Source organism: Dipteris shenzhenensis, chromosome 31 (assembly GCF_047967505.1).
Source record: "Dipteris shenzhenensis isolate YYH24624 ecotype China chromosome 31, Dip_SZ_1.0, whole genome shotgun sequence".
Taxonomy (NCBI): Eukaryota; Viridiplantae; Streptophyta; class Polypodiopsida; order Gleicheniales; family Dipteridaceae; genus Dipteris; species Dipteris shenzhenensis.
In genome coordinates this window covers 6,083,536-6,155,624 of record NC_141626.1, presented here as the reverse complement: position 1 = coordinate 6,155,624, position 72,089 = coordinate 6,083,536, and the positions used below count along the sequence as shown (strand labels likewise).

Sequence of the window (72,089 nt, the reverse complement as noted above, 5' to 3'; positions counted from 1 at the left end):
TTTTGATCAACATGTGGCAAATAAGCCACTCAACCTCAGTCTAGATACCTTAGGTCAGCCTATGGCCAGGATTTTGACATGTGTGAAGATATGATGTGACCATGGTTAAGTTTGTTTAAACCTTCGGTTAACTCAATTGGGGTTAAAAGATTGCCACATGGTAGGGCCACCTCAGCACAATAATCTCTTACTAAGCACAGTGTGTATGCAGCATATGAACCCCTGTGCCACATCATCAAAGGCCTCTTCTTCATAGAAACTTCGACAACCCGTAACTTCCAATCCACCGGGAAGAATTTGCACACACTCCAAAAAGGAAAAGTGGTTGCCTTTTCGAGCTCTACGCGCTTCTCAGATCAGAATCATTGTATGAAATTAGACACTACCGATATTGAAAGAAATCAATTAGTAATACCTTTGTAACAAATGACAAATTAAAGCATGAATGCACACATCACTGTCATAAGCATGCCAAAAGCACAAGTGCATGAGATGACCATAGCATAGAACATGGCATCCACACATAAATCATTAAGTCACATGGTAGAACAAAGCATCATACATCATGCTACATCAAGCAAAGAAGAGAACGACATTGATAACATGTATCAAAAAGCAATAACCTTGCCACCTTTAGCCCACACATTTGTAAATCAAACCTGACCACCTGCAAGTGGCCATGTAAGCACTTAGGGGAGGTATTGACATGTAAAAGCCACACTTGACCACCTTAAGTAGCAATCTATACACTAAGGGGAGGTAATGGATTTGTAACTCACATCTGACCACCTTGCGGTAGCCAAAGGATCATGGCACCAAGGGGAGGTGTTGAGGAATATGGTGCCATGAGCACATAATTAGAGGCTAAAGATGTGGACTACATGATGTGAAGATGTGGATCAAGGACATCCACAAGGTGAGATGTGGATCAGAGGATCCCACAAGTGTTGACTATTCTAAGGGCACTCTCTATATAAGAGGCCTATCATGTATTATTGAATAGAGAAATGCACATTCACTCAAGATTCTGTTTATGAGTCCAAGCTAATCTATCTTGGAACCTAATTGACTTGAGGTACATGTCATGAGCACTCTCTTCATATGTCTCCACATAGGTTCCATCCACCTTAGAGCACTCCATAGATGTTGAGGCATGCATATTTTGTCAATACAAAGGCAAGATGATGAACCAGTTCTTTCACACCATTGGACCTCGATCGGTAGGCACGTAGTTGCAGCATTTATGGGATCCGCAGGGGCATTATGCACACCAATCCATAGGAGATTCTAGAGCTGACCATGGTTTTCTACAACCATCTCTTTCAGGCAGAGAGGATGACTCCAACCTACCTTGTGGCCTGTGAGATAGTTTGGGACCACATTCTGACGGTAGTCTTGCAAGAGTTGTGCAAGAATTTGGAGAAGCCTTTCACATATGAGGAGCTTTGGGAAGCCCTCAAGGCCCTCCTGCCGACCCAGAAGTGTCCTGGAAATATGGCTTGACTCCAACCTTCGTTCGGAACTTTTGGGTGATCGTTTCCACCCCTTTTTGCTTAGCTTGCCAAGAGATCTTTGACACGGGCTCCCTTCCTCAATCCTTGAGTAGGGGGTGGATATGTTTGATCCCGAAAGGGGGAGACAAGTCAGACATTCAATAGTGGAGATCAATCACCCTGCTTCACACTGCATACAAGATCCTAGCCAAGGTCTTGAGTTTGACAAAGCTACGACCTCATCTCACTGACATCATCCATGACACACAGATTGGCTTTGTTCAAGAGCACAGCATCCTAGACAACATTTTCACGTTTTGGGAGGCTATGGATTAGGCCAAGGAGGAGTCACATCCTTGGCCCACTATGGAGAGTTTGTTGGTCGAGCTCCAATATAGAAGCTTGCATTGAACACTCTTGAGGATTGGGGCAATCTGCTATTCTACTGTAATATCAATATCCACCTGGCATTTGAGGTATTTCACTATGTGGCCATGTAGAATCCAGTAGGTGCCAAAGGCACTCCCCCACTCTCAAATCTCATGTGTCTCCTCAGAGCTAGTGAAGAAACCAATGGATTTTATCCAATTGACCCGTGCACTTGAGGCCTTGCAGAAGATAGATAGGGTTCCCCTTACTCTCTCTAAGCTCGCTGTGATGCCATCTACGTATAAGTCTATGTCATATACAAACTCGGAGTCTAGTAGCTCCTCCTCTTGTCTGATTAGGAGCCTCAACCCTGTGAGGCATGCCACCTGTGGTCTCAAGTAGTAGCCCAATGACTCTGCCACAAAAAGGAAAAGAAAGGGTGCTAGGGGACATCCTTGATGGACCAAGCGAGAGAGAGGAAAGGCCTCGCCCTGTCCACGGACAAGAATCCGACTAGAGATCCCCACGTAAAGTGCAGAGACTCCTCTAATCCATTTGTCTGAGAAACCCAACCTTTGCATAGTGCCCTCTAGAAAAGACCACTCCACCCTATCGTAAGCCTTCTCAAAGTTTAAGAGAAGGATGGCCATGCCTTAGTGGCAAACTAGCTCCTTATTACCATGGCCTGATTCATTGCCTCCTGCTAGTGTTTTCATAGAGGGTACATTGGACAACTCCAACTTTTGGTTCACAATTTCCTCTGGGCAGGATCAATCATCGGACAGCATGAGGGATACTAGAGCTTGAGTCGCTTGGTGGATGGTGATCTACGGTGTAGGCATTGTGAGGCTTGGGCATCATTGATCTGGAGATGCAAAGCATAGCCCTCTTGAGCAAGTTGGTTGTGCACAGCCGCACCCCTGGTACAAAGCCCTAAAAGCTCCTCTTACAAGGGCTTCTCACGAACTCCCCACACACTGGGGGGTAGTGGCAGCAGTCACACATATGGATCTTTTCAAAACTTCAATAGACTCTTTTCATTCTCATGTTGTAGAGCAAGGATACTTGATTAGTGCCTTTGTTAGTCCTTATTTTGGGTTAGGTATTCCTTTATGATGTTACTGAGGAGTTTAAGGTTCAAGGTTTAGGTGGGCCTTTATTAACTTTATGACACTTACCTTTATCAAAAGCATGATAAGCTAAATACTTTTTGGGGGGACTTATTAAAAGCATGAGAGGTTATTTAAATGAATGGTAAGGGGCTCCACTTTATCTCCCTCATCTTTGACTGCTCTCCTCTCCTCTCCTTTCTTTTACAAGTTATTAAAATATTTTATTTGTTAACATCCACAGTGTACAACTGCCAAATGCAGGGTAATCAATGAGTAAAGTGACCAAGCCCAATGATCTACTTCAACAGGACAAGCTCAAGGGAGTTTGATACCCAAATACACCAAGGTCAATGATTACAAGCAACGTGCACATAGGAGTATAGCTCAAACTCAGGGAGTTTGATCCCCAAATACCCTAAGCCCGCTACCCAAAAGTCCAAAGATTCAAGGTAATGTGCACAGGCTATATGTTCCAACAGCTACCCCCGCCCAAAACAAGGGACTCTAATTCATGCTTATAGCCATTTTGATGTGGCATGCCCATTATTTCTCACACTTTTGGTAAGGAGTAGACACTGCACTTGACCTTCGTGAAGGCAAGTGGTAAGACTGTCCTTCCACTTCCACATGTGTAGGGTCCAGCATGACGGAACTGTAAAATTTTTATGTCTGAATAGTGAGTTGTCCTTGCCAGAAATGATCAAACTTACGAGCCCCTCACACCTAACTTCTTCCCTTCCCTTGCTAATCCTAACCTTGAGGATTACCAAGTTGCTCAAACCATTTGCCCAATTCTTCCCTCCCTCCTCTCTGATTCCCCTCCCACAACTAACACTCTACCATATTTCTCCCCCATCTCCCCAAATTCTCTCCCTGCCCCGTCATCACCGCTGACACTACTTGTTTTGCAATCAGCAGAAAATGACCCAGTATTTGATTTTGAATATCAGGATCCATATAATCCAATTCGACTCCCATGCCAAATTCCAATGATGGGTATGATTTTGATGTGATACCACTTCCCAGTAACCCCATCAAGGATTTCTAGAGCAAATATCCTTATATGAAAACTTGAGGTGGATGGACCTTGGACAACTTCCCTACCAACCTTCGTCAGCATCAAGTTAGTGAAGATTGGGTAAGCAAGTTGGATCCCCAACCTGATTGGCGCCACCCCAAGCTCTTTGATGTAATCTTCATGAAAGAGTACATGCGTGCACCTCCATGTCTCAGAACCCCCATCCCAAGTTCTATGCAGTTCCACGACGTCAGAGATGGGAAGCCAACATACACACTTTGGGTGAAGATCGCACCATTAATTGGCCAATGATCGAGCCATACTCAGGTGTGGAATGAAATATCCAAGGCACACTGATCTGAGCACTTCAAGAGCATGAGCAAATAATGTGTGGCAACATTGACCGCATCCTTCACCAAAGTGCTATCTTCTACAAAACATTGGAACACATTCTGGAGATCCCTAGCTACATCGACCTCCATTTTCCTCCACTCAGTTTCAATCCCAATGAACGAACCGATGCTCATATTATAAGCTGACTCTATCAAAGAGTCATCTTCTTAGAAGCACGCCACATATCTCCGTTCGAACAAATAGTGGATATAGGCTACCTAGAAACATAGCAAAAATTGTATGGTGCCAAGGCTTTACAGCAGGATCGATTGGCATACCACAAGTTCCACAGCCATCGGATTACACGCATGGCATCCCAACTCCGTGATCACAATAAGCCATAACCCAAGGACAGGTAATAAAATGGATCTAGGAGTATGTTGTCTCTGTGCCAACATGGACTTAGGTAGCACAGAATATGTGTGTAGAGTAGCGGGGCAAAGCTCTGCTTGTACTTGCATAAGGCTAGGAATAATCTCTCTTAGGAATCCTCAACATGCAAGTTCTACTTGCAAGTTCTACATGCAAGTCTTACATGTGATTCCTACATGCATGTTCTACATGCAAGTTCTACATGCAACTCCTACATGCAACATGCAACTTCTATATGCAAGTTCTACTTGTAGAGAGAGAATGTCTTACAATTCCTACATGCACAGAGAGAAGCTCTCCAACTTGTATAAATACCCCATAATGTAATGAAGCCCACACTCTTTGGGGCATTGTGCTAAGTTCTACTTTGGTATTCCAAGCAATTGTCTCCAAGTGTCCATGCTTCCTTGCACTCCACATCCAAAAGCATGTCCTAACCTTGCAACTCCTCCTCCCCTCTCCTCCAACCTTGCAACCCATCCTCTCCCTCTCCTCCTTCCCCCCCTCCTCCTCTCTTCTCCTCCTCCCTCCTCCTCCTCCTTTCTCCTCCCTCCTCCTCCCTTCTCCTCCTCCCTCCTCCTCCTCACTTCTCCTCCTCCCTCCTCCTCCTCCTCCTCCTCCTCCTTTCTCCTCCCTCCTCCTCCTCCTTCCTCCTCCTCTTCCTCCTCCCTCCTCCTCCTCCTCCTCCCTTCTCCTCTCTCTCCTTTCCCCCTGTGCTCTTACACCTTCTTCCTCTCCCACTCCTATGCTCCCCCTAAACACTTAGTCCCTCAACCCTTGACCTCCATGATCTATGATGGAGACGAGTTCTCCACCATGTACTCTAGCTTGAACCTTGGATCCTCTTTCTAACCCTTAAACCCCTTCTAAACCGTGGAACCTCTTCTAAACTCTGGAACCTCTCTCTGAACCTTGGAACCTCCTTCTAAACCCTGAACCTCCCTCTAACCCTTAAACTCCTCCTAAACCCTTCAACCCCCAATGAAGGCGAAAGCCTTCATTACCCCAACCATGATGATGCACGTCCCTTTCAGAGATGCATGCACTATGTTTGCTTACCACACTTAAGCCTACGTCTCTCACCGGAGTATGACCCAAGGTCCTAAGCTGCACTTTATACTACAAACGACAACACCAAAATATATGTAGGTGACAAAAAGCCTCGAAACTTTGCATACTGAGAATACCCTGCTCTTTCTGCAGAAACCTTGGGAAAGAGCCAACATCTAGGTGGATGTTGTATTAGCCTTGTATGCTGGGGAGATCTTTGTCTCCATGACTCTTGAACAAAGTGGAGTCACAGATGTGTGACCACCTCTTATTAGTGTTGTTGTTCCTTCACACCAATCAATTTGATAGTTAATAGTCCTACACCATGTCCTACCGAGTATTACATGTTTGTCTCATGATAGCACCTCAGGGGCAGCCTTTTTTGGTATATTGGCTTGGGAATAACCTTCGGGAGAGACACTGAGATGTATCATGGGTTTTGCACATCGAGCGCAATGGGTATAGTAGAGTGCCGGCCTAGCCCTAAGGCAAGGGCATTCATTAGTTGAATGGTTTTTCGTGCAAATACCACACCACATGTTGTCTCTCTAGGAAATACGTGAGGATTGCTTGGGACTTCCCTCATCAATACCCCCTTAAGTTGTTGGCTCAACCGATTCAAAAAGTCGGTGTCTAGCTCATCTATATTTATGCCCTTGGTGGGCGGAGTTGCCTCCTTAGCCTCACTTGCACTAGTAGTTTACTAGTGTGGGACACATGGGATGAAGCCACCTATGTCTTTTCTACTTGGGCCTTCTCCTTGTTGTCATCTAAGCACACAACAACCTTATTGCAAAACTCAAATGACGTGGGATTCAAGGCAAAAAGATGGTCATGAAGCTTTGAATCCCATAGTCCAACGAGGAAGTGTCGTTGTAATCATGCATCGCTCATCCTCTCGTGAGGCTTACAGTGGGAGTTTAAGTGTTTGTTCTCACAATATAAACTCGAAGAGACTCGTTGTATTTCTGCTTGAGCTCATATAGTTAGTTGATAGTGCTCCCCTTGGGACCATTGGGGCCAAGCCCTGCTATGCATGACTTTCTAAGCATGTCGCAGTTAAGTTTCTCTTTAGGGTTCAAAGCCCTATAGCACTAGCATGCCTTGCCATCGAGGCTCAGCCCAAAGGCATTGAACTTACCTACAAATTTTCATGCCCATCGGATATGCTTCAGATGGTCGAAGTTGCCACAAACCCGATTTTTCACTGTGTTATGCAAAACCATCAAAAAACATGCTCTGAGGTGTGTTATTCGAACGTGCTCATACCTGATGGGCATGATACTTTGAACACACGTCAATTTCATAAATTTTGAAGTGCGTGCAAAGTATCGTGCTTATTGGATATGATTTGGATGGTCAAAGTCGCCACAAACCTTGTTTTTCACCAAGTGTTATACACAACCTACAAAAAATAGAAGCTGAGGTGTGTTATTCAAATGCACACATACCCGATGGGCATCATAATGTGCACGTGTGTGAATCCCAAATGTGTTGAGGTGTATGCAAAGTATTGTGTCCATCGAATATGATTTGGATGGTCAAAGTCATCACAAATCCCAAGTGTTATGCACAACCCGTAAAAAACACTCTTTGAGGTGTGTTATTCGAATGCACTCATACCCGATGGGAATGATAATTTGCATGAACCTTAATCCCACCTACTTTGGTGCATGTGCAAAGTATCGTGCCCATGGGATATCCTTTGGATGGTCAAAGTTGCCACAAACCCCGTTTTTCTACCAAGTAATATGCACAACCGTCAAAAATTAGTATCTGAGGTGTGTTATTCAAACGTACACATAACCGTTAGCAACATACTTTGCACGCTCTTCAATCCCACCTATATTAAGGTGTGTGCAAATTAGGTCACCTATGTCCCCAAAGGTCTCGCAAATTTTCTTGAACCTCTCCATGTGGAACACTAGATCACCTTCTCCTAGGAATTTAGTCATAAGCTTGGAGATGATTGATTTGCTCTTGAGGATTTGGTATCCCTTCCAACGAAGGTTGGTGGCATGTCCCCCCCCATCCTAGTGCTTGCACTAGGATCCTCGTAGCCTCATCTATGAGCACCATTTGCGGCACAGGAGGATTTGCTGGTGGGGTAGGCATGGTGTCATAGTTAGGTAGCACTAGAGGTGGGTTATAAAAAGTAATTGGTTGTGCAATCATTGGCATTGGTAGGTCCTAGTCCACTCAACCTTGGAATTGGCATTTGTGATGGGCTTGGCCTTGCTGGTTGCACCGGTGATGGCCTAGGCATAGGCATACTCACATTAGGTATCGGTCTATAGGGTGCAACCATGGGGTAGGGAGTGTCTTCTGGGCCACCTACCCAAGTTGGGTACATAGGGGGGTGAGGAGCCATTATTCGTGGCACTGTGTTCCCCCCAAAAGTTTTTTTATTCATTCCTTTGCATCACAAGATTTGACGACCGATAGCTAGGTGTATTTGACTTGAAGGTTCCACTAAAAGATGGCTTTCCCTCATAGAATTGCACAAGCGGTCCCATAGGATTCACCGATGCGGGGCAAGAATAGGAATACTCACGCACTTCATGGAACAAATGTTGTGGGAGGGCCCTATGGCTCCTTAGGCACTCTGGTTTGCCTTGCAAATGGGTTTACCATGTCGTGGTTAGACCTAGCACACCTCCCCATAATGTTGGAGTTCGATTCCCTAAGCCGAGGGGCTATGATTGAAGGTGTGGGAGAATGGGGTCTGACTAAACTGGAGTTAGGGGCCATAGAGGCCCCGCTATTCGAGTTTTCACCCATTTCTCCATCAAAGCTGATTGAATTCTTTGAGCTTGATGTGTCAGTGTGTGTGGGATCATGCATTGAGTCTAAGCTTAAGGTTGAGATTCCAAAGGTGATTGACATTAAGGTGGGTACTTGGCAGGGTATAATATTATTAGAAGCATTGTCTTCCGACTCTGGCTCAAATCCAAGCACTCTACTAGACCTCAGGTATGTTGTGTTGGTCACGCTAACAGGCTACTATAGTCAATTTGGGTCATCGCGCAACTTTGGCCTTAAAGCAGCGAGTCGTTGAGTTAATGCTGTGAGACGTTTTAAACAGAGCAGGTTGTATAAACCAGCAGTTCAAATAAAGCAACGACTTGATTATAGCAGGCGACTTAAATGTCACTATATTAGCCCTAAAGCTGCAAGGTGATTTTTGTTCTGACAACTGTCAATTCATTTAATGACACATTGAAGAGGTGGGTGAGCTGTTAGTGGTGGTAGATGGGTGTCATCACTTAATATAGCAAGTTGCTATGTTATGTAGTGACTTCAAAACTCGCTCGGTTAAGCTTAACCCAGCAACACAATCTATCGGTGAGATGACTGGTTTTTGATGATTTCCTTGATTTTTTGAGTTTTTTTCAGGGTTTGTAAGAGGTGGGAGATGCTATACTAGCTAACCTACCTACTCAATACAAAAAGCAACAATAAACAATAAATTTTTAGGCGCAAATGAGAGATTTTCAAAAGATGACTATCTACTCCTTTCAAACCACTTTGAAATTCACACCTAGGTTCATTTCTTAGTGTTTTTGAATCGATTTGACTACACCACATGCTTAGCAATCACCTCAACTAGCTTCTACTAAGATTTAACAACAAAAAACACCAAGAAACAACTCCTAATCTTGCAAATGATTCAAAATTAGAAAAAGATAGCTTTTCTTCTTTCCTCTCCCTCTTCCTCACAACCCTTCCTATTCTCCAAAACCAACACTCCTAGTTAAGCTAGAATGCATTGGGCAATGGGTAGATAATGGAAGACAATAAAACACAATGCATTCTAGCAAAAGTGTACTTGGCTATTCCTTAGCAATGGCGCCAAAAATGTGTAGTCTAGTAGTGAATCACGTGTTGTGAGAAAGTTCACCAATAAGGCGAGGGCACTCCCCTCCTCGACTCCCATGATAAGGAGCAATGCACGGCCTACTGCCGTCCGCTTGTGTCACTTTGATAGCTTTCGGATTGTTGCAAGGAGAGAGAGGAGGAGAGATGGTCCAAGAGATGCACAGCTGACACCTGCCAAGCACTCTTCCAACACCATTGTAGTTTCTATTACCTTTCGTTCTAGCATGTCTATCCCAAAGGAGGAAAACTAGATTCTCGAAGCAATGATGGTCTTAGATACTTGAAAGGAATAGTTGTACTTTAAATAACAATTCAATTTGACATCTTAATATAAAGCCCCCTAAAGAGGGGAGAAGAGGGGGAGGGGAGGGCAAGAGGGGAATGAGGAAGGGAAGAAGGAGGAGAGGGAGTGGCAATCACAAGGGCACTATGAAAGAATACAAGTGAACCCAAGACAACTCATAGAAGAGAGAAAGAGAGCTTGTATTCCAACTGTGTGCATACAATAATGAAGACCAAAGTCAAACCTTTGGTTATTTATACATTCCACCTTTTGAAGGGAGGGCCTACCCTATATTCTCTCTCTCTCTCTTTCTCTCTTAGATGTAGGAGTAACTATAGGAAACAACAACATCAACAACAAGCACAAGATGGCCAATGTCTTCAAGGCCATCCTACCTCTCTTTACCACCATCAAGGAACAGATAGGGGGGAGACCCCTCCATCCTTACCCCTTGTAGACTCTCTCGGTGTTCATAGAAGACTCTAGCATGGTGAGAGGGAGGTGCATAGATATTAGGCTTCCCAATAGGGGCCCAATAGTAGCAATAGTAGGTGGTGAATGATAAATAAGCAATGAATGACAAAAAGGCTTCAGATCTTTTGTCCCTAAGAGTTTGGCCAAGATCTGCTGATGGAAGTAGAGGTACCATTGATGGAGCTAGAAAAACAGCCAAGATCTATGGGCTTGGAAAACATCCTTGGGGTTATTGAGTATAGACGGTGTAGCAGTAAGCACAGTGGATGTTGCCTTGCTGAGCGAAGGAGCGAGGATCTTGAGGGTGAAACATTTGCATGAGGTGATAGGCTCATACGAGCTTTTGGGCATAAGCTATATCAACAGCATAAGAAGGGCATCAGCTTCTCTTTCATTGCATCTTAGGAGAAGCATTGTGTCCCGGACCATGATCTGCATTGGAATCAAGATGGGACTTCGTAAATCTAGGAAGGCCGCTAATCAATTTAGCTAGAGCAGCAATCGCTTGATTGCTGAGTAGCGAAGCATGAGCAATATAAGCATTGATAACGTCTACCATTGTCTAGAGCGTATGCTCCTTGAGCTTGATGACTTGCAAAACAGTAGCCTTTTCTCTAACTCTAAAGATTAAAGAAATTGCCAAAAGATGACGACAATTTAAATTTTACCTCGCACGCAGCTCATGGTGATTTTATCGATGATCTATTACAATCATGACGATTGACATTCAGGTAATATGCTAGTATCTTCCATTCACGAGACTTATCCTCGGTGCTAATATTCTCAATGTTTATATTCTCGACGTTATCTCGGTACGAGTCCATTCCCTTGGATTATAACTCTTTGGGGAAGGAAGTGCATCGCCTCCCTGCCGACACTACGTGTCGTTATAATAATTATATATTATATATTATCATACAAATATTTTCAATTGCTCGTCCATTTAAAATTGCTTGTTTTCAACCATAATTCTTACATGTTGATGCAGCAACGAAATCCAAGCTGGATGCAAGATCGAAAGATATCAACACTTTTATTCATACGATTGTAGTCCATGTGACAATATTGTATAGACCGCAAGGAAAATCATATATTGTATCGCCTTATTCATGTATTTGTTGGACTTCAACTTCCAAAATATGCACATCACAAAATCAGTTATAAATCCCCACCCCTAACATTTGTAGGGAGGATCGGGTCCTAACTGACATGAGACACTACACAACGTTCCGTTATGTCTACTTTTTTACTCATTCGCATTTTCATTTAAAAATTTGATAAAATGTTAAGATTCAGGTTCAATTTCGAGTTACTGGTTTAGTGTCTATAGCAAATCTAGTTTTTTTAAAGAAACTTGATTTTTTGTCAATTCTAGTTCTTCACACCTTTATACAAACCGACATTCTTGCTTGTTTGATTGGATTCTGACACAGTTTTCGCAAAAATTGGAGCTCGCTAGTTGCTCAAGTGATTCTTTCTTTTCGCAAACAGTAGCCTCGCTCTCTGTATGTGCGTGCGCTCACATGGGCAGCTACGATCAGTTGGATGCGACACAGTTGCTCGATAATACCTCCCGCAAGCGGTCTTTCGGTGACGATGATAGCGGGCAGGGACCTGCTAAACGGCTTGCCAGATCCGCAGACGTTGCATTTCGCCTTTTGGTACCTTCTTCAAGAATTGGGAAAATTATCGGGAAGCAGGGTGCTCGAGTTCGCCAGTTGAGAGAAGAGTTGGGTGCGCATATCAAGATTTCGGATGCTGCCTCGGTATCTCTCTCGAGCCTTAAGATACAATTTTTGTTCATCGTTTCAACTCGGATGGTTTTTCGTGCACCCCCCGTTGGCACACGCTTTTAAATCAAACTGCACGCACAAACCAGTTTAAACCTCAAACAGTCTACTTTATGAAGGAGCACTCGAGGCCGTTAGTCAAGCCTGCCTCGGAAGATTTCTTGGAGAGGTAGGGAGGATCCATCCACACTCACTCAGTTTCCATAGAAGCTCCAACGATATAAGGAGGTGAGATAACAAGCACCATACAGAACGATGCCTACTGACGAAGAACGAAAATGGCCGAGAGCAGCCCCAAGGCGTCAGGAGCTGCATCGTGCGTGAGTTGACCCTCCACTCATTACGATATTTCTAACTTCTGATGACCAAGAAGACAGACAGCTGTAATAAAGACAGGAGCATATTATGGAGAGTTTGATTTTAAGAGAAGAGGGTTGTCTCAAGGTTAGACAACAGCTATCAGGATCCTCCACCTTGAATCCTTGGAAATTATCTGTAAATGCGCATACTCTCCTTTACAGTGTGAGGTGTCATTTTTGTGATTCGCATACTATTGTGCTTGATATTGAGCACTATGATTACTATCCTTTGCGTGGCGTAGCATTTCTTACATATCCTGCAAAACACCAGAAGCCACTTCACCTTTACACTTTTAAGGTTGATAGCTATGGGTGATCTAGGCTGATACCAATATAAGCATAAAGGGGCTGAATGTTGTGGCTGATTGTTGCACGTGAAGTGAACCTGGTAAAAAGCATGCTTGTAGCTAACCGCTTCAGCCTAGAGCACACGTTGGATTTTAGCATGAAGGTTTGAAATTGCAATTAGCCCTCTCTCCTCCTACTTGAGCCCTTGATGTGCATGCTCCGTGGTCAAATCACAATGACTTGCAAAATTTTCCATTCTTGCTGAAAATGGAGATTTTCGGTTAGGAAATTCTCTGGAGCTGTGTAGTGAAGTGTACATGATTTACAGCTTTCTTCCTTCACGTTTTTCCCAGTCTCTCTGAGCAAAAACGAAATTCACCCATGGATCCGGCAAATCCGTTTGGTTTCAATGTTCTTGGCTCTTTGTTGTCTTTTGGTTTAACACTGCCTATGTAACCAGATGGATCTGCACAAACTATGATTTTGTTTATACAAGAGTATGTGCAACAATTGTATGAGTCGTTCTATTCTCTGAAGGTGGCATTTCAAGAACAGTTTATGTATTATGAATATTACAGGACTGTTTATGAGTCGTTCTATTCTCTGAAGGTGGCATTTCAAGAACAGTTTATATATTATGAATATTACAGGACTGTTTTTTTGACTCCTGTGGTTTCTCAACGCCCATCTATTCAGCCCGACAATTATTCCAGTGAAATGAAGGGATAGGAGGAGTATGTTGGAAAGTAATGATGGAAGATGGAGACTCAATAGTACACACACGCATGAATGAACATCGATATAATATTGATAAAGATGGAGGGACAACTCCATAAGAATATTTATGCTTAGTCACCTGTCAAGGTTAGCCCTAGGCAATAAAGTGAAAAGCCAAAAGCAAGCTAAAGTGAAAAGCTAAGCTATTTCATGAAGGGGAGAAAAGCAAGCTAATTTGGTTAAGCTATGCACATAGGGACATGTCTACGCTAACTAGGGTGGGCTAGGTGAATAGTAATCTTTGTAACAGTAGTGAATGCTAGGGTAGCAGTTAGCTAGATAATTTGCCCTGTTAGCCACTAAAGGGTTCCACTGATTGTAGCTACTTTAGTACTTTTCCATACATTTAGTAGTAACATTAGGTTCTTTATGAGGGCTTGCCATGTGGCACCCCTTTTGTAATATCCCATAAGCATGCTGGCCCACTTTTCTAAAACTATGTAAGGGGCTTCCGCTGTACTTTCAGGGCATTCAACATGCAATCACATTTCATTCTATGAATGTTGGTACTTTCTAAGCATCAGCCTATTGGCTGCACATGCAAGAAGGATGCACCTAGCTCCAAGTAAGGCAGCCATGTGGGAGCTGCTAAATCCCATGCCCTCTTCCAGTAAGAGTGATCTATCCTTTTCCCTCTACTTCCTTTTCTGCCATTTCTGCGATCCAGTTTCATAGTTTCCCTAAAACTCGTCACTGTTAGCAGCCTTAGTAGAAGCTATGTTTCAGTTGGCATCAGAGCCTTTTTCATGGGATTTTGTGGTCAAATCTTTATCATCCCACTCTGAAATTTGGAGCACTAGCTCTTGAGCCTTGGGCCTACCTCCCTGCAAAAATCTGTCGCAGATAGGTGTTTCTATCTCCAGATTGACACGTGTCAGCCTCTGATTACCTCAAGGTTCCAAACTGCTCCGATTTACGTGATTTCAGTGAAATTCCAAGGTTTGAGCGGCAATTGCTCAGATATCAGTGGCACAACTAGAATCGTATTTCTGCAGTAATCTGGAGATTTGCTGATCCAAAAGCTGATTTACTTGCATACAGTGAGTCGTCTCAGCTGCTAGAACACCTGTACCAGGTTTGACTGTGATCAAGAGCCCATTTGCCTCTATTTCTGCCTCGAAGTCTGTTTCCAGGCAGTGCTTCTCTGCCTACAGACCAAGGAATTTGGGGCTTCTAATTCCTAATTGCAATTCCTACTCTACTCTGGAGCATTTGTTGGAGAATTGAGCCCTAATTCAGCCAATTTGTGCAAACTGTGCCAACTGTGCAGTTGCCACGTCTACTGTCCTTGGTAACTGGCATCATTCTGTTCAAACATTGTGTTCAAAAGAGTGACTCAGACAGTGTTTCTAAATCTCAAACAGTTCCTCTACACTGTGTTCTAAATAGGACCTAAACAGTTACAGACGGTGTTTAATTCCGGTTGATATGGATTATAAAGATGCCCTCAAGGAGGCTTGGGAATTGGGGAAATTTGGTACACAGCTAAGGAAATGTGCTTCTAATTCTAGGGAAGAGCAGCCCATAGTAGTTTTTTATGGCCCCAAGGAAATATGGCCCTAACTCTAAGGAGGGTAAGCTACCAAGGGATCTGAGACCCGAATGGAGTATGATAAAGCACAATTAAGGGGTCAGGCAGAGGCATTGGCACCTATGGATGATGTTCATGGCCAGTGATCGGGAGACAAATCTATCTTCAAAATCCCATAACCAATCACCTTCCAAGTCCCCTCACCCCAGTTTCGAGGGTTGCATGGTAGTAATGTTGGAGTAGCAAGAACAAATAATGGAGAAATAGAGTAAACTTGTGGACTAACAACAGAAGTTAATTGGTCATGTTAAGCAATTCAATTCAGTCTTGGAGCAGAGGGTTGTAGGTGTGGAAAGAGACTCCAAGACCAAGTTTGATAATGCCTTTACTCAGTTAAGGACTTAGTAAGGAGCAGGTTGAGCCAAAAAGAAAGGAGATTGCTAGGGATGAGCAACCTAAGTGGAATGAACGTTCATGGCTGAAGCCAGAAGGGCACATCCACAACAATCTCCCAATCCTATATTCATGGAACACAACTCATTCTGGTGGTTCAGAATATAGTCCAGCCCACGGAAAGGGCTGTGATGGCGTGCCTAGTTTTTCCAAACTATATCAAGCATCCCTCAGGAGAGGTGAATTTCTATCTCAAAAACTGTTGGCCTGCAATCAATTAAACCTTGATGAGAGAGAAGCTATGGCCTTCACACAGTTTGTGAAGACTATACATAGGGATATTCAGAAGGAGATGGGACAAGGATCAAGTACGGGAAAAGACTATAAGGACAATATTATTTTGCAGAAGTTCAAGGGGGAGACTACTTGACCTAACGAGTTGCAAGAATGGCTAAGCAAGTTGGAGAATTACTTCAAATTAAGCCCTAGAGATGCTGCTGCAAAGATTTAGTTTGCAGTACTACATCTTGAGGAATATGCTCACACATGATGGACTCAGAACTGCTTCGGCTACATGGGAGGAGTTTAGACATGAGATCATTGTTACCTTTCTCTCACCTTTGACTGTGGATCAACATGTGTGCCAATGACATGATTCCCTGTGAAGGTGAATTATGGAATTAAGAGGACTATTGAAGAAGAGTGAGCATTTTATTATGTTTTGTGTTTAATGTCAAGTGATAGTAGCGTTGGAATATTATTACATTTTGTGTTGTGGTCTTAAGCCTTGTATCATTTACTACGTTGGGTAGCCCTTATGCGACTTCCTCATCTTGTGCTTCTAATGTCAAGTCGCACATGAACTTCCTCCATTGTACATCGATATAAGTTTGTCAGGTCCTGTGTGTTGATTTTAGTCTAGAGCCTATTCTTAAGCAAATTTTTCGGCATTTAGGCTTAACACCACAAGGTTCCAGTGTGTACTGCCTTGATTTTTGTCTTGGAACTTGGTGCAAATAGGGACACCACTATTATCCCTTCCCTCTATGTAATTTACTACGATTATACTTATTATATACTATGCATATATCCAATTTGCTCTGATTGTATTCTGGATTATATGTTGAGAGAGCTCCTCATGGGTCTTTGCATCAGAAATCAAACCTGAACATTTCATTTTGCAGAGTGCGGAGGACCGTGTGATATTGGTTTCTTCAAAAGAAGAGGAGACAATTGAGGCTCGCTCAGCTGCTGAATATGCACTTGTGCGATTGGCCACTATTGCTATGGAGGTCAGATGTCTATTTTTGAACAAATGGACAAGGGCCTGGGATAAACATTTGCGACATCCAAATTATTCTTAGTAATTGTGTGTCTGAAATGTAAAATATTTGTGAACATGCAAGTTACTGTCAGTAATTGTGGTTCTATTTTGGCAGGAATCTCCTGAAGACAGTGTAGGTGCAGTGATTGGGCAACAAAATCAGGGTTTTAACAACTTGACGCGCCTCTTGATTGGTCGTTCTCAAGCTGGATGCTTGATTGGTAAAGGTGGCTCAGTTATAAAGGAGATAAGGGATGCAAGTGGAGCAGCTGTTCGGATTCTGCCTCAAGCACAGTTGCCCTTAACCTCGTGTGCATCTGAAACTGATCGACTTGTGCAGGTGCTATTCCTGTGAGTGAGTGAGAAGAACCTCAGTGTGAGCCTGATTTGCTGCCTATGTAACGTTTAGAGTCAAAATAATATTGTCCCATTCCCATTTTACCACGTCTGCTGGTGTAGAATCAGGTTCACTTTTTAACAAATAGATTTGTGGTGGATTGATCTTCCTTATCTGGAAATACCTTAATGAAAACTCTTGGGCAATTTGGGCAATTTTGTTATTTGGGCTTTCTTTGTAAGGTGCTTAAGCCTGGCTCCACTTTGTAACATGAATCGTCCCATAGGTAGTGCTTTTTATAGAGACCCTTTGGGGATCAAAACAGACAGGGCTATTTAACCCATTGTGATTTATACAATCAGGCTTTGTGTGTTCCATGAACCGGCTAGGTCGTTGTGTGTTTAATTGGCCATTCACTAGTAGCATATTGTTTTTGGAGATTTCAGATTATTGTTGTGGTGTGATGCTGTGTGACTCAGCAAGAAATTGCTGTGAGACTGCTGTTACTGGACTTTGTTTTTGGGAGAGGCTAAAATGATAGTCTCGTCTTCATGTGCAGTTATAGCTTGGATGAAGGGAATGTGGGCTACTTTTTGATTGCCTTCTCCTTTAGTGCTAGCCTTGTTAGGCCGAGTCTTTCCTTCACCCCCAGAATGTTGACAGAAAGTGCGAAGACCTTCGTATAGAAATGGATGCTCACTTGTGTTGCCAATTCCTGCTAATGCCAAGTCAGCATTATTTGATCCCCAGTTATGTGTAACTAGATGAATTTCGGACCATGCTCAAATTCATCCTCTAAAAACAAAACAAATGGTCTGGTTTTAACCTCATGTTAGTCATTCCCGAGGATGGAGAAGATTGTGCTCATGTGCTACCAACTCGGAGTAGTAGACAACTTCAAGCGCTGCTGTTATCCGGCAATTTGAATAAATTGCTGGAGATAGAGGTGCCTGGAACAGCTGGAATTGGGCGACTACTTGTGTAAAATCGCTATAAACTTCATTATGCATAGCAGGTATTGGGTCCCGTGACATCACCAATGACATCATCAGCCCCCAATTATGGTGTATAGCATAGTATAAACATATGCTCTCACACACATACACATATACGCATACCCTCATCACAGGATCAAGGTGAGACTAGGATATGTTACACCCATGCAGCAATTATCAAATGGTCCCTGCTAGACTGATTGTATGTCTCACACAGTCACAACCAGTTTTGCCATCCCTCTATGTCCTCTTGGCAACCCATTGTCCCTCATAGCATTGGTTTAATTTGAAACTTGTACTTGTTGGATGGGTGCCGTGCATTGGGGATGACAACCTCAACATCATGTCACAGCTTGTGTACTTGTGCATAGAGTGCACTAACATCTAGCGTAGAATGTCAGGTGGCACTGAAACTGTAGGTAACTCGCCATATGGAGGCAATTAGTGCTGTTTATAAAACTATTGTTTTCTATGTTAATATTAGTAGTGTACAATTGGTATCTGTGGTGTTTAGTGTCTTATTTTACAGGGTCGGGTTGGGTCAGGGTGGTGGCGTTGGATGGACAAAAGCAGTAGAGCCCAATCCGCCTTCACAGCCACCCTCATCCACGTTTAAAACAACTGAACAACACCATCACAAGGAAAAAAGCATTCATTCAACATCCTTCTCTCTACACACCTTCTAATAACACTCATACACTGGCCACATTTCCTCTGGAAAACTCAGAAAGAATCCCAATGGACCACACAGCCCAACACAAGCTCCTACTGATGACTGAGCTCAAGCTCACAAAGCCTTCAGATTCTTATTGCATCCATTCTCGCAATTCACAAGGCAACCACCCACATAGTGACCACGGTTAGTAACTCGTCACCCATCTCTATGTTCATATAATGAATCCCAAAACCATGGCAATCTCTTGCTTACCAAGCTCATAGAGCTCTCACGGACTTTTGGCTTGCATAATAGAGTCACTACCCCCTTTCTACCTCATGCAATGAAATCTCTTTGTAGCTTCTCTATTCACGGTGTACACTAGTCACCCAAAGTATTCTGACCAAGCTACTCTATAGTAACAACACCACACCTCATGTGATCACCAATCAAGCCCTTCATGAAGCTCCCCACCTGCAATAGCTCAGTCGCCCATCACGTGATCATAACCGGCATCGCTGCCTCTCCCTTGCTCTCGGAACTCTCCTTGTCTGTGGTACTCCCACACTCCATCATCGAGTTTCTATATCCTCTCCAACCAAGGAATTCCTCCACGAGCTCCCCCAAAACCATAGCTCGTCACCTTGTGTCCACCTAGTAGTGACCTGCGCTCCCCTCTAGAGCTCTCTTTTTATGTATCTTCTCGGCATCCCCATAGAACCATGCAGGCCCCCTTCTTTTCGCATCCTTCTCCAAGCTCACGTCTTCCTCCTGCAGTCGCGATTCCCTTCCAGGTTCCTCCTACTGATGGCCTCCTATTAACAACCCCCCAGAATAAATGACGCCCCAGCGCTGCAGCAGCGTTTCACCACCTGCTGTCCAAGCCCCTTCTCCCATCAACCTTTAGTCCCTCGACTCCTTTGCTCTTCTAAGCTCCTCCTAGCCCACACCGTAGAGCGACCCCTGAACCCGATAGGCATTGCTGTAGCCTCCTTCCTATCATCCTCATGAAGCTCATATGCTCTCAGGGCTCACCAGCTGCATATGAAGTTGCCATAACAAGCTACCTCGCACGCTTTTCTTTATCCAAGACACTCACTTTGGCACATGGTTCGTCAACTTGAAGCACCTGGAGTCCATCTTCTCTGCGCTCCTGCAATTGAACTCCCTCACCCGTCATATAAAGCAGTCACCTATGCAGGGTCTCCTTCTTCACAATGTTCTCTTCGTCACATGCGATGACCTTCATGCAATCAGAGCTTTCCGCTCACACCACCTCTCATCTATTGCATTCCCTTGCTCTCCATCAGTCCTTCCAACAATCCTTCACGTAACTCCAGGTCTCTCCTTTTTTACGTATCTTCTCGGCATCCCCACAGAAGCATGTAGTGACTCCTTTCTTTTTGCATCCTCCTCCAAGCTCACGTCTTCCCAGCATAGTATCGACGCTGCCCCTGGCTAGAAAATAGTCTTTCTCTCCATCCGCGGACCCGAACTCCCTCCTCAAAGACACTATCCCCGTCTCAAGATCTCCTAGCTTGCAGAACAGACAACCTTCGTCATCTCAGGTCCTCCTAGCCCACAGCTTCTCTTCAGTAGCGACGCTTCTCCAGCTCTCCAAGCTCTATCAAGAGGAGCCCCCCCTGCAGAACTGTATAGACTCCCCCCTTCTTGCGCGCAGAGCTCTCGCCTCTTCTTAGGTCCTCCAGCACCGAGCTCCCCTTCATGTAAAGTTCCTTCCCTTGAGCATCGAGCTCTCGTGGATCTCTGTCTTCTCTGTTTCTCCTCCCCTCGCTGCTTCTGAGCTCCCTTCACCTTCTCTGTGAACCCATGATCACCTCTCCAATGCTCCTGCCAGCCCAAGGCCTCTCCGCGTACATGACTTCCAGCAAGTCTCTCTCTTTGTCGTCTGAGATCTTCCGGGTGCCCCACCATCCCTTCCCGAATTCACAGTCTCCCCCCTGTAGTCGTCGCGACCCTCCTCTTTCAGCAACAATCACATTCCCCAGCTCCCAACCGCCACCTTGCCATCTAGAAGAGTCTCCTTCAACCTTACGTAGCCACAATTCATGCATGCCTTTTTGATTATAGCCACGTCATCCCATGCTTTCTACCACTCTCCAAGGATTTCCACAATTTCATACACCAAGGCACTTGAGCACATATTCATTGACTATGTGCACACAAATGCATGCCACCAGTCATATTCATTGACTATATGCACACAATTGCCCACCGACCATTCACATATGATGAACACAATCCCGATCCCATGGATTTACAAGGCAACCATGACTAAAAAATGCTCATGCCCTCACACAAAAAGAACTCGGGAAAACCATGAAAGGTGTATGCCATCCCACAACAAAACCCCGTCATACTCTGGATACCATGCTCTGGATTATCTTGCTGCAACCACACTGCACTTCATTATCTCCCAGAAGTCCCTGTAGAAGTGTCTTCCATCTCAAGACAATATATCATCAATGTGGAGTCCGTTATGAGGGTGTCCACAGCCCTTTTCCACTACCAACTAGCTATGTACATAGCTATGCACTCACCTAGCAACATGCAACAAGTGAAAAACATTTTTTTCATTTTTATCCACACATCTCTAGCAACCCCTTCTCTTCTGCTGTGACATTCATGTCCAGCAGCTAAAGAAAAACATCAACAAACCACCTGGATCAAAAACAAAGCAAGCTTGTACTCTATGCCTTTGCTTTTCTCCTCCCGGATCAAAAGGATAACTTTGAACCCTCCATTGCCAGATATGCATAATCCACCATCCCCCTGGATCAAAAGGAATCAACAACACACCATTTGATGTAGCCACCAGCTCCTTCCATATACCCACATCTTCACTGAGCCTCCAGGATCCCATAGCTTATTTTGCCAAGATATTACACAACTCCACTGGCTATTAGCCATCACACTTGTATCATGAGTCTTGCTTAGCTTCACATGAGCCACATCTTTTGAGGTCACTACCTCACACACAGATCTCACAGGCAGTGATTAGGAACTTCTCAGCATACCCTATTGCCTCAACCTTGTAAGCTGCAAAACTTAATCCATCACATGAATTATCAAGATCATCGAGAAGCAAACAAACATCCTTCCCACCTGAAGAATGCTCAAACATATCAGCACACTCTTTCTTGTCATTGCCAACCACACATGCAAAATTCACAAGGGTATCATCAAGTAAAGCATCTAGCTGATCATCACCCACACTATCACTGCCATCCAGCTCAACATGCATACTGGTGTTTACATTCTCTTCTGAAGAGATCAATGCTAACATATCATCCAGTGCATCATCAAGAACACAATTCAGCTCATCCTCTGAATCACCATCCTCTTGTAAACACTGAATCTTAACCTCATCGTACACATCATAGTCCACATGCACACAATCAACACTTGCTGGTCCCACCCAAACTAAGTGTTTTAACTGTAGGTTTTATCATCAGTGATAGCCACATCAGCTTCATCTCTCTTAGACATGATTGAGCTCTCATCTTCACTACTAATTTCACCTCTCTCTTCCTCACTTGTTGAACTTGAAATCTCAGCCTCATCGGTATGCACAATCACAGTGTCAACCACGAACTGATTGCATTCAACCATCATAGGCATATCATCACTACACAACACTGGAGCATGATCATCATCTACACACACAGACTTATTCTTAGCTGCCTTGAATGGGCTGTCAACCTTTCTGCCATCTGTGGCAGCAACCCCTTCTCTTGGGCTCTCCTCTGCCACCTCACACAGAACTGGTTGAGCAACACCCTCCTCCATAGCAACTGACAAGCCTCCATTCATAAGTGTAATGATTTCCAGCTCCCTTACATCATCAACTCTATATGCATCCGGTTTCTTCAACAGTGAAGACAACCGACTCTCTTCCTCTGATGAGATGCTCTCTTCCTTTGTCTCACTCAAAAAATCTCTCTCTTCATCTGTGACTATCTCCTCAGGTTCCTCTTCCAATTCCAGCCTACAGCTCATCACATAATTTGGTACTCTCCTTGCACCAGCTGAACTTCCTTCTGCTCCATCCATAGCCTCTCCTCTTTTGTTATTTTGACCTCTGCTTCTTCCTGCAGTCTCCATCCAATTTAGGCTGAATGTTTTCATCAGCTCCACAGCTTCATGCAAATCCTTTTTTAGGGAATCATCCTGCACAGGAACAGACACCAGCTCTCTCTCTACATTTGCCTTGATCATTTCTGGCCTGCTGACCAGGGTTTTAGGCTCCTCTTGCATGCGAAGCTGCCTCAGTCTCTTGACTTTCCATTCCTTCTCTCTGGCCACTCTGACTACATCCTCAAAACTATCAATATTCTTCAGCTCCACCTTCAAACGGAGGGTAGGATCCAGACCAGCCACAAACCGGTCTCTCTTTATCATCTACGGGGGTACTTCAGGAATCAAAGCCTCACACCATAGACTCCACAGTCTACCAAACTCTATCAGATACTGATCCACATCCTGACTATCCCTTTGCTGAATTTTGCACAACTCTTTCCATACTTCATTAGGGCTCCTGGATTGTGTAAACCGTGCAAGAAAAGCTGCTCTGACCACTGTATACTCCGGATTTTGCTGCTGAGGATGAGCAGTTCAGAAGGTAGCCACTTGAGTCTGCAACCATGCTTTTGCATCTCCCTGCAAGCAATAATTCATGATCTGAAACAAAATCTCAGGGGTTGCCCTATCCTTCATAAGTGCTGTAAATTCCATCTTTTCCAGGAATCTCACTGCATTCTCGTATGGCATCCCCCAAAACTCTGGGAAGTCCTGTGCCATCTCTCTCACCTCTTCAACACTACAATTGACTGCACAGCTTCACACTTGTAAACTGAAGTGCACAGTCCTCTGTGGAGGCACCAAAACGTGGATGGACAAAAGCAGTAGAGCCCAATCCGCCTTCACAGCCACCCTCATCCACGTTTAAAACAACTGAACAACACCATCACAAGGAAAAAAGCATTCATTCAACATCCTTCTCTCTACACACCTTCTAATAAAACTAATACACTGGCCACATTTCCTCTGGAAACCTCAGAAAGAATCCCAATGGACCACACAGCCCAACACAAGCTCCTACTGATGACGAGCTCAAGCTCACAAAGCCTTCAGATTCTTATTGCATCCATTCTCGCAATTCACAAGGAAACCACCCACATAGTGACCACGGTTAGTAACTCGTCACCCATCTCTATGTTCATATAATGAATCCCAAAACCACGGCAATCTCTTGCTTACCAAGCTCATAGAGCTCTCACAGACCTTTGGCTTGCATAATAGAGTCACTACCCCCTTTCTACCTCATGCAATGAAATCTCTTTGTAGCTTCTCTATTCACGGTGTACACTAGTCACCCAAAGTATTTTGACCAAGCCTCTATAGTAGCAACACCACACCTCATGTGATCACCAATCAAGCCCTTCATGAAGCTCCCCGCCTGCAATAGCTCAGTCGCCCATCACGTGATCATGACCGGCATCGCAGCCTCTCCCTTGCTCTCGGAACTCTCCTCGTCTGTGGTACTCCCACACTCCATTATCCAGTTTCTATATCCTCTCCAACCAAGGAATTCCTCCACGAGCTCCCCCAAAACCATAGCTCGTCACCTCGTGTCCACCTAGTAGTGACCTGCGCTCCCCTCTAGAGCTCTCTTTTTATGTATCTTCTCGGCATCCCCACAGAACCATGCAGGCCCCCTTCTTTTCACATCCTCCTCCAAGCTCACGTCTTCCTCCTGCAGTCGCGATTCCCTTCCAGGTTTCTCCTACTGATGGCCTCCTATTAACAACCCCCCAAAATAAATGACGCCCCAGCGCTGCAGCAGCGTTTCACCACCTGCTCTCCAAGCTCCTTCTCCCATCAACCTTCAGTCCCTCGACTCCTTTGCTCTTCTAAGCTCCTCCTAGCCCACACCGTAGAGCGACCCTTGAACCCGATAGGCATTGCTGTAGCCTCCTTCTTGTCGTCCTCACGAAGCTCATATGCTCTTAGGGCTCACCAGCTGCATATGAAGTTGCCATAACAAGCTACCTCGCACGCTTTTCTTTATCCAAGACACTCACTTTGGCACATGGTTCGTCAACTTGAAGCACATGGAGTCCATCTTCTCTGCGCTCCTGCAGTTGAACTCCCTCACCCGTCATATAAAGCAGTCACCTATGCAGGGTCTCCTTCTTCACAATGTTCTCTTCGTCACATGCGATGACCTTCATGCAATCAGAGCTTTCCGCTCACACCACCTCTCATCTATTGCATTCCCTTGCTCTCCATCAGTCCTTCCAACAATTCTTAACGTAACTCCAGGTCTCTCCTTTTTTACGTATCTTCTCGGCATCCCCACAGAACCATGCAGCGTCTCCTTTCTTTTTGCATCCTCCTCCAAGCTCACGTCTTCCCAGCATAGTATCGACGCCGCCCCTGGCTAGAAAATAGTCTATCTCTCTATCCGCGGACCCGAACTCCCTCCTCAAAGACACTATCCCCGTCTCAAGATCTCCCAGCTTGCAGAATAGACAACCTCCGTCGTCTCAGGTCCTCCTAACCCACAGCTTCTCTTCAGTAGCGATGCTTCTGCAGCTCTATCAAGAGGAGCCTCCCCTGCAGAACTATATAGACTCCCCCCTTCTTGCGCGTAGAGCTCTCGCCTCTTCCTAGGTCCTCCAACGCCGAGCTCCCCTTCACGTAAAGTTCCTTCCCTTGATCATCGAGCTCTCGTGGATCTTTGCCTTCTCTGTTTCTCCTCCCCTCGCTGCCTCTGAGCTCCCTTCACCTTCTCTGTGAACCCATGATCACCTCTCCAATGCTCGTGCCAGCCCAAGGCCTCTCCGCGTACGTGACTTCCAGCAAGTCTCCCTCTCTGTCGTCTGAGATCCTCTGGGTGCCCCACCATCCCTTCCCGAATTCACAGTCTCCCTCCTGTAGTGGCCGCGACCCTCCTCTTTCAGCAACAGTCACATTCCCCAGCTCCCAACCGCCACCTTGCCATCCAGAAGAGTCTCCTTCAACCTCACGTAGCGCCTTTTTGATTATAGCCTCGTCATCCCATGCTTTTTACCACTCTCCAAGGATTTCCACAATTTCATACCCCAAGGCACTTAAGCACATATTCATTGACTATGTGCACACAAATGCATGCCACCAGTCATTTAGCATCTAATTACCCACCGACCATTCACATATGATGAACACAATCTCGATCCCATGTATTTACAAGGCAACCACGACAAAAAAATGCTCTTGCCCTCACACAAAAAGAACTCGAGACAACCATGAAAGGTGTATGTGTCACCTACTTTCACTCTTGGCTTCTTTCCCTTACGTTAAATCAATCACGGGCGATGGCTATCAGTTATTCCACCCAGCCAAACTCTCATGGATCGTAAAATCGTCAGATACATATATTCCTTCGTTATTTTTCTTCATACTTATCCATGAGACCCTCATTTCCCTAGATAGTTCTCCTTGCCAAATGTCATCATTTTAGCCTCTCCACTTGGTGCACCTTTTTACCCCTCTCTTGGGGCACATTAAAAACCACTTGCCCCTTGGCATTATTGCACATTTAGGTGCACCTAGGCCTTAGCACTCAGAACTATCTAGTCAATGCCATTCCGCCCTCACCTAGGACCTTGGCAGTTACTTCTCTTGACCATTTCAATTACGCACATTAACTATTACAAAAGTTGGTCATCTAAGAGAAAATGCCCACCGATCTATCCGAGGTCATGCTATCCCGGCTAGAGCATAACATTCCTTCCCTCTTCAAGCATCAGCGTCCTCGATGATGAAATCTGGGAACGCTCTCCGTAACTGGTATACGGATTCCCAGGTAGCTTCCGATAGAGGCTGACCATGCCATGCAACCAACACCGTGGGTATCTTCCGATTTCGTATTTGCATTGTTCCTCGGTCCAGGATTCTTGTTGGTTTGCGCCTTGCAATATCCTCTATCTCCTGAAACAAAACCACACCTTCGATTAGTGAGTCACCTGTATGCAAAAATTTCTTTAAGCGCGAAACATGAAAAACCGGGTGCACCTTGTGCTAGCATCTCCCGCATTTGAACTACAAAGTTCGCGGCACTAGGCACTTTCTGAGGTACTCCAACTATAGTTGGATTGGCTAGTCTATAACCATAGTTCAGTTCAAACAGACTGAACCCGATAGAGGAATGTTTCCTATCATTGTAGGCAAACTCCAACAATGGCAACCACTTGTCCCATGTATGTTGCCTCAATGACACATATGCCCTTAGCATATCCTCTAAAGTCTGGTTGTTGACTCTCTCCGTCTGACCATCCGTCTCAGGATGATCCCCACTACTCATTCCCAACTCAGTCCTTAGTGTCTCAAATACCGCTGTCCAAAAATGACCGGTAAATCTAACATCTCTGTCTGACACTATGGATCTAGGCAATCCATGCAGACGAAATATATGTCTAATGAATAAATCTGCCACTTGCGGGGCACTAACAGACTCTCTAGTCGGAATGAAGTGAGCCATCTTGGTTAGACGATCAACCACCACAAGGATAGAATTATACCCTCCTTGTGTTGCAGGTAGCCCTACAATAAAGTCCATGGAAATGCTCTCCCACTTACTTAGTGGTATTTCCAAGGGCTGTAAAAGTCCAGGTGGCTTCACCCGCTCGGCCTTGCTTACCTGACACGAGAAACACCGTGTCACATATTCATGAATATGCTTTTTCATCTTTGGCCAAAAGAAATCTCGCTTCACGAGATCATATGTCTTCTCGACTCCTGGATGTTCCGCACACGGGCTATCATGGCATTGTCGAATGACTCTCTGCCTGAGATCATTCTGACCAGGTACTACAATCTTGCCATTTCTAACTAGCATACCATCCCTTATGGTATATCTTGCATAAGTTTGGCCTTTTCTGGATGCTAGGTCATCCTTTTCACTTTCCCCGGGTTTTAACACATGAGCCTTAGGCCATAAGCTCTGGACAAACTCGTCCACTTTCTGAGTTTCTCTAATCTCGGTCATTAGAGCACTCTCTAATACCGTGAAACTCAGGTTGTGCATAATGCGAGACAACGCATCAGCCACCTTATTGTCTTTTCCTCTTCGGTACCGAATCGTTAGATTAAACTCCTGCATGAGCTCTGCCCACCTAGCTTGGCGGCCCCTCAAGTCAGGCTGTTTACAAAAATGTTTCAGAGTATCATGATCTACATCCACATAAAACTCTGAACCATACAGATAATGCCTCCATGTTTTCAAAGCATTGATAACTGCATACAACTCCAATTCATGAGTTGGCCAATTCCTTTGAGAGGGAGAAAGCTTCTTGCTTTCAAAGGCTACTGGCCTTCCCTCTTGAAGGAGGACTGCTCCTACCGCCATGCCACTTGCATCGGTTTCTAGGAACAACGGTTTCTGGGGATCAACTATTTTTAACACCGGTTCTGAGACCACAGCTTGTTTTATGGTGTTAAAACTTTCTTGTTGATTCTGTCCCCAAATAAAAGGTACTTTATCTGAGGTCAGATCAATCAATGGCGATACTATTCCAGAATATCCTTTGATATGCCTTCTATAAAACTGGACAAATCCCAAGAATGATCGCAACGCGGTCAGACTCTGAGGGATTGGCCAAGTTAGTATCGCAGCCACTTTCTTCGGATCCATTTTTACCCCCTGTGGAGTAATTATGAACCCTAAGTACTCAAGCCTAACCATACACAGTATAGTTTTCTTTTTATTTACATAGAGACTGGCTTTCCTCAAAGTACTGAACACTACTCTTAAGTGTTCACGATGCTCAGTAACACTTTTACTGAATATCAAGATATGGTCAATAAAATGTACTACGAACTTTCCGATATACGGACGTAGTAAATCGTTCATAAGCATGACGAAGGTCGCTGGAGCATTGGTAAGTCCGAAGGGCATTACCAAAAACTCATAATGACCAAACCTACTCCTGAAAGAGGTTTTATGCACATCCTCAGCTCTACTGATGGTAGCCACACTTAAGATCTATCTTACTGAAAATCACGGCTCCATGTAATGCATCTAGCAAATCATCAATCCGAGCCATCGGATACCTGTGCTTAACAGTGATATTATTCAATGCTATGTAATCTATACAGAGGCGAAATGTATCATCCTTTTTCCTCTTTAATATCACTGGCGAAGCAAAAGGTGAGAAACTTGGTTGAATCTGCCCCAACTTGAGGTATTCTTCTAGTTGTCTACGCACCTCCGCCTCCTCAGCAAAACTCATCCTATAGGGAGGTCTATTTACAGGTTCTGCCCCCAGGGTCAGTTCAATCTTATGTTGAACTTTCCGCTCTGGAGGTAACCCATAAGGTAGTTCATCCCTAAAACATTCAGAGAACTCCTCTGTTATAAGATTAGCCAGCTTGGCCATCTCCCCACTTTGCGTAACATCAGTGCTAGCCGAAGAATCATCCACCGGCTCTACCGATGCCGTGCAAAACTCATCCTATAGGGAGGTCTATTTACAGGTTTTGCCCCCGGGATCAGTTCAATCTTATGTTGAACTTTCCGCTCTGGAGGTAACCCATAAGGTAGTTCATCCCTAAAACATTCAGAGAACTCCTCTGTTATAAGATTAGCCAGCTTGGCCATCTCCATACTTTGCGTAACATCAGTGCTAGCCGAAGAATCATCCACCGGCTCTACCGATGCCGTGCAAAGGAATAAAAACTCTACTTGAGCTTTTCTGATTTCCATCACGGAAACCAACGGTCCCTGAGGTATATCTTTTTCACCTCGCAAGACATAAAGCACATCATTCATCTTGAATTGATATACGTGCTTTTTCCAATCAATGGCTGGATTCTTCCTAGAATGCCACGCCATACCCAGGGCTATATCTGCATGAGCAAGCTTGGTCATTTCAAAATCAAGCTTCTCAGCATAGTCGTGAATCCGAAGTTCGAACTGGGTAACCCTTTGGTCCCATACTTCAGTTGAACTTCCATCTGCCATCCTGACTGTATACGCATAGTCAGATAGACTTGTCTTTAATTTCAGCCTCTTCACGAGCTTGGAGTTAATCACATTGTGAGTTAACGCTGAGTCAAACAACACAATGACATCATGACTGGCCACTTGCCCTTTCATTTTAATTAACTCCGTATCATTGAAGGCTGTATACCTCGTTGCTGCGGGCTTAGATAGGATGTTATCAGGTGCACTCGTCACTAACTTAGCAACAGATACACATAACAAACAAGGTACTAACCTCTGAGAAGGTCCCGCCAGTTGCATCTGCATATGTTCCGCATTGGGACTCTCTTGCATTTCTACGTTGCATTCAGATATTATCATATTAGCCGTGCGACGGTCTTTATTCAGTGGACAATCCTTCCACTGATGACACATTCCCTGAATTTGTCAGTGTACTCTGCCACTGACAGACTCCTCTGACGAAGATTTCTATAAGCATCCCAAGCTCGGGATTCTTCATCAGGTGGAAGAAAGTGTTTCTTGAATTCAGCTTTAAACCCTTCCCAGGTGGTTGGAGCAACTTGATCCTTCTGTTGCTTCATCCACCATCTGTCCGCTGCCTCAATAAACAGGTGTGTGGCCTCGCGGATCTTCTTTAGATCGGATCTAATTTCACAAATGGCGAAGGCTTCTTCCCACTTGTGTAACCAAACCTCGATCACATCAGAGCTGCGCTCGGTCATCCGACCAGCGTACTTCTCCGGTCTATAATTAGCGATATTAGGCACTTTGACCCTTGCGCGCTCTAAGGAATGTATACTGGGCTCTGGCTCAGCTGGAGCTTTGCCCTTATCAATTCTAGACGGTCTAGCCGACAAGGCTTGCACCATCTCCCTGATCTCATTTTGACCAGCATTCACTTGAAGCTGCTGGTTCATAATCTGCTGTAAAGCATCCTCTAATATCGAAATCCTACCAATCAAAGTAGGTGCTGCATGATGTGACATCTGTTGTGTAGACTGCACTCTAGACTCACTAGGATTCACCCTTGAATTTTGCCCTTCTGCCTCCATAGTTTCACAATGGAAGATGGGTTTTTTTTTTTTTTTTTCCCTCTGAAACTCAATTAACCAATATATACACCCTTCACTTCTGTTCTGCTTTCCTGTTTTTTTTTTTCTCTTCTACAGTGCAGAAATCACAGGACCATATGAAAACAAAAAAAAACTGCACGGAAAGAAAGGGCTCCCTGGTTGTTTCGCGACAATCCCGGCTACTCCAGCTATTCGTAGGTGCGACCCAACTTGACTCTTAGATGCAGCTAGGCTCCAACACGGTTTGCGAGTCCGCCAACAACCACCCTGCGCTAATCCTCGTTCACCTCCTAAATCTGCACGCTGTTGTTCGTCAACCTCGCACGAGGTAAAATATGCTCTGGTTAAAGGTCCCGCAACCCGTTGATATACGACCCTACGCCTTCACCTACGAATATCCACGTCCCCTCTGCGCTGCCTTACGTGACACCAAACGTTAGGCTCACTATCCCGATTTCAAGTCCAAAAAAACAGTCGCGATATTATTCTTCTTGTCGACGTCTGCTCCATGACCCGTCACCTGCGACTGTTTTTCCACGCTAACAGCCACCAACGCTGCGTCACGTCTGACCTTCTCTTGGCGCAGATCACTTGCTTCTCCCAGGCCACCGCGCAACGCCTCACGGTGATCAGCACGTCGCCTACACCAGTCGTCGTAGCAACACACCAACCAAAAATTGATCGTTCACCTTCCCTTCACCGGTTTCGTCGTAAATCACGAATCCCCCTTCATCCTCTAACCATGCTCTGATACCAAATGTCACCTACTTTCGCTCTTGGCTTCTTTCCCTTACGTTAAATCAATCACGGGCGATGGCTATCAGTTATTCCACCCAGCCAAACTCTCATGGATCGTAAAATCGTCAGATACACATATTCCTTCGTTATTTTTCTTCATACTTATCCATGAGACCCTCATTTCCCCAGATAGATCTCCTTGCCAAATGTCATCATTTTAGCCTCTCCACTTGGTGCACCTTTTTACCCCTCTCTTGGGGCACATTAAAAACCACTTGCCCCTTGGCATTATTGCACATTTAGGTGCACCTAGGCCTTAGCACTCAGAACTATCTAGTCAATGCCATTCCGCCCTCACCTAGGACCTTGGCAGTTACTTCTCTTGACCATTTCAATTACGCACATTAACTATTACAAAAGTTGGTCATCTAAGAGAAAATGCCCACCGATCTATCCGAGGTCATGCTATCCCGGCTAGAGCATAACAGTATGCCATCCCACAACAAAACCCCGTCATACTTTGGATACCATGCTCTGGATTATCCTGCTGCAACCACACTGCACTTCATTATCTCCCAGAAGTCCCTGTAGAAGTGTCTTCCATCTCAAGACAATATATCATCAGTGTGGAGTCCGTCATGAGGGTGTCCACAGCCCTTTTCCACTACCAACTAGCTATGTACATAGCTATGCACTCACCTAGCAACATGCAACAAGTGAAAAACATTTTTTTCATTTTTATCCACACAGCGTAACACGACCAGGTAGGAGCCCAAACGGGGCCCCTACCCTGCCATTACCCAGGGCCTTTTGGCCCCTGCCAGCTTGCCTTGATCAGGCCCTAAACTGGCCTATTCCTACACCTTACTTCGGGCGGGCACAGCCACAAAGAAGCCCCCGCTTAGTATGAGATGCCATACTCTAATAAAAGGAACAACCGGGGTTGCAGAAGGCACCTTGTTCCAGGGGCCATAGAGTGTTCCATTGAAGCTATAGAAATGACTATCACAGGAGCAGAGAGCAGAGGGAAAGAGTTGTGATTGGCAAGGATCTTGAGGCTGACAGGAGGACAAGGATTGCAAGGGATGTGGAAAGCCTGTCATCGAGTGACCAGAACTTTGCGACAATTTCTGAGTTGTTTAGTTTCCAAGTTGTTCTCTATTGTATGAGAGTTGACTGAAGGAATACTTGCGATTGGGATCCTACAAAAAATCATCCCTTTAAAGCAGAGGAATACTTTTGGGGCCTGATTGAGTTTCAAAAGAAAACGAGCAAAAGAATGTGAGAAGATGGAGATGGGTGGTCGAAGACTGTCTGGCTGCTATTTAATAGAAGGATTGGGCCAAAATTAGGCTCCGATCTGGGCCTGCTTGCTTTTAGACTTAGAAAAGGAAAAAAAATCTCCAATTTTAGCTCCATGCACCTAGAATCTGGCCAATTGTTTTAGGAAAGACAACTTTGAACGAAAGGTGAAGCCGATAACAGCGAGCTGTCTACGCTTGTATACCCAGTAGTCCAAGCCTGATGCTTGTCCTGACTCAACATGGAATCAATCAACCCATCACAACAGCTATGCCGCATCACCAACTGAAACGTGACCCTGCTCCAGCAGCATTATCATCTGGGGGGGTGAGCTTGATACGATCTGGAATTAGACTTAATGGTTCTTTACCGGATCACCCTACACCTGTCAGCATGCAACCTTACGACATTGGGATTGCTCGGCACATGCATTGAGTTTTTGTATTCCTGCATAGGGATTATACACCCTGAGTTCCTAGTACCTTTAGATTAGGCCTTGGGGGTGAGCCTTGGTGTGCTAGGTGATCATGGGGTTTTATGAGGACATAATGAGATTACATAGGATTAAACCGAGAGAGCTACACGTAGTCTCTGGAAGCAAAAGTCTTTGGACAAGGCCTAACCCTTATTTCAGTTTGGGTCAATACTGGGTTGTCTAGCTTGAGTAATGGCCTTCTCAGGTACCAGGACACACCTGGAGAATTACAATTTTGATTTGCTGCTACAGCTGCAAATTCCATTGCCAGTTTCCCTGCATCCACAGCCTGTGCTTTTAGGCACCTGTTTCAAGCAATTTGTTTGACCTACATAAATTGTGCTTTGTTCTAGCCAAGTCTTTTGCCAGATTCACTTTGTGCCAGTTTCTTTTGCAGTTTTGTTCTGTTGTGCAAATGTAAATGACAGTTTTCCTAGTTTTTGCTCTAGATTCAGCCAACACTGATTGTTGTAGCATATTTCTACAGTCTGGGAATTCCTGCATCAGTTGTTTCAGATTTTTGGGGGTTTGCATGTTCCAAGCAAATTGCAATTTGCCAGAATCACCAGGTTGCTATTGTGATTTTACCAAAGGCACCTGTTTGTGATTTGTCAGAAGCACTATTTGAAAATTGAGACTTTGATCCAGAGGCTGGTTTTTTTGTTCGTTTTTTTCGTTTTGACACTTTCTAGCACTATCTACTTGATGATTTTACTGTTTGGGCACCGTTGGAGTTTTTTGGCTTGAGATGGATGGTGATTTGATGCTTCTACAGTGTTTTTCTATCAGTTCTTGATTGTGGTATTGAGATACTGATAAGACGGATGTGGAAAGTGTGTGTTTCAGTGTTTACGTGAAAGATTGGTGGTAGAACCTTGAGTTCTAAATTCCCAGCCCATTCTTTTCATTGGTTTTTAGCATCATTTAGTGTTTACTGGAGTTATACATATCTTTTGGCCATTCCAGACAGTTTTGGATCATGTGTATATGGTTATTTCACATAATTTAACTGTTATTTCTTAAAGATAGTTAGTTTCTCTTCTAGGGTCCATTTTGATTCCATCTAGGATTCAGGAATACTATTGTATGAAAAAATCAGCATTATTAGAATACACAAATATACTAGGTGACTAGCTCTAGCAGGGGTGATCATCGTTCACATTCCACATGGTGTTGCTGTTTCTGTGTTCTATTATTTTTTTACACGTTCATCTCTTTTATTTTCTGCTATAATTTGTGTTTGGATGAAAGTTATTTTTGCTTGTTATTTTTCAGTCGTGGCTATTTTTAAATTCGAAGTGATAATTGAATAAATATTTGGAAATGTGCTTCTGTTAAAGCATGACTGTGACAATGTGTCTGCCACCACTCAATGGGCTTCACAAACACCTCTCTCCTCTGTGAGGTAGCTTGAGAGAGAGATGAACCAAGGGAATTCTGGTAGGTGGAAAATTCTCTCTCTATCAACATCTGTACTTGGGACTTCCTCACTGAAGGCATGAGTTACATAGACATCTCTATTGGACAATAGAGATGAATTCATGAATAGCTCTTGGGATTTGAGTAGTGGATGCAAAAGACTAGCCATCCCATGTATGGTACATCTCATCCATTGTTAATCTTTTATGTTTGAAACACTCGATTCTAGTTTGTTTTTACAAAAGGAAAATAAGAATTTAACGAAAGGCTCTACATGAATTAAGGTGAAAAAGAGCTGAAAGGGTTTTAAAATTAGAAGAGAGAATTTTTATTTCACAATTAGGGTGTGAAACGATGTTACCCCCCAACTCCATCCCTATGTACGAACCACCCCAAGATCTCCCATCCCTTACAACTCCTATGTACGAACTCCAAGATGTCCCCATTCCTTACACACCTCCTTGAATACCTCTTACTCCCCCAGTGCCAATATCTTAGCTCTAGCCTCTTCCTTGATTCTCACATGGCCGTTTGTGTCTTGCAGGAGGCCCTGGGTGAAAGGTGACCTGTCCAGTTGCATTTCGGGTCATCTTCAAGCACTTGGTATGTGTTGGGGCTGAATTTTGGGTGCTGATCTGCATTCCTCCTCTCCTTTAGCAGTTGTGTACAAGTTTTTCTCCCCTTTTTGGCCTTGTTTTGCACTTTCCTCCCTCCTGCTTGCTGCCCCATGTCACCCTTTTCTCTTCTATTCCCTCCATGTTGGCATCATTTTGCTGCCTTTTCATTACTTCAAAGTTGCTGCTCAGAATCACTAATGTTCCAGTGTTATTGCAGCTGAGGATTCTCTGAATTTGGTGCCTAGCTGCATCTTTGTCAAGTTGTAGATCTTGTAGCTAAACAGTGTCCTAATCCTAATGTAGTGACAGATGGAGAAGAAGTGCCCTGGGAAGGAAACATGAAGAAGTCTAGCAGCAATATCCCAGTCAGTTGGGTGGGTGATGAAGCCCACTTGTAGGGAATAAACAGAGTTTGTGGGCAGCTACCCACCCGTATTCCTTTGTTTCATTTAGCTTGGATACATCTCAAAGAAGGAGAGGAAGGAGGGGGGGGGGGAGGGAAAGTTAAGAGAGGAGTAGGGAGGAGGTGAACAGTGGGAGAAAGTAGGAGAGGGGAGGAGGAGGAGAAGCCAAGGAGAGGGGACAGTTTAAATGTAAGAGGGAGGAGTTGTTTGAGTTGTCGTCACCTATTGCTCCCCTCCCATCCTCTCAACTTCTCACCCTTCCCTTGCTCAGCTGCTATGGCACAAGGGGGTAAAGATATAATAAATGCATAACGAATCACAAACACAGACACTGACGCTGACACTGACACTGACACTGACACTGACACACACACACACACACACACACACACACTCTCTCTCTCTCTCTCTCTCTCTCTCTCTCTCTCTCTCTTTACTTTGCCTTTCCACTCGGGCTTGTCAACCTTTTACAAAGAGAACCACCGTCTAACTTGTGTACTGAAGGTCAGACTTCATATTATGGATTCAGTCCAACCAAGATGGGTCCACTTGACTCAATGCTGTAGAGTTGATTGCTACAAATGGTATGCTGAATTAGATGGTTTCTAGGCATAGCTGTACTCATTTCTCGAATGCAACTACACCTAATGCATTGTCGTCATTGTCATTGTCTTCGTTGCCACTATAATCATTAACATCTTACCAATCATTTTGTGTGACATGCTCAGACATTTCTTGTCTGTGTAAATCGTGTTATCATGCATAAACAATAATGTAAAAAAAATATATTAACAACAAGGTTATATAAATCGAGGATGCTATTCTATCTATGAGGGATTAGTCTTAAAAAAGATTTGAATCCTATGATATCTCCCTTGTGCTAGTTGAGGGGGATTACAATGGACAATACCAGATGGAGACGTTCACTCCTCCTAGTGAGGTCCGAAATTGACCATGCTAGAAGCAGGGAATGATAAAGTGTGAGTGCTTTGACAGGGTTGGGGATTTAGTGGCCTACAAGACTTTAATGTGGCTTATGATCTTTTTGTCTTATGGGAGTATAGATGTGCCTTATTGGCCTACAATTCAGCGTGATGGACCAATAACAAGCCTGAAATTAGGAAACAAGGCCTCTTCTCCCTCCATGTTTTTTTAATACGTTTATCAAAACTAAAATATTTTTTAAAGCTTCTAAGAGACGGAATAATTGTGGATAAACCTGGAAAATGATATCTCCAATTAGCTCTAAGGTAGGAAACTATCTAGTATAGCTAGAGTGAACGTGAATTCTTTTGGGCAACTATCAAGTAGGGCTAGAATTGACTACGAAATCTCTTTTGGAAACAAAAATTGGGAGGCAGGATGAGAGAGAGAAACAAACTCTCTCTCTTTCTGTCTCTCTCTCTTTGCTTTTCTTATTCTTTCTTTTCTGTTTTGTTTCTTCTTTTTGATATCAAAGGTTTTGTTGTTTGGTTGGGATTTCAAAGTTTAGTAAGCACTAGATTTACCCAAAAGTTTCGAGAATCTTTTGAAACCTAGATGGCAGCTTATGCTTGAGTCTAATGACCTCGCTTTGCTTACTAAGTTATTTATATTTATATTTTTAACTTTGTTTTTTTATTTTTAATTTTTTTGTGGGATTTTTAACATTTTCTTTTTATTTCCCTCATTTACTCATAATTTGTCTAAAGTTGCCTACAAACTCACTTCTTCCTTTGTTCTTTGGCTTGTTCTATAGAAAATTATAATTTTGCAATGTCTTATCTCTATCAATACTTGCCCTATCGTTTTATATAAGCTTAGCCAAGTTAGGCATTTTATAGACGATGATCATGACTTTCAAGATTTTATGTACAAAGGTGCTTGTGCTTTTGGAGAAGGAATTTATCCTCGTGACTTTTGTGAACTTAACTACACTTTAAGAGGAGACTCTTGTGTTTTCTTATATCAGAGCCTCTCTCAATTGGCCGTGGTATCAGAGGTTGATATATATGATAAACACCAATAACTTGAATATAGTGGTTTGCACATTATAAAAATGCCTCACATTGACTCGAACATTTCTAATTTGGCAAAATATGGAGTCATTTCTTCCTAGTTCCATAGATTTTCCATATGGAGTCATTTCTTCCCGATTCCATAGGTTTTTCTGGCTCTGTACAATTAAGAAATATTTTATTCCTCAATGTGGTAATTTGATCACTTTGCTAATGCACAAAGGGTATAATCCAACAAGAATAATGAAAAATGTACCTACAATCTTAGATATGAAGTCTTTTATCTACGGTGTATCGGCCTTAGGCATGTTTAGAATGATTGAACATAAGCTGAAAACAAAAAGCGGGGAGCTGAAACTCCCTTTTTTTAAAGTTTTAAAAAAAGAGTTAAATTGAGCATGCCTGTGCTTTTTAAGTAAGGATTTAATATTGCATCAGTGTAGGAAGCGGTACATAGATGTAAGTGGTTCCTTTAGTTTCTTATGTTTTAAATAATTCTTTCATTTTGTCATATTTTCTTATTCATATATGAGAGAAAGAAAGAAAGAAAGAAAGTTTATTAGAGTCTTCGGAAGACTGATGGGTCTATGAGACTCTGAGAATCTTGATACAAACAAACTGTGAGGGTGGAGCTAGGAGAATGCAAAAAGCTAGTGCTAAGTACTACATGGTCATGTCAGAGTGCTTAACTACACATCAGTATCATCATCATCCTCCTCCTCCTCCTCCTCATCATAATCAGTTCATCTAGGTGGATGAGACGGTGGGAGCATGAAGTCCGCGATAGAGTGCTGTCGGTTGCTCACGAGCGTAGTCCTGTGTCGTCTCTTGGTCATAGCTCTGCGCCTAACAAGGGCTACAGTGACCCCTGTTGGTCGAGCTCCGACTCTGAACAGAGAAGTGTGATTTGTGCGTCAATCCTCTGTCAGAGCTTTGGATCCCGATCATGTCGGGGCCTCATAGTAGGGGGGTCCACCTCCTCTGGTTGGAAAAACTCCGTGATCGAGCTTTGAGAAGGGTCTACCGAGGAGGGGGAAGAGAGAGAGAGAGAGAGAGAGAGAGAGAGAGATTTATTCTTTTTTTTGCTCTTATTTGTTTCTTGATTTGCTTGTTTATTTTTGCTTACTCACCTTTCTTTGTTTCTTGTTATCCTTCCCTTTTGTTTAATTGACGTATTTTAGTAAGCATTGGGTTTGCGAAGGGACACTGCGGGTCTTTTAGAAATCCATATAAGCTTATGCTTGGGCATTGATGATGACATAAGCATTGTTTTGCTTGCTAGATATGCCTACCTTTTGTTCTTAAAAAAATTTGTTAGGTCATTTCTCTTCTTTTTCGTTTTCTCTTTTATTTTTTCATTTTAGAAACTTGGACTTTAAAACAACAAAAATCTGAATTTGTATGATTGAATATATTCTAGTCTTACAAAGGTATATATATATATATATATATATATATACATATATATACATATATATGTACATATAATTTGTAGCATTGAATATATTCTAGTCTCATGAAGCTATCTCTCTTCTCTATATATATGTGTGTGTGGGTGGGTGTGTGTGTTCACACACGCACACATGCACACACACACACACAATAGCATGGAAGGAGAAACAAAATCAATCAAAGGATTAGAGAGAGAAAAACGGGAATATGCTGCAATGAAAGGGGCAAAGAAGATGATAAGTCTATGTTATAAATCAAGACTAGGCATATTTCACGCTTTAATTTGTGGTATGTGTTTTTTTCCGCACCTTCTAGGCATGTGTGTGTTTGTTTTCCAGGTGTGTGATGATTGCGTTAGTAGGCGTGTGGATGCATCTTGCATGGTTCTTGCAGCTATCTCCTATTCCAACCCATTAATTAATAGTTTTGGTGCGCATGGAGGCCTAATTAACCTAAGCTTATCTATGGCTTAATTTATTTATGCTTTAATTAACCTATGTTTCTCTATGGCTTAATTTATTTATGCATTAATTAACCTATGTTTTTCCATGACTTAATTTAATTTATGGATAGACTATGTCTAAGGAGGGCTTCCCCAAACATTCAAGAAAAGATTCGAACCCAAAACCTTCTTTTTCCCACGCATGAGCCTAGTATGGGGGGAGGGGGGAGTGGTATATGATGGCAAAATATTTAGGGATAAACGGGGGAGGGCTTGAATTAATAAAGAGAGGAGGGGGAGGGGCAATAATTAGTCTCACGTGGGGGGAGGGGGAGAGCTTGAAGGAAATAAAGGGGGGAGGGGAGGGACATGTGAGATTGGGGACGGGGGGACCAGTTATGAAGGGCATTAAAGAGGAAAGGACATCCCAAAGGGGGGGGGCGGGGATGAGGGAGAATCTATAATACTATTATAAGGAAAGGGGTGTATAATATTACTCTATAGCTTAGTGACCTAATTAATTAATAGGGGGATTTTTTCCATCTTGGGGTACCTATCCTAGGATCCTTTGCTTGTTGCTTTTGTTGAAGTAAACATGGTATCCGCCATACTAATCACCCTAATGTAACATGTTCATTCAAAATTAGTTATATTCAATTTTGCTTTCTAATATGATGCTTGGGATTTATCCCATTTACTGTTGCAGGTTATGTGACAGGCTGAAGTGTCATTTTTTTTTTTGGGTGTTTGTCAAGTGGTTTCTGCAATTTAACTCACGATTAGCTTTGAGGACTTGATATGTTTGCTAGATTTCTGCCTCTACCTAAATTTAACAGCTTTGTCCAGCTTCTGTGTAATTTTAATGCTTTTTAAAGGTGTTATCGCCCCTGCCCCCCCCCCCTCTCCCCTTATACCCAATTTTTCTGACCCTCCCTTTCGTGGATCATTGTAGTGTGGCTCTCACTCACATTTCAAGATATTCTCCTCAAACTACACGCCATATGATTCCCCAACCCCATCATCCCCCAGCAGCAGAGAAAGGAAAAACACGTGCCAGGAAAACATGGACCTGAGGTCAGAGGCATTTGAGGCATTCTGAAATGCCTTTAACCCATTAGAGGCATGCATGTAAGATATTTAAAAAGAAATATTTTCCTGTCTCAGGCCTGATGGTTGCCACACATTATTCTTCACCATCAGCTCTCCAACTCTCTAGCTTTGAAGCTTGCTCTCACCCAGCCATTACCTTCCCCTTATCTTCTCCTTCTCTCCGATTACCCTCATCCTCTCCTTCTCAGCGTCATCCCTCAGCCTCTCCTTCCAGCCTCAGCCAGCCCTGAGCTAGCCGCCAGCCCCCATCCCTCAGCCCCCTCCCGTCCTAAAAAAGGTAAATTAAAATAAACTGGAATGTCTATAAAACTATTACCACACCTCTGCCGATTGGTATAACTGGTGCTACTAGTCTCTGAATCTGGAACAATTTTGCGAACAAATAAGGCTGATGATGTGGCTAAACACAATGATGAGAGGTGTACCATCCTCATAATTTCTTAATCAACTTATCACTACTGAAAGTGCTTTCGTATTTATCCAAATTGATCGAAGTGTCTTCTTTCCATCATCTTTTGCTTCTTTGGTTAGACATTCAAAATTTTGTCTTTGCGACTTCACCTTTCTTGCCTTTCAGTAAGCTTGTGAAGACTCTTCTTTGGAATGATTTTTAAAACAGGGGCTTCAACTTGTAAATGTATGGAATTTGGTCTTGCCTGTTTATTGCCTTGTCCTGTGTGTTCTTGAGCCTTTCGGATCGCTGTTCTTACTTTCTTGCAAACCAATTATGAGTTGCTTTTCTTTGGTAGCAGTGGAGCATGGGTATTTTCTAGAGAAAGAGTGGATGGTATAATTGTAAGTAAATTTTTATGATAGGACGATATTTCTCCCTTTCCCACATTGATTGTTGATCGTGCACATTAGATTGCAGCAAGTCTAGAAGTTTGCAAATTTGCTTGGTCTATCAGTTTGGGAATGGTGGCTGATAAAAACTGAAGGTAATTCCAAAATCTTGTAAGGAATGTTGTGAGAAGTTGAAAGTGAACTTGTCCCTATTTGAATCTAAGAATTTATGTGATAGAGATGAATGGATACTCCTTTTCAAAGCCCAACACAGTTTAATCAATAGTTATGGCAATTAGCTCTGCTATAGCTGCTGATTTGGAATCATCTTCCAAGTCCTCAAATGTCTCTTTTCGGTAGTCAAGCATCTCTTTTCTTAATATGCATTTTGGAGGGAACAGAAATTAAATTTTAAGGAGCATGTAATGCTTCGAAAGAGGCCAAGCAGGAGAGAAAGGAAAAGGGGGCGTGACACTAGGAGGAAAAAGGACCCCTTTCTTGCAAGTTAACCTGGATGGGTACAGGAGAGAGAGAGATTGCTTTGTGTGTGTTTTGGGGGGTGGGCGTGTCCTCTATGTTCCACTTTAGGTGTAATGTAGATTTCATGCATAAAAGCTCAATAATAGGTTGTCTTCCTTTGCAGGTCTCTGGTGAGCTCTTCCGAGTCCAAAAGGCCTTAGAAATGATTGGCTTGAAACTAAGGTACGTTTCTTGTATCAAGGTCGTAGAATTTCATGGTTTCGGCTTTGTTGATGTTTGTCCTTCCAACCTGAATTCTCTGGGATGTCCCTGAGATCCTGAATAGGAAGGCACACATTCCAAATTCCAGGCTTTTAAAAATTCTCAAAGCTTGAGAACTCTGTAATTCTGTGCTGCAGGGAGAATCCTTCTCGTGAACCTGTAACCTTGAAGCCCAGTTATCTTCAGCAACAAATTCTATATGCTCAAGCTGCCTATTCAGGTCTCCATGTTCAGCATCACACGAATGGGAATGGTACAGATTCTGTTGCGTATGGGGGCCTGGATTCTCAACCGTCTGGTGCTGAAACAATCTCAGCAATGCCCAAGGTCACTGCAGAAATAAGTGTTCCAAGCAGTCTGATTGGGGGTATTATTGGAAGGGGAGGTGCCAATATAACACAAATTCGGGCCATTTCTGGCTGTGCCGTGAAGGTGAGTTTGTTGAGAACAAGGACCTCTAAGAAAGCAAGTTGGCTCTTTTAATAACGTCACGGTCATTCCGTATGTGTCAAAGTGTTGAAAATCAGAAAAATATGAGGTGGTTTATAACAAATTGGGGTTGTGCTAATCCAAATCAGGGTTGGGTACCTTTCTTCTGTACAGGTTTTCAGTCAAAAAGATGGTGCCACAGATCGGCTAATCACGTTTGAAGGCACTGGAGAGCAGGTGCAACTTATTTCTATAGATTTTACTACTATAATTCCATAATTTGCCCACTGAACCACTGTTTTCCAAATTTTAATTTCAGGTATCTGCTGCACAAAGCCTTGTGCAAGCGTTTATGAATGCGCAGTGAAAATTTCCTATTAGAGCTCAGGCAGTGCTGGCAGTGTGAAATTCGAAAGAGGACTGTCCCAAACATGAACTACAACATGATTTATTCTGACAGAGTCACAATCTTGCTTGTGTTTGCACATAAGAGGCTTGAATTTAAATACAGGTAAACTTGGTGGTGGGCTTACAAGGATTTTGTGCAAGACTGTAGTGTTTGTTGAAACTACCTGTGCCTAAAGCCATTATGGAATGGTGCTTAATCTGGGTCCTTGATGGGGCGAGGTCCTTAACCACACCAGTCTAAGTGTATGGTTAGTTTGGCAGGCAGAAATGGATCTTGTATACGGTACATCTCTGTATGTTACTTTTGTTGATGTACTCCTAGGAGCACATGGTTTCATGTGTTAGATATTGACAAAGTATGGAGAAAGCATCACGTCCAGTACTAGATTCTGAGGTGTGATGCCTAAATGATTTAACATGTGCTTTCAGGAGCACTCTTTTACTCGTGTATTATGGGTACAACATTTCCAAAGTATGTGCAAGTCCTGTAGTGAAATGAGATTTCTTAAAAAGCAGCGAGGCTATGAGTAGGTTGATGAACAGTTGGAAAGAGGCAAAGTGCAGATACATAATTTATATAAATACTGATCTTTCTTCAAAAAACTGATCGTTCTTCAAAAAACTCAGAGCTGTATCAATGTCTTGTGAAACTGGTCTTGGCAGAAATTAGAATCCTAGCTAGCTGATCATGAGAAGGCATCTGGTTGTGAAACATTCAGCGAAGAAGGCTTTCAGGTCGAAGGATTGGAGAGCTTGTCTTCTGATGGAGCAAATGCGATGGATCTTCTCAGGCTGGCGTATGATGTTAGCCCTGTCTCTATTCCTGAAGCTCCGGATCTTGTGGTTGAATCACAAGGAACGGGACTCTCCGTCTCCTCCAGATATGCTGTTATCAACCAATGTAGCTTCCTTGAAGGCATCCTCTGGGGGGGATCGCCCATTAGTAGGCAACAGAGGCAAATTGTTTGATGGGAACCTACCTGAAACTGCAGAGTTCTCAGGCAAGCAAGAGATTGCAACATCCAAAATGGATACAAATCTTGATCCTATATTGGAAGAGGATGCCCACTATACGAAATTGAAGACAAATGCAGCTGAGGATGTCCTCCACTGTTGTTTGTAGCTAGCCGATTACAATGGAAATTACACGAGAAGTACGGAATGACTCAGCCTCATTATATGAGGTAGGAACATCGTAGAGCAATGGCCTCCGCAGCCCGTGTGCTCCCTGAGCGCAAGGAGGACTCAAGTGACGAGCATGCATACTCGATGCGCAACACCTACAAAGGTGTTTCTTACTTCTAGGTCTCTGTAGTTGGTTATATAATACGTGTTTCGTAAAATGCTGACAAGTTTTTGGACAAGTTCGTGAATAACTGCCTCTTTCCTGTCAAAGGCGTTTCCTAGCATGAAGTTGACTGGCTTTACGTGAAAGAAATTGCTGGCGACTGGTTGCGGATGCCACGAGTCTTCCCCTTGAGCTTCCCAAGCGCATGCATGGCAATAGCCATCGAGAGAACCAACGGTTGGTCCAGCCCAGAAGCGTTACATGGGAAGATCAGGCCCAAAGCCTATCCTCATAGGGTCACGGTTGAAGGATTTCAAAACGACAGGAGCCTCTTGGTTTATCAAGAAGAGAACATGTGCTTCCCCCTGTTCTGCTTTGGCCTGTTGTGTACCGACGACCGCATTGCCTGACCCTCTTTGAGAGCAGTTCCATATTCTTGGCGAAGCCTCCGGGTGTAAAATCACCATCTATAAGTTTCGGGCCAAACAGTTCCATAATCCTGGATCCTGCCGCTCCACCTGAGACTGCCTTCAAAAAGAGAGTGGGATCGACGCCAGCCTGCTTAGCATAGATCAGACCTTTGTGTGAAACCCAACTTTACGTGGACTCGAACGTTCTGCAAGACTTACTCGCCACCGTGATTAATAGCCTCGCTCAGAGCAGCGGCCTCACCGCAGCTGCCAGCGCCGACATAAGTGACATCCCTGCTACAAGCAGTTGAACGATGTCCTCAGTACTGTACCCGTGATGCTCTGCTGCTGTCTGCACCTTCACTCTCTAATTCTTAAACGCAGTGCAAATATCAAGTGGGAATCACCAACAAGGGCAAGGATCACCCGGAAAACTGAAACCAGGATGTCGCATGTATTGCTTCAACTCCGCAAACAAATTTGCAAATCTATCTGGGAGAAAGATGGTATCCATGAGCCAATAACGTGCAAAACAACACTCCGTTTCCAATGCACAGCAAAGAAAGCAAGAAAGGCAAAAATCCGAATGTTGGAGTAGCATGTAATCAATGAGCAGGTACTGTTTGCAAAACATCACTCCATTTAGAACCCTGTCAAGAACATCGTAGATATGGTATAGGGGTAACTCCAATAAATTGGCCTCTTGACTCCGATATTTCTCTTTCAAACACATAGAGGCCAAAGGATATCGAGCTCCACAAATTGAAAACAAGTCACATCAGAAAGCTGTCACAAACCAATATAATAGTTTCCAAGCAAGACCGGAGGATATGCAAGACCCAAAAGGTGACTTGCCCAAGTTCTCAACGTGTGAGATCCGCTAATCAACCCCATCAGGTGAACTATCATGTTTCAAAGATAAAAAAACTAGACAGCTGGCCATCAAACGTATCATTTATGTTAAGGATTGTTGTTCCATGGCCTACCCTATAAAACAAGCCATTTAAGATTTCTGAAAACTGTAAGCTATCCAATACTCTGTTGAGACAACGAGTCTTGGTTGCCGGTGGCGAGTCCGGTCGTTTGGAAGAGGGTGGTGGAAGAGGGTCATTTGGAAGAGGGTGGTTGCAAAGGGAGACATGGCCAACTGCAAGAGCATGAGGAGCTTCATGGTGTTGTTGCAAACAAGAAGAAGAAGCAGCCACTAACAAGATGAAGATGAAGATGTAAAGATGTCTCCCCCAATACGTGTTATAACACATCAATATATTGAGCTCTTCTTCTAGTTTAAAAGAAGTTTCCTATACTCACCCTTCTAACATCAATATATATCGAGTCTTTGTGTGGTTGAGGAGCAGTGGCAAGACAGCCAGTGGTAGTGCGTCTCGATTCACACTAGCAAAAATCTTGGTTGCTCCTTAGGTCCTTGCTTTAGAGTAAGATCCAGTAGAAAAACCAGTTGCTAGTTAATTAGCCTTTACAGGTATAGGTTATTTGCAAACCATTCCTCTATTGTGAAACAAGCTCATAGGTCCCCCCCTTGTTATCGACACTGAGTGTGAAAAAAAAAAGTATGTGCATGGTTTAGAATAGGTTTTCTTCTGACCGTTTCTATGAGTGAGAGCTCAAGGGTTGTGCACAAGAGGCCAAAAATGCTTAATTGGTGTCATTGGCATGGAGTGAGCTACTTGCCCCATAGATTTAGCCATTTCTTAAATTTGAGTAAGTGCAAGGAAGCTCTCTGAGTGTGAGTTAACCATTTTTCATTGGCTTGTGTAGAGCAACTTGTACCACTTCGGATTGTTGGAACAACATTGAAGCCACTCAGACCTAATAACTATAAACATAATGGCATCCTAGGGTACAATTTTAGACAACAAAGTCGCATTGCAATTGCATCATTTGGATCCTATCTGAGCTTGTGACTTTAGCAAAGTGCAATCAATGCTACATTTTTGGGTCCATGTACGCAACCTTTGAGAGTTTATAAAACCTCTGGCATTGAACTTAGATCATCTTCATGAGATTGTGTACCAGCTTTTTATTGAAGTGAGATCATCTCCATGAAATTCTGCACTAGCTTGATGGGATGTGAGGGCCATCTCTATGGCCAACAGTGAAAGGATTATTGATTTCGAAGCGTGCGTGTCCCCTTTCTGCTCTAGGGCAGAAAGACACGACCTGCAAGTTCTTGACCTCGCATTGCCATGGAGCGGGGTGCAAGGATTCAGGCCAAATGTATCCATGCAGAATGGATAACTTACTAAGTAAGACACGATCTGCATGTTTGCCTTTTTGATTTTCAATCATGTTGTTGTAGAGAGACATCATTTTGACCAAATCCATTGACTAAATTAAAATGGACGAATTTCTCCCATATAAATTCACACTTCCTAGGAAACTCACTTCAGAACAAGGGGACACACACAATTGCATTGGACAAGCCCTGAGCAAAACTGTCACTCAGATATGTAAAGATGACATGTCCACCCCATATCTCAAATCGGTTTAGTCTTGATGCCATGCAGACTAGCAGAAGATCTACTTCTCATTTCCAATAGTCTGCCTTACTAACTTTGGTATGAGCGATGAAACATTGGAATCTAATATGCCCACCTTAATCAAAATACTAGGCACAAGGCTGTACAATATATTGTCGCAATCGGCAATGGACTGATAATAATGCCAACTCCAAAGTCGATTGCAACCATCCAAGGAAAACATAGAGCAAGGCATTGAAATGAATGTTATGAATTGAATCCATACTTTGTAGAATATGTATATTTTCTTCCCAAAATTTTCTTCTTTCAAGTCATCCATTAAGAAATGCATGTTAGTTCCATCTACTTTGGGGTATTTTTGGAAGGGTTTGCTCAGCTGGCACATGGAATTCATATATTAGGGAATATGTGTGGTAGAAAAATATACTTTTTAGGTATCAGTAGAAGCTGTGACAAGTGGCGCTGAAAAGTGATGAGATACTTGTTTTTCTAAATAGAGTTTTGAAAAACCATTGATGTCTCCTTATATAGCACGTAAGAAAATACATGTATCTTCCATTTGCTTTGGGGTATTTCGGGAAAGGTTTGCTTAAATGGCACATGGGATTTGCAGGTATTAGTCAATATGTTCTCTTTTCAATTGTTCTTTCCTTTCAAATGGTTCATTGAAGAATACATGCTAGCTTCATCTGCTTTGGGTTATTCCTAGAAAAAACCATTGATGTCACCTTAAATAACACGTAAAAAGATGCTTGTATCTTCCATCTACTTTGGAGTATTCCTGTAAAGGTTTTCTCAAATAGCACATAAGATTTGCAAGTATAGGTCAATATATTCTATTAGCAGTAGTTCTTTTCTTCCAAATGGTTCATTAAAGAATGCATGTTAGTTCTGTCTGCTTTGTCGAAGTTGTTAATGACTAATGGCTGGTTGCTTGTTGTAAAGAGTTTACTAGAAGTACTTATGGGATTCGCATCTGTTGTTCTAGTTAGCATGTTTATTTACTAGAATGTTGGAGAATGTACGGTGTAGTGTGAGATTGAGACTTTGATTTGTATATTGATATGTGTTTACTCTGCTCCGTAGGGTAAATCAAGAAATGTCGCAAAGTCTCATTCAGAGATCCATGTGTGCACAATGCCGAAGTGTGGCTATTGTGATGGCCCTCCATATCATCAAAGACTTGCCCTACTTACGATATCTACCTAGAAAGGAGATATTGTCATTATATGGTGATGAAGTCCCCTAGCGCATAGAGACACTACTTAAATGCAATAGCTACCATCTGCAAATTGGGAATCATTGCATGGTTAGATGTACGTTATTCATATTTGGGCTGGTCTGCTCCTTACTTTGTGCATTGTCAAAACCTTTTTTGCAATATTGTACCAAAGGAGAAATTGAGGTTTTCCAATGGCACTAAGTGTGTGCCAGTCCTAGGTTTCCAAGCCATGCATCTGGAGAGTCCCCTGAATGAGGCCCTACAGGATGATGAGCCCAAAGCAAAGAAATTGAAACTCTCTTTAGATAATGCACTAACCTGGGATGATTTGAAAGGCCCCATGCATGAATTGTCTTGATGCTTTCCTAGGGCAATGGGCATCTGCCAAGCCTTACAATCTTTTGAGGGGGTGGCCCATAATATTGCAAAGTATCTAGTTGAGGACTATCCTCGCCTACTATATGATGATCGTGTTGAGAGGATCTTGTTGAGAGTGAACATGAACTGGGAAAGGCCTGTAACAAAGAAACATATAGACATAATGGTGGCTATATGCCGTTTAGGTGTTGTGAAGACTATAGATGTCAGTGATCAATGCGTGGATTGGGGAGAGCCTAATTATGCCAATGCACAATACGCGCTTGTGCAACATCTGCCTAAGGAGAAACTTAGGTTTTACCACAAAGGGAAATATGCAAAAGTAATAGGATTCCAACACTGAATTACAAATTCTATATTTCCTTTTTAAAGCAAAGTAGAATGTCCTTTAAGCTTAAACGGTGTTTTGTACGCTTTTTTCGCATTACATCCCCTAGCTTTGATTTTATATGGAAAATTTATATTTCCTTCTCCTTATCCCTTTATCTTTCTTTGTGGTACATGCCGTTATTTATGGATATTATTCTTGGAAGTTCTATAATCTGATTTACGTAACTGTCACTCTATCTAGGAGGAGTGTGGAATTCTATCTGCTATTTTTTTAAAAAGCAATGATGAATGAGTGAGGGAACATGTTGAAATGCCAAGGATATAAGGGGGATGGTTTATTTGCTTTGTTTTGAAGTGTTGTTGAACATATCTTTGAGGTATTTGATTCATGATGCAATTCATGTGTAAGTATGTGGAATCCGAATGAAACAAGAGAATGGAAAAAATTATATAGCTATATACAACGGGAGGTGAACCTAGCCATTTCAGAAATGGATGCAAGCACAATTCAGAGAATCGGTCTCGATGACAAATTATTAGATGCCTTCAAAAAAGTCATCATGGAAAATTAGCGACCGAGAGGATGTGCTGTCCATCCGTGCTCAACTAGGAAATATAGCGCATGATGTGTGGTCATTGGAGATATGCATGTGAATCACGACAATTATAGGAAACTGTAAGCGCCATGCCGAATTTTCTAGTAGCATTATATTTTCAACCAAAAAGCTAGAAATTTGGGAGGAGACATGGGTAAAGCGGAAGGCACGGATAACTCAAACTAAGTTAATTGCATTTGCCAAGAAGAAAAATGAATCAATAGGAGCACGTATAGATCCAGATGTGTCGATGGATACATGTGCCAGGTTGAGCGCAGGTTCTGTCAATACAATGTTCTCAATAAGCAGCTATGTTGTTTGGTTGCCACAAGACACATATGAGGTCCTTACCAATAAAAGGATTGGTTCAGGATTGAGGTTGATATTTTTTTGGCTAGGATACAAGGAGTTGCAAGTCTAGGTCCAAGCAAGTTTTTTGTAGCCAAATCTTTTAAGGGCACCACATAAATGAAGTTCACAAAGTCTTTGAAGGCTGCATCTATGCAACTGAAACACAACGTGTTGGTACGAGTACTTGCTCTAACGATGGGTCCTCCGCATTGGGTATTTATGCCTTATTTTAATGGAGGCACATTATATGAGTTACTTTAGATGGTGTGTAAAGGCTTAGTTGTAAACCAACCACACTCTGATAGGCTTCAACAAATCGTGACTTTTGCACCAGAGCTTTGCCTAGGATTGCATTATTTGCATGAACAGGGTTGGATTCACTATGATTTGCACAGTAGAAATGTTGTGCTAGATTATACAACTGAGGGACAGGTGCGGGTTGGCATTTGCGATTGGGGCCATGCGACATGTGGGAGAATATTTAAAGGAAACCTGTTGCCTGGGCAGCCAAAAGAAACATATTCTGAGTATAACAAAAGAACGCAGGTGGACATAAATTTTTTTGCTAATAAACAATGGTTGGCACCTGAAGTATTCAAAGGTGAAACCAAGAAACCTTGGACAGCTGCGACATATATATTTTCACTAGGTTGGATACTATCAGGGCTTTGTAAATGTACTTACTATGTGCAGGACAAAAAGCCACAATTTAAGGTTTTGCCGCGCCACAGTCACTGGGAAACCAATATTAGGCTAATTAAGCACATCTCAATAGGCATGCTTAAGGAAGATCCTAGTAGGCGAATGTCTCTCGATGTTGCTTATCGCTTGTTTTCCTCTCGACGCATCGAATCACTATGACACATCGATCCTAGTGGTTGTATGCGGCCAATTGTAGAAATGGATTGTAATGTAGCCATGCTTTAATTTTTACATATGATGTTTTACCATAGCTACCTTGTTCTATTCTATTGCACACACTCAACAAATAAGAGGATCATCACGAGAGATTGTTCCTAGTAGCTGGATGCGGCTCATGAAGAAAGCACATTGCAATGTAGCCCTACTTAAATTTTTACATTTGATTGTTTCTATTATTACCTTGCTCTATTCTATTGCACTCATTTAAAAATAGGCCGAAAGAACGAGAGGATCCCGTAACTAAGCGTTTTTCATATATGATGTTGCAACTGTTTGGCTACTCGTTGTGTAGTATGATAACATTGCTTTCTTGCCTTTGTAAGCTTATTGTGAGAGTTGGTCTAGGTACTGCACAAGTATACACACACACACACACATATACAACACAATAGATAGATCTTCTTCCAAGTTGAAAGGATGGTGAATCTATCCATAGTTATCGCACTAGCTTTGTTATATTCCTGTCTATTAAAGGGAACATACACTTTTTTGTTTGTAGTTGAAGGTGCCATGGCTAGTGCAAAAGAATTAGCATTCTAATCTAAATTGCAAAAAATTGCCTGAATTGGCAGCAGCAGCACAGTTGACAAGCTAGACAGGTTCACAAAACAATATTTGGGTCTTCAAACTATTATCCTGGATGAGGTATCGATAATTGGGAAATGCATACTTAACTTTGTGGGATAATCAGTTCCGTGCCATCAAGCACATTCACAACATTCCCTTTGGGGGCTTGGACGTCATGAACCTGCTATCCTTGATAAGTGGGTATTCCAACATCAAAACTCTTTAAAGATTTTTTTTTGGAAAGAACAAATCAAGTGTTACCAACTCACCACTGTCATGCACCAAAATGATTTATTGTTCACTAACATCTTAAACAAATCTTGAACAAACACACAAACTCAACAAGACATTGACACAATCAATTCGATATGTTACCATAAGCCACCACTAGACTTGATGATACCTCATCTGTTCTGCACAAAAAAACTAGTTTGTGTGCATAACAAAATGGCGTTTCGCCATACAACCGCCGGTAACATTTACACTATCCATGCAGTGGATAACATAAATGGCAATTGCCTCGGCACTCTTTCCTTACTGAATGACCCCAGCAAAACTATTGGCTTGCACAAAGAAATAAATCCAAAACCAAATATCGTTGTCAAGCTATGTGTAGGGAACTACAACACAACTGATGGTCTTATGAATGGGGCTGACGGCCACTTTAAGGCCATAACAACGTCCAGCTCAAACGTAGTTATGTGGGTGTAATTCTCTAGCCCCACCGCTGGAGCATGCACACGTCAGCAAACTTGGCACTTGTACGAAAATCATATTGAACAATCCTAGACTGCAATATTATTAATCACAAAGGAAATACAAATAGAGAGCAATAGCAACTACATCATTTCACAAGCACAGTTCCCAATCCAACCGGCTTCTGCAAGAACCGTCCACCGTGCACAGGGCTCAATGCTAGAAACATTGTGTTTCAAACCTACAGGTTATCCACAACACGACATTGCATATACATCACTCTTAAGAGTACATTCTAAAGAAAACCTTTATCTTGTCAAACCCTTGGATAACAAACATTTCCATGTAGATATAACTGTGGTGGCCGTTGAGATGGAAAGACTCCTTACAACTGCATCTAGCAATTCAACGTCCCTTGCCTCAAAAACTGCATCCGAACACATATTATACAAACCTTAACTACTCACTCTTTAAAATTACATTCTAAGGATATTAATGCAGACTATAACATCCAAGCATCCGACTTACTTTGCCTTAATGAAACCAGAACCATGGACCCTAAACACTATATCATCACAACAACATTCGCTACTATTATAGCTTTTGCAGGAATGGATACATAACTTTTATACAAATGCAAGATTTCTTTGGTTTCACACAAAACATTTACAATGGCCCACCTTGAAATGATCATGGCTCACTTTCAACCAAATCCAAGACAAGCAATGTTTATAGTGGCAATATATCGTTCCGAAGCATGCAACCTCCAAAGTTTCCTAGAACAAATCGCACCTGTGTTACAACAACAAAGGCCATCGCTCTATCCAACTTTCATGTTGGGGGATTTCTTAATATGCTACAAACTTCTCAAAAGCAACTGCAACTACAAAATATCATGGAAGAAAATCACTTGCAATTAGTGAACAAAGCCTCCACAACAATTTATGGGTCTCAAATTCACCACATTTGGACAAACGCACCTTTGACAAGCACTTTCTTTGGAACAACGCAAGCGTACTGGTCGGATCATGACCTCGTCTACATTTCATACCAATTCCCAACGCGGTTGCCAATGTTCAAAGCAAAATAGCTCCCAATATTTAGATTTCCATTTTTAAAATAAAAGCAACAATTTTACTAGCCTTCAAATAAAAACCTTCATATCCTATCTTTAACCTATTAACCACAGACATGAGAAAAAAAAAGAGAGGACACATGGCAGCGTGGTGGAGAAGAGCTTGCCATGTGTCATAAAGAAGGAGCTCTTGGAGGAGGTGGAAAGACAAGAGGCAGCTTTAGGGGAAAGGAGGACACAGAAGGTCAATGGAATAGAGGAGATGGAAGTTCAAATTTGGGAGGAAGGAGGAGATGGAAGGTTAATGGAATGAAAGGAGGAGTGGAAGGTCTTAGAGCCATTAAGACAAATTTCAAAAGCCAATCCAAGTATGCAAGGTGAATTGATTAGCAATTAAGAATCAATCATTCTGTCGACTAGCTTAGAAATATCCACCTTCAAATTGGGAGTGGTTGAGGATGATCATGCATTTTTGCCTGTGCAAAGCATGGGTTTAATACTCGTTCAATTTTATTGGAACTACATAGCCTAATAAGTATTCCAGGTATGTAGAGACCCGTGCAACTCACAATTTGAAGCTAGTGCTCTCGTGCATACATGCCCTCTTGTTATTATTATTATTGGTTGTCTGTGTGTGTTTTTTTTTTGGGGGTGGGGGGGGGGCAACAATGATAGCCTATATGTAATTACCAAACACATGGCAAGATCTGAGTTTATGCATGTGTAGGTAGGATTTAGTTGATGCAATGCTTTTGGGGTTTGGACGAATGGTTGTTCTTGAAACAATCCAACCTTTTCCAAATGCGAACTTCACAAAAAAAAGAACCAATTATCATGGCTGAAAATCACTTCTATTGACAAGTGTGGTTTTGTAGAATGGATTCCATGTTTGCATCTTGGCTATCTCCATTTTGGTTTATCCTTTGGACTCATTAGAAGATAAGATACTTCTTTAGAATGAGATTCATCTTTGCATCTAAGCATGATCTCCATTTGGATTATCCTTTGCCTCACCGTTGATCTTTGTTCCTAGATCTCCTTGATTAGTCATTGAGGGCATAATTCAGTATATGTGCACGGATGTGAGAATCCTCGTTCTCACAATACTAGATGATCTCTTGGATCTTATAGAGTTTCTCTTAGGAGCTTCTTGGAACCTTGTGTCTATCTATGCTCCTATTGAATGTACTATATGGGAGCAGCCTCTGGTTATGTGGATGTGGTTCCTCAATATTTGGTGGTTCTTCAACTCATTTGCCACATCTACATGAAAGCATCATCTAGAAAAAGCAACACATCTCTTATAGTAAACACTTGTAAAGTGAGGACTTGCGAGACATTTTTGGCTTGTGATTTGGAACAGTTCTACCCTCTCGAGCGATGCTTGCAATAGTCAAAGTTTGCAATTAACCACCATGATAGTAGAGGCTTGATGCCATCAAATCGTATTAAATATAGCATGCATAACAAAGCAGCATGTCAAGCACTATGGTTTAGAAAATTACATCTTTAGCCTATTAGAACGCTATTTAAGATTGTAGGATTGATTTGTGTACAAGTGGGTATGGTAAAATGGAATCTCTTTCATACGATTGTTATCTTGTGTGTGAATTATGGAAAACAACTGGGTCATGAGTTTATGTATCCGTGATAATTAAGGTTCTACTATATATTTCAAGAACGACTTTTGGATAAACATTGTCTAGTAGGTGTTCATTCAATTGAGTTATTAAGATTTGCTATTTTGTGGGGGTTAAAGGTCACTGTGCCTTTACCCGGTTATGTACAATACTTAAACACATATATAAATGAATGAAAAAGAAGATTAGGGTGGTTTTGCACCCACCAAATCTTGTGTGGCTCTCTATTTCTCTCTCTTCCTCTTCCGTTCTTGCTTTCGTTGAGAGCACTCTCAACTGGTATCAGAGCCCGGGTGATCTAGTTGAGCGTGCGTGAATGCCTGGAAGCTTAGCAGCTCTGTGGGAGGAACGAGAAGCTCTATGGGAAGCTTTGTGGGTGACTTTACTTGCATCCGAGTGTGCAGAGACCTTGGAGGAACCTTTGGAAAAGTCACTTTGGTTTTGCGAAGTGGTTTTGAGAGCTTGTTAAGTGTTTTCAAAGAAAAAGTCGTTTTTTGAGATTTTCCCTATTCCGTTCGATGACAGAGACTCTGTATTGACATGTAGAGGCAACTATTGCTTGCTTTTAGTGTCCACTTCACTTCAGGAGCTTGGAAACACCTTTATTCTTGAATCTGGGATCATTTCATTGGATTTCTGACTCACTGTGTCAGTTTCTGCATTTTTCTGCCCGGGTGTTGGAACTCAAGTTTGGAGCAACCATTTGCAGATCTATCAGTTTCGGTGGACTAAGGAGGTCCTAAAACTTCTATGTTGCTCATCATTCGCACTCTGTTGGAGTTTATAAACAGCTCTGTTTCCAAAAATGTTTTTCAGTCCGTGTGTTGGACCTAGTGATTGAGACCACGGTTTCCAAAATCATCTGTCCCATTGCGTTTCGGATGCCCAAAAACCCCTACTTGTCAGTTCTTACGCGATTCGGTGGAGGATTTTCAGAGTTATAGATCTCTGTGTATTCAATTTCGTCTCTCTGTTATGCATTTTTCATTCTAAGGTTTTGAAACCTTAGATTTATGCCACATGGCAGTGGATAAGTGTTGACTCCCATTTCTCACTCATCGGTTGGGATTTTGGAGTTTCGGTAGAAGAGAGATATTTGCAGATTTTCTTGCTGAGTCCGATTATGCAATGACGCCCATGTTTTGAGGCATCTCAGGTTCTATTTTCAGTAGCGATCATTACCGTGGGACTATGATTTCTTAAGCATACCTTATGCAAATAACTCTGGTTGCAGTTTGAGTAGTGTGTGCTCATTCGTGGTGTACATTGGGTTGCAGTGGATGATTTATAGGCCATTTGGATGCATTGCGGTCCTTATTAGATGCGCTGATAGGCCTAAATTGCCTTGTGGGATGCTATTTTTATGGACGCTTTGCACATGGATGCTATTTTATGCTGAGGGATAGCTTTGACACATTGCAGGTGATGCACTGATAGTGCTATGCTCTCTTGGATGAGATATTATTAATGCATATGCCAGTGGACGGTGTTTATGCTTGAGTCATTTGGCACTTATTGGCATTTTGGATTGCCATTGCAGTTGGCATTTTCTTTTGGGCCAGATTTGCTCATATGCATATGGATGCATAGTATATGCACATGAGTCAGATGCTTTGAGACATGAGTTTTGGTGATATTTCACCCTATTGTCGCATACACATTTGGGTGCACCTGGTACTTGGTGTGATTCTCTCTTGTAGGCACTAGCATTTGGGATTTTTGCTTCATTTACATCATGGGATCCTCTTCCATGTCTGAAAAGGAGTTTTTAAGCATTAAAAAGTTTGATGGGAAAAACTTTTCTTTGTGGAAAGAACAAATAAGGGATGTGCTTATTCAAAAGAAGCAGATTAAACCCTTGGCAGGGATTGAAGCTAAGCCTACAAATATGTCTGAGGATGATTGGAATGAGTTGGATGCATTAGCATGCATTAGCAAAATCTACTATTAGACTTCATCTTGCAGAGTCAGTTTATTTCATAGTAGTAAATGAGCAGACTACGGGAGATTTGTGGAAGAAACTGTGTGCCACTTATGAAAAGGAAACTGCCTCTAATAAAGTTTACCTCATGAAGAGGTTGTTTGAGCTGCAGATGAAGGAAGGGGTCTCCATTGCTTCTCACTTGAATGAATTCAATATTATTTTCAGCCAGCTTCAGGCTCAGAAGATGAATTTTGATGCAGAGACTAAGGCAATATTTCTCTTATGTTCATTGCCATCCTCATGGGATATCTTCCGTACAGCTGTCAGTAACTCTGCACCTGGTGCAGTACTGAAATTTGATGATGTTGTGGGTAGCTTGTTGGCCGAGGAGATTAGACGGAAGTCTATGGACGGCAACAAGCAGGATGTAGCCTTAAATGTGCAAAGGGGCAGATCACAGTTCAGGGGGAAGTCCCAAGAAAGAGGGAAGTCTCGTAGCAAATCCAGGGCACGGAACATTGAGTGTTACCACTATGGCAAGAAGGGCCATATGAAAAAGGATTGCTACAAGCTGAAAAGAGAGCAAAAGGATAAGAAAAAGAATGCAAATTGGGGTGCAAATCAAAAGGAAGAGAGTCTAAGGGAGGACAAAGGAAAAGTGAAGATCGAGGAGATCAATGCAGTCACACATGATAGTGATAATGACGTTCTCTTCATGTCTAGTTTATCTGCATAGTTGCTTACCACTTCAGATGATGCATATTCCCAGGATTGGATTTTGGATTCTGGTGCTTCATTCCATGATGTTACTTCCCATAGGGAATGGTTCTCCACTTATGACAGTGGAAAGACAGGTTGTGTGCATCTCGGAAGTGACTATGCATGTGACATAGTGGGAGTAGGTGACATAAAGTTTTCTTTTACAAATGGGTCTGCATTTATTTTGAAACATGTGAAACATGTGCCTAAGTTGACCCAGAGTCTTATTTCAGTGGGTCAGCTAGATGATGCTGGTTTTCACACCACTTTTGGCTTTCAGAGTTGGAAAATTCAGAAGGGCTCTATGCTTTTGGCCAGGGGTGCCAAGTGTGGGACTTTGTATCCCTTACATGTATCAGGGGTATTTGATCATGTTGTTGCAATAACCGAGCAGCCAAGCACTTCTTTGTGGCATTGCAGGTTGGGGCCCATGAGCCAAAATGGAATGAAACTCTTATGCCGTTTGGTTTATGTACCGCATTTGAGTTTCTCTGATTTTGAATTTTGTGAGCACTGTCTCTATGGGAAGCAGACTAAATCAGCCCATAAAAGAAGGGGAAAGAAGGAGTTTGAAAAGCTTGATTTGGTGCATTCAGACGTATGTGGTCCCATGCCTACAAGGTCATTAGGGGGGGCTGAATACTATGTGACATTCATTGATGATGCAACTAGGAAAGTGTGGGCTTATGCTATAGCTCGGAAGAGTGATGTGTTCCACGTATTTCAGAAATGGCTGGCCTTGGTTGAGAATCAGTCAGGTAGAATGCTTAAATGCCTACGGGCTGACAATGGTGGAGAGTATCTCTCTCATGACTTTCAGCATTTCTATGATACACGTGGGATTAAGAGGGAGCTCACATCCCCTCATACTCCAGAGCAAAATCCAGTTGCAAAAAAGATGAACCATACCATTCAAGAAAGGTTGCAATGCATGCTTTCCAATGCAAGTCTTTCTGGTGGTTTTTGGGCTGAGGCAATGAAGACTGCAGTGCATGTGATCAATAGATCACCTAGTAAGAGTTTGCATGGTGGTATTTCTAAAGAGGCATAGAGTGGCAAGAAGCCCTCTTAATCTCATTTGCGTATATTTGGGTGTGAGGCATATGCACATGTGCCAAAAGAGCTTCGAAAGAAGCTAGATCCTAAGTCTAGGAAATGCATCTTTCTGGGTTATGGTGAAAGTGGAGAGATGGGCTATCGTCTCTGGGATCCAGAAGCAAAGAAGATCATACGCAGCCATGATGTACTCTTCAATGAAAAGAAGATGCATAAGACACCCATGAGGGATGTGGAAATGAGGAGAATCACTTTCCAGGATGTGAATCCACCTGCATATGTTGATAGACAGCAAGCTCTCCATGCACCAAATGTGCAAGAAATGGTACCACCAAGTACTCCCACAGGTATACAATCAAGGGTAGATGATGGATCATCTATTGGTGGAAATGATGAGCCAAATGTGGCTGATATGCAGATGGGACAGCAAGCTGAAATGCCCTTGAGAAGATCATCTAGAGTGTCTAGACTGCCTAATAGGTTTGTTCCAAGGGTAGACTATGTGATGCTTACTGATTGGGGGGAGCCTTCTTGCTACAGAGAGGCTATGATGCATGAGGATCAACGCAAGTGGGAGTATGCTATGCAATCAGAGATGAGTTCACTTATGAAGAATAAGACTTGGGACTTGGTTTCTTTGCCACATGGAAAGAAAGCATTGCCATGTAAATGGGTCTACAAAATGAAGGTCACAGGTGATGATGTGCCTAGGTACAAGGCCCGTTTGGTCACTAAAGGGTTCAAGCAAGAGAAGGGTGTGGACTTTGATGAGATATTCTCTCCGGTTGTGAAGATGACCACACTTAGATGCATGCTTGGACTAGTGTCATCAGAGGATATGGAGCTTATGCAGATGGATGTCAAGACAGCTTTCTTACATGGGGATTTGCATAAGGAAATTTACATGATGCAGCCAGAAGGCTTTGAAGAAAAGGGCAAAGAGCATTTAGTTTGCAAGCTGAAGAAGAGTCTCTATGGTCTTAAGCAAGCTCCTAGAGAATGGTATCAAAAGTTCGATGCTTTCATTCGGTCCTAGGGTTTTAGGAGTGAAATTGATCACTGCCTCTACACTAAAAGGGCTAAGGATAATAGCCTGATAATCTTGGCACTATATGTGGATGATATGCTATTGGCTAGCAAGAATACTTATGAGCTAGATGCATTAAAGGCCAAGTTGCATGAGGCCTTTGATATGAAGGATTTGGGACTTGCAGGTCATATTCTTGGTATGTGCATCGCGCGTGATCAGAGTAGGAAACTCCTTTGGCTTTCACAAAAAGAGTATGTTACAAAAGTATTGCAGCGTTTCAATATGGAGGGGGGGAAGGCAGTGAGTACTCCATTGCCTCCATATGTGAAACTGAGTCATACAGATAGTCCCAAATTAGATGAGGAAAGGGCCATGATGGCCAAGGTTCCTTATGCATCAACAGTTGGGAGTCTTATGTATGCTATGATAGCTACTAGACCAAACATTGCATTTGTAGTGGGAGTTGTTAGCTGGTATATGGCTAATCCAAGAAAGAGGCATTGGGAGGCGGTTAAGTGCATCATGAGGTACATGAAGGGTACCAAGGAGATGTGCATCTGCTTTGGTAGAGGAGACATGCGTGTACTTGGGTACATAGATTCACACTATGCAGGGCATGTGGATAGTAGGAGATCCACTTTTGGTTATGTGTTCACCTTTGCAGGTGGTGTAGTGTCATGGATGTCTCGCACACAGAAGTGCGTTGCTTTGTCTACACAGAGGCTAAGTATGTTGCAGCCACAGAGGGTTGCAAGGAGGCTATATGGCTTGATCGGCTAGTGGGAGATTTGGGGATTCATACAGGTGTACCGACATTGCATAGTGATTCCATGAGTGCTATATTCAGCTAGCACAGAATCTAGTCTTTCATGCAAAGACCAAACACATTGAGGTCAGGTACCATTTCATCAGGGAGGTACTTGAGGACAAGCGCATAGAGCTTTTCAAGGTTCATACAGATGATAACCCTGCAGATATGCTGATGAAGAGTCTACCTAGTCAGCAGTTTGAGTATTGTCATGTATTGATGGGCATTGGATAGTATGCTCACTGGTTGTTCTCCCTTAAAGGCACATTGTCCTTTAAGTGGGAGGTTGTGGGGGTTAAAGGTCACTATGCCTTTACCCCGGTTATGTACAATACTCAAACACATATATAAATGAATGAAAAAGAAGATTAGGGTGGTTCTGCACCCACCAAATCTTGTGTGGCTCTTTGTTTCTCTCTCTCCCTCTTCCGTTCTTGCTTCTGTTGAGAGCACTCTCATATTTGAGAAGAAAGCCTTATTCTAAATTTTCTAACTACATCCAATGTATGTATGATACTTTTGATTTCCTTTTTCAATGTCGCTTTGTTCGAAATTGCTCTCTCATGAGAGAAGACCCCTACCTTTCACATAAAGTCTCTTTCAAATTGAGATGTGTTCGTATGCGTTCATCTTTCTCACAATGCATGATCCTTGTGTTGGATCCAACATATACTAATCATTTATGCTAGGCTTTGGGCCATTCTTGGATCTTTTTGTTAGTCAATCAAAGTCTTGTAGCTATCTTCTTTATGTTGGATAATGTGGCATGATATATTTTGATTCTTTGAAGATGGTATGACTAATGTCTTCATGGTTCAAAGGTTTCAATTGGTGAAGTTGAAGAGGGGGGTTAGACTTTGACTTCCACCATGAAAGTACAAAAAGATTCTTAATTTTGAATTATAGATGTATATGCATATGCAATTTAAGAATATATGAAAAGGGTTTAATGGGGCGCTATAACATTTCGTGGTTAAGAGGCATGCTATCTAGACTGCTATCTTCCTTTAAAAAGAACTATGCCCATTCCCCAATCAATCGGCACTTTAATGGAATCATGTAGGTCAAAAGGTGTGTTTTACTCTTTTGAATGATCAAATGCATTTTACTCCACTCAGACCTCCTTTTTAATGCTTGTAGTTGAAGATAGATATGCATTGGAAGCCAAAATGTTTGTTAGAGGAGATAAGTTTGAACAAATATCTCATAAAAGTGAATATATATTTCGCATCTTATGTGCTATTAAACATACCCTTTTCTTCCTTATTGGATTCCTTCTATGTGTGTGTGTGTGTGTGTGTGTCTCCCAAATCAAATAAAGAATTAAAGGGTGCTTGACAATGCTCTATGGATGTTCATTCAAATAGAGAGAGAGAGAGAGAGAGAGAGAGAGAGAGAGAGAGAGAGAGAGAGAGAGAGAGAGAGAGAGAGAGAGAGAGAGATTTACATCTTGGAAAATGGGGGATAATAGATGCATTGTGGTAAGTGAGAACACAAAAGATGTAGCAATGGGTGTTCTATTCATTGTGAGAGGGAAGTCCCTCTTTTATGTAAATGGAGAGAGGGTGGCCTAAATCAATGGCACCTCTCCTACATCAATGGAGGTAACTCCTAAATCATAGGAATTCCACAATAGGCACCACCCCATGTGGGGGCCTTTGCATTACATCATCACATGTGTCATAGCCTATGGCACTAAGTGTGCCTCTTCTACACACACACACACACACAACCATATGACTGCTAGTGGATGCACACATGCACCTAGCAAGCCCTTGATCACACATATCCCAACATAACATTTGCAGAAGACCCCACAAGTCAGTGAGACAAAGTTCAAACACCAAAAAGTGGCTTAATCCATCTAGATAACCAGAGAGTCATGGGAGTCTACAAAGCCAACTCCTTCCAAGTTATTATAGGACAAAGCTACATTGTAGTCTCTACAAACTACCCATTTACCTACTTTGCACGTTTTTTTTTTCTTTGGTGAGTTTCACTATTTCTTTGTTTGAGTTGGATCCAAATCTTTGTACTGTTTGGCTTATGTGTTTGTCTAAGGACTGAAGTAGCCTTGTGCTTGAATGCCATTTTGACTGATATTATATATATTGTTTCATCCCATTTAACTTGTGACACTTCCCTCTTAAGACATGTGATTATGCAATTCTTTCTCCTCATCATCATGAAGGCAACCATCTTTCGATCCCCCAGTGTGTAAGATCACCTTATTTTGTGCCCTAGTTTCCTGCTCTTTTACCTCCACATAAAGATCCAATCCATTGACTTTGTTCCCGATATTAATAGCCATTTCTCCTTAACTGCGAAGAGAAGTATCGGTGCTAGTGGGGATGCAATACATTTGTGTATGACCTCTAGAATAATTTCTTGCTTTCCATTACTCTCCATATTCTGCACTTTCCTCCCAAGAGCTACAAGCTGAAGCTTGAGCTCTTTGATTTCTTGTTGTAAGTAATAGGGTTGCTTGTGTGGGTCTAAAATGATCCTTTGTCTCAAACAAGGATCATTATCAAACAAGTCTTCGCATATGGAGTGGGTGTCAATAGTGCTACAATGGCAAAATATGAGGGCTTGCTTTTTGGAGTTAAGGTTGTAAAATCTTCATCTTTGGAAGCTCCCTATTTGACCTACATAAATTGAGTACCCAATGTTAAAATTAATCCTTCAAGGGGTTTACCCCAACCAAGGGTGGAGAGGCTAGGACCTTCAAAATTTGAACTTTTTGGGCTCCAAAAACTTTAGGCACTTGAAAAAAGGGAGAAAACTGGGAGGTGGTGGCATCGAAAAAAAACTGAGAACTCGACTAGAGCTAAGGCTAAAGATAAGAGCTAAAGCTAAAGGCCTCGAGGCTGGAACCTAGAGAGTGACACGGCAAATAGTGGTGATGGGGGAAAACTGAGTTGAGTGGAGAATGACTTGAGTTGATGTGGGATGATGAAGAGTGGCAACAGGTAGACCTCCAGTGGAAGCGGAGAGACTTGAGTCGAGGAGGGGAAGGGAGAGAGCCAAGAGAGCCAAAAGAGTTAAGAGAGAGAGAGAGAGAGAGAGAGAGAGAGAGAGAGAGAGAGAGAGAGAGAGAGAGAGAGAGGAGAGAGGGAGAGAGGGAGAGAGAGGGGGGGGGAGGGGGAGGAAAGGGAGAGAGAGGCGGAGAGGGAGAGAGCGGGAGAGGGGGGGGAGAGAGAGAGAGAGAGAGAGAGAGAGAGAGAGAGAGAGAGAGAGAGGGAGAGGGAGAGGGGCGGGCGAGGGCGAGGGCGAGGGCGAGGGGCGAGAGAGAGAGAGAGAGAGAGAGAGAGAGAGAGAGAGAGAGAGAGAGAGAGAGAGATGTACAATTAGACATGCATGGATCGTAGTTAGGTTGTCCCTCCAATTAAAAATGTGATTTGGGGTACAGAGGAGGTAGCATGGGCATGTGAAAGTTGAAGTTTACAAGTCAGTGAGATGCACAAGAGAATCCCTACTAGTAGGATGCAATTTTGTAACTCCCCTCTACACATACATTAGTTGGGTGTTATAATAGGGAGTGAATATTATTTTTAAGACATCCCCTTAAAGAAATTGTTTGCTTTTGTTTTTAATGGCTTTTGTTTTGTGAATTCTCACCTACACATGACAACTCCCTTAGATTATTTTGTGTGTGTGTGCATGCATGCATGCGCGAATACATGCACACTTGCATGTGCGACTGGCCCTACATTACCATGGGCCACTATGGCTGATGCATTGGGGTGCTATCGGTAACCTTCACATCTACATTGGTCTCCAACATGGGCTCTTGTGGTACAATCATATGCTACAACCTACCTCGATCCTCCAATTGGGGTGCTATAAGTAACCTTCTCTTCTACATTGGTCTCCACCCGACATGGGCCCTTGTGGCACAGTCCTGTGCTATAATCTACCTCGATCCTTAGATTTTATGGCACATTAATATAAGAGTGGTAACTCTCACAAAGGGAGAGGAGAGGAGATGGTTTGGGGAGGAGAGGAGAGGAGATGGTTTGGGGAGGGGAGTGCGAGAAATTGTGGGAGAGAGTAAGGGCATTAGAGGGTGAGAGTGGAGAGGGTGAAAGTGTGAGAAAGGATGCGAGGAGAGGGTAAAAGTGTCAGTGGGATTGAGAGAGAGTGAGGGGAGTGAGAAATCATGGAGAGACTAAGAGAGTCAGGGTGGTGAGAAAGAGAGCAAGGGGAGTGAGAAAATGAGGATGAGACGGTGACAGTGGGGAGTGAGAGAATTTGAGGCAGAGGATGAGAGTGACAGAAAGAGGATGAGAAGAAAGAGAGTGAGGCTGATGAGTGCAAGAAAGTGAGGGTGGTAAGAAAGAGAGAATATGAGGGAGAGGATGAGAGGGAGAGTGAAAGGGGAGTGCGAGTGAGAGGGGAGTGGAAAGGAGAGGGGATTCAAAGGGAGAGGGAAGTGAGATTGAGAGGAAGAGAAATTGAGAGGATGAGAGGGACATGATGAGAATGAGATGTGAGTAATAGGGACAGGGTGGTGAGAGTGAGAGGGGAGTGAGACTAGGTGAAAAGTGAGAGGGAAGTGAGATTGAGTGAGAGAGAAGTAAGAGGGGGAGGTAGAGGATGAGAGTAAGAGGGAGTGGGAGAATGAGGAGGTGAGAGTGAGAGGGTAGTGAGACTGAGTGAGAAAGGAGTAAGAGGGGGATACAAAGGGTGGTGAAAGTGAGAATGAGAGGAGAGTGAGTCTGAGTGAGAGAGTAGTAAGATGGATTTTGAATGAGTAAGAGAAAAAAGAGGGAAGCATACAATTGGCAACATGTTACCTTGCACCCCCTGACTGCATTATGTACAAGCTTCCAAAGGCCATATTTCACTTGCAAAACATATCTTAATTACCTACTTAGTTTTATTTTGCTCTATGGATGTGATAAAATTTTTTGATCTTTGAATCCACAAATAGATGGCTTGATAGGGACTTTCTTTCCATTTATTGACTTCTTAAGGTTTGTTGTAATATGCATATCTCGTTCATGGAGACCAATGTTAGACAATAGTTTTTCCAAAGCTTGAAGTGCCACCTTCTTATGATTCTCAAGACAATGCTTGCAATAAAATACAATATATAGAAATACTAACTTTTCAATGATATGAAAGAAAGCATGCAATATGTATATATGTACATTGCACAAAGGGATATCAAGAATAGCTTTGAAAATTTAAGCTACCTTATCTCTGTTAGGTGATTTCCTCCACCATTTAGGATTCACGACATATGCTAGCTCCTTGCAGTAAAGGCATAGAGATTTTGAATTACCTCATTTGCTTATGTTTAAATACACTTGATAGTCTTTAGGTCACCTACCACATGCGAGTCCACTTGGAAATCACCTTTGCCCTCAATATGAAGATTCTCTTGTTGAACTTGATTTTAATGATTGTTGGTATTTTTATGTAATGGAATACCCAATTAGAAGTTTGAGCCTTGACATGCCATCAAGAAAATGCAAGGATTGTTTACTTGTGCAACTAAATATTAAAATATTGCTTGGGAGAAGCCATTTGAAATGCTTACCTCAAACGTGCCTAGACACCAAATGAGCTGTTCTGATTGCACACTAAAGTGTTTTGAGTGTGCTTCTATAATTAATGGATCAAGAGCTCTTCATTAGTGTGATGGTCACTTGTTCAATATTTTCCTCCTTACCAATTCCACATTAATCCAACTTTATAAATTTGAGATATCCTTGACACTCTTCAAAGGTGACCCCTTAAAATTCAACCATTCTCCTTTGTATTTCTTGAAGATTAATAAAAATATTATTCCAAGGATTATACATTGTGCTTCCCCTATCCCTTTTGTACACCCTTTCAATATGCAAAAAATATGGAATATAATCATCCACTTGCTAGTTCAGTAGGCCTCTTAATCTCTACGCTTTTGTAGACTTCGATAAGAGCACACATTTATTCCTTTGATCCTTCGAGGTTGATGACACTACTTTGAAAATAGAAATATAACCATTTTTTCTCACTCCTTTCTCATCAAGTTCCCCTTGGATTACATTCACATTAACTTTGTTGCTGTCTATAAACTATTGCACAACTTTGTGTTTGACAGTTTTAAATTTTTTCTCCATTAGCATCTTTTTTTGCAATAGAAGTTGAAGTAAACCTTTCATTTTTACTAGAATGGCATTGGGATCAATATTCTCCTTTTGAGGCTCTAATACTTTCCTATAACAAGCACACACAAGAGTTTTTGTATACTGGATTGCTATTATCATTGAGTTATCATTGTCATTGTGTTACATTCAAAAAAGAAAAAGAAAAACAAACTTACCTTGCTTCTTGACCTTTACAATTACATTCCCCAGTGCTACCTTTCACTTTTGCAATGTTGCAAATTTTCTATTTGTTGTGAGTCTACCTACCAATGGCGTGGCATTTGTTCTCGCTTTCCTCAACTTATCCTTTTTCTTCACATTGTCTTCTTCGATCTCCTTTTGTAGTTTCTCTTTGAATATAAAGATTTCTAATAAATGACTCCATTACACCATAAATTGGTATAATGCAATCCTTCTATCCTCATATTCTATCTTTTCATGTCACCTACTTGTGGACACTTCCATAATTTTTGCACAAATTCATACTCTACTTCTAAGTCAATATGGAGATTATAAACTCTCTTCTTGTTGGAGTGCTCTTTAGTGGCATAGTCACATGTTGCCATTTTTTAAAGCAATGTTGACCCATTGATTCACACCCTCATGAATGTATTATAACAAAAACTATTAGCAATGGACTTACTGTGATATAAGTCCATGTTAGTCCTTCACATAGCCACTTCAAAATTTTGAAAAAAAACGATACGTAAAGGTTAATTATGGGGTCATGACATAGGATGTATCACTGACACAAGTCAAGACTGGGGTGAAATCTGCTTTAAAGAGAGAATATTATAGGAGCCTTTAATGCAAATCCATTTTTGCATATTTTGGAGAAAAAAAAAGAGAAGAAATTGTGAATTTCTTATAAGGCCTCAAAATGAGTTCCCTTTTTTCATAATGTGCTTGCAAAGCATTTGCATGCTTGAGATTCCAAAAATTCATGCTATAACACATGATTTGAAAAATTGATGATCCTTAAAGTGCTATTCACATTTTGAAAAGAAAATCCTACGTAGAATTATATTTCAAAATCCTACATAGAAGTATATTTCAAAAACCCAAAACAAACTATATGATGTCAAAGAGGAATGCCTTGTAGTTTAAAGTAATAGTAGCATTGTTGGCAAAGCATAATCTATGTGGTAGTAGACCTAAATGCTTTTTTCAAGTTGAAAATCAATGACGTACCCTTGGTGATTAAGAGAAAATGTACACACATTTTTGCAACTAGCAAGCAAATTTTTGCCTTCAAGGAGCTTTCTCAATAAATTGAGATGAAGGGCTTATCAAGCCCAAGGATCTTATCGATATGTACATGAAGTTTTGTTTTGTGAAAGCATTCAGCAAACAACAATTGATTTTTAGCTGAGCTGTTGAAAGTGAAGTGAGGATAGTCCCATTCGGAATTGAAAGTGTGTTGCTGCGCTACTTCCAAACACCTATGTTATGTGTGACATACATCACTAAACCCATTTCTGGAAATCACTAACCATTTGATGGTATTCATTTCATCTATCTAGAACAAATGAAAGTTGAGCCGCACAAGCAGGCTCAATTATAGCAAGAGAGTATACCATTACAAATTTAGATTTGAGTAAAAGCAGTTACTATTGCTCATCCAGTTGAGAGTGGCCCATAATTGATCACTAACTACTTAACTAAGCCTCCAATTGCCTTAGAGACTACATCAATATTCACTACTGCAAATGCAATCATAGTAACTTTGATCAATAAAGTAGTTCCCTTTGGGCTACTTGAAACTTCTAGCAAAATTTCAATTATGTATTTCTCAAGAAGAAATCTGATAATACAAGGAAAATCATCAATATTAATGATTGTGGCAATGGCATCCACATGAATTGATAGATCAAATGTTGCACCATTGTTGTGATTCTTTTGTTTCACAACAACTCCTTCAATGTGACAAACATGCTGAAGTCTTCACATCCAAATGCCTCTTCTAAAGAGCAACTGCACAATCCACAATGACATCATGACATGCTCATCTTTGATATGATTAGCAAGCATCTATACACACAATTCTCCATGTAGTCATCTTTTGACTGACCAGTCTTTGATCCAGGTGGACTTTACTTTTTGCATATTTCCTTCCTCTCCCTTTCATCCTATCTTCTGGGTTTTATTCCCAAAGGCGAAGGATGCCCCACAACTTAAGAGGGGGAAATACACATTATGTATAGGATTGTAAGTTGTACTCATTGTACATGCTTCCACTACATAGTCACTGTCCTCACATACACACATACAACTCTGATTGTTTCCAATTTTCTTTTCAGTTTTGGATGGTATCGTATGCACCAAACTAAATCCACAAAAAGTTCTTGTACATGCACCCTCAGTGCAATTTAAGTGTGGTTATTGAGCTGATGGTGTAAATTGAACCATACCTCTAGGGCATTAGGGGAAAACCCTAACCCTTACCCTAAGGGGTTCACATGTATATCTTCATGTTCACATTCAATACAACTTAGTGTACATGTAGCTATATTGTGTGCACTCATCTCTCTCTCTCCCTCTCTCACTTCCGCTATCAGCCAGTAAGGGGGTGGAAATACAAGTCTATATGAAAATTTAGGGAAACACAATATGCGAGATGATGAAGGCACTTACAATTGGGAATGTGATTTGTAGGAGATTAGCACTAGCCATGATGCACTTATGAATTTGATGATGTGGGAAAAATTGCACCCCTTACCCTCAGGCATAAAAGACCTCTCTCTCTCTCTCTATGTCTTTGTGTGCATGGTAAATACCCATTAATTAAAACACAAATGAAATATTGATGCAAAAGTATGGAAATAATTATACAAGCTATTCACACTTTGTGAAAAACATACTAGAAGCAAGAGGGATCCCCTTGCATTAGAAGAGGATCTGAAGAATTTTGGAAAGTCAATGAAAGAATCTTGGGCAACTTGCAATCAACCCAGTACATGGTAACAAAAAATTATTCTTTTCTTACTGGCATATCCTTATGTGGTGCACCTCCTAAAAAAGCAACAGGACTTCTTGGCTTTTTAAAATGTAGCATAGTATCTATAATCACCTTTTGTATTCTGTCAAAAAAGATGGATGCCCTACAATTGGTCCAATTAAGGAATAGAGAACATTTCTCCAACACAACATTTTGTAGGACCACAAAAGGAAAACAATCTCAAAGAGGCATACTACAAAGGCTGAAAATTAAGATAAAAAGGAAACATCACAAGCAAAACTAGCATTCAACATGGCCCAAAAAGAAAGAAGAAGGCAGATCCTAGACAACTTAATAGATACATAGAAACATGCAGAATAGAGAAATTCAAATACTTTTGTAAACCACAAGTGGATAGATAGAGTTTGAAAACTTAGTACCAATACAATGTACAGGTCATTACAGAATGATGTTATTCTTGTGAAAAAAATAAATGTACTTAACTATTTTTTCTCCTATAATCTAAGAGCGAAGGCCCTCCTTGTAACTTTTATTAGTGAACTTCTAAACCCTTAGCAATGGGACTTCCTTGTACTTCTGCCTTTTCATCTTCAGTTTGCTTTGTCTCTTACTAGTGTATAGATTTGTCTTCCTCAATCTATTGATGTGCTAAAGCTAGATCTCTAAACCTAAAAAGATAGTGTTTTCCATGAAATTCCAAGTTGAAAGGGTTTGTAATGCCTCTCGCAAGGGCATAGGTAATACATGTAAGATAATATACTGCCCTAGAGCAAGCCCAAGGATAGTAACCAAAAATATTATAAGCACATATTTTTCACAAGAATGATATTGATGTTCTGCTGTGGTTGATTTGTTTACCTCCCAAAACTATGTGTCCCTTCTATATACATATCTATATATATAGATATGTATATATATATATATATATACATGTATATATATATATATATATACATGTATATATACATGTGTATGTATATATATATAGATATGTATATCTATAGATATGTATATATATATGTGTGTGTGTGTGTTGACAAATTAAAATTTTTGCAGAAGAGAGTGCCTTGACATAGTAAGAGAGGTTGGCAAGCTAGCCAAGGCCTCTTTCCCTACTCTCACTAGTCCTCAAAAGGAAGGACTCATATTCACCACACAAACCAAACAGAAATGATATTTTCATTAAAGGCAATAGAGGAACCAAGATTATATCACTCAAATGAAAATGAGATTTCCATTGAAGCTCATATGAGAATAGAGGAACCAAAAGACAAGATCACTCAAAGGAAAATGAGCTTTCCATTGAAGGAAAATTGAAAATGGAGATACCAAAAGACATTATTACTCACCTTCATATTCTCATCTACTTCTAGATCTTGTCCTTCCAAAGAAAGATGCTTCTCTCAAGATTCTCTAGTTATTCTTTCTGTACTTATCTTTTTTGAATTGGTCAAACTTGAGGTCTCTTTTAGGAGTATCTCATCATCCATCTCATTATCTTCCTTGCATTTCTCGTCAAAGCACATGGATACAAAGTCTTGTGACTTAAAATTGTCTTTAATGCATAGGATAGGGTCATCCTCCATAAGCATACCAAGATCTATAATCCTCCCTCAAGTCAAATATTGTTTTAATGTCATGAAAGAGAACACACCTCATATCATCAATTTTCAAAATGGAGAGCAAAGACACAACATGCCCATAGCTTTCAATGTCAAGGCCTTTAATATTTTTTGTCTCCTTAATTGTATTTGACCTTAGTGCCACGTGTTCTATTGCAAAAAAATATTTTCTAGATTGATAACCTACTATTCATCCTGATTTTGGGCCTCTTGATCCCAAGGTTCCTCTGCCTCCTCCTCTTGCATCTCCTCTTCATCTTGTTCTTGGGCATCTTCATTCCAAGGTTTCTCTGTTGCTTCCTCCTCACCTTGCATCTCCTCTTCATCCTATTCTTTGGACTCTAGAATCCAAGGTTTCCATGATGCTTCCCCTTCCTCCTCCCCTTGCATCTTTAGGCTTTGGTAAGTATCAACTTCATGAAAGCTAAGGTAAGTTTCTTACCTCTTGGGTGTTGCTCCATTACAAGATGCCCCCAACACTAACAGTTACAATTCCTAGTGCAAATCCTTGCTTCAAGGTGGTCTA

General features: G+C 42.2%; 1 protein-coding gene across 1 annotated transcript; it reads left to right on the top strand.

The window, feature by feature from the left end:
- The first annotated feature begins 11,850 nt into the window (after positions 1–11,850).
- On the top strand, positions 11,851–43,907 carry LOC147880954 (uncharacterized). Its single transcript, XM_087369922.1, has 7 exons — positions 11,851–12,209; positions 16,766–16,873; positions 17,021–17,245; positions 42,356–42,414; positions 42,591–42,885; positions 43,057–43,119; positions 43,202–43,907. The coding sequence occupies exons 1-7, from the start codon at positions 11,967–11,969 to the stop codon at positions 43,247–43,249; spliced, it is 1,041 nt and encodes a 346-aa protein (XP_087226048.1). The 5' UTR covers positions 11,851–11,966; the 3' UTR covers positions 43,250–43,907.
- The last annotated feature ends 28,182 nt before the right edge of the window (positions 43,908–72,089 follow it).

Excerpts from the sequence above, each read along its gene's own strand:
- LOC147880954 (XM_087369922.1), top strand. The coding sequence starts at position 11,967 with ATGGGCAGCTACGATCAGTTGGATGCGACACAGTTGCTCGATAATACC. Across the intron at positions 42,415-42,590 it reads ATGATTGGCTTGAAACTAAG|GGAGAATCCTTCTCGTGAAC; the intron begins GTACGTTTCTTG and ends TCTGTGCTGCAG. Across the intron at positions 43,120-43,201 it reads TTGAAGGCACTGGAGAGCAG|GTATCTGCTGCACAAAGCCT; the intron begins GTGCAACTTATT and ends TTTTAATTTCAG.